Source organism: Aythya ferina (assembly GCF_964211825.1).
Source record: "Aythya ferina genome assembly, chromosome: 2".
NCBI classification, from domain to species: Eukaryota; Metazoa; Chordata; class Aves; order Anseriformes; family Anatidae; genus Aythya; species Aythya ferina.
This window is the reverse complement of record NC_140297.1, coordinates 68,909,253-68,970,200: the sequence shown is the minus strand read 5'-3', so window position 1 is coordinate 68,970,200 and position 60,948 is coordinate 68,909,253. Positions and strand designations below refer to the sequence as shown.

Below are 60,948 nucleotides of genomic sequence, written 5' to 3'. Positions count from 1 at the left end.
TGAGTTTGGCGACCTATCAAAAACTTCAGTCTTTTGGCTGAACTATTTGAGTTTGGGAGCATTTGTTTTTTCTTTGCACAAATGGCAGCACTTTGCTCTCTGTTAGATGTGCTTGGCAAGCAATTCCGTTTCACCAGCCCCCAGCTTTCCCCAGGAAACCGTTTGCAGTGGAAGAAGATTTTTGCTTCTCCTTGGGCAGCAGCCCACAGGCAGCACACCAGCAGAACCCGGCACCTCCAGCAGCCTCAGCCATGGGATGTATGGGAGGAATGTGTTTTCACATGAGCTTTTGTACCCTTGGCAGTATTTCAAACAGCAAACAAAGCAGCCATCAGGAATTACTCAGTTCTTAGGGGACCACCATGCTCCTGAGGCTCAGCTTCACCATGGCACAACTGTACGTAGCAATTTATTCCTTAATAGCTTCAGGGATTAACCACAGGGAAGAGCATCCTCAGTCTAGCATGAAACTTGCCAATATGAGAATAACCACCAACACTTGTTAATCAGTTTGAGCCCCTGGGTGGACCCAGAGGAAGGGCAAGGAGAACTTCTATTTAAGGATCCTTTCCAGAAAATGCTGCCTGTGAGGCTGTTCTTTTGTTGTTCAACAACATACCTTGCAAGAGAGAGGGAGTACAATGTTCTCCAGATGAGGGAAGAGTATTTTATGTGTTTCAGACTGATTCAGAGAGGCCCCTCACAAAATACTTTACAATAAACTAAAAATAGCTTGCTCCATTAATACCAAGGAAGCACGTCTTTTATGCCAAGACACTATTTTTCATGCCCACTGATTTTAGAAAGCAGACTTACAAGTACCTTTATGTAGGGCCCCTTTTTGAATAAAGAGAAAGATCAAGGAAGAGATCAAGGTTGTTTCATATGTTGTTTGAAGAGCTATCAAACAGCAGTAGTATCAGATGATGTGGATTATCATGCTACTGTTCTCCACAATTTTATGCATTTTCATTACTGGTATAGAAAGTATTCCGCAAGACATCTGAAGCTCAGAAACAGGCATTAATTAAACAAAATGTGTTGAAGTCTCTGAACTGTATCAACAATAATATTCTCCAGCAGCTCAACAGACCTCCTCCTCCCCTTGTGCTGCTCCTCCCCTCTCCAAGCTGCTGGTGATGAGCAGTGTAATGTTTTCATAATCATCTGATTTACGTAACAACAGATAAAATAGAGGGAGAAATTAGGCCATGAAATCCAGTGGCCTTTCCAGTGGCTTTCCACAATCCTGACACACCTCACCTCAAATCTCCAGCTGCAGCTTTACAATATAAAACCAATTTTTCCCTGCAGATCAACAATACCACAAAGACCTGTTGATACAGGTAGAAAGGGTGATCTGCCTGCATCTCAGGCACCTCCTGCCCATGGAGGACTTCACCTCAGCCATCAGTTTGGCAGTCGAGCTTGACAGCGAGATATCTCAGACTCAGAAACCTGCCCTGCTCCTCTCAGTGCCTTTTTGGAGCCCATCTGTGAGGGAGCGCTCTGGTTTTCTAGCTTAAGCAACTGCAGATGGGTTTCATCCTTGAAGGAGATCCAAATGTTCACTTTGAGAAAAGCATTTATTGGAGTGGGAGGAGGAAATCCCATGATCCCATGCTACAGGACAGGTCACTGACACGTGGCTGCACAGTACTGCTGGGCTAGGGCTGAGTGCCCCTTTACCCATCTGCTAGCTTCAGCCCAGTTTACTATTGAATAGGATTTCACTGAATCACAGAATATCCTGAGTTGGAAGGGACCTACAAGGATCATTGAGTCCACCTCCTGGCTCAACACAGGACCACCCAAAATCAGACCATGTGTCTGAGAGCATTGTCCAAACGCTTCTTGAACTCTGACAGGTTCAGTGCTTTGACCACTTCCCTGGGGAGCCTGTCCCTGTGCCCAACTAGCCCCTTGGTGAAGAACCTTTTCCTAACACCCAGCCTGACCTTCCCCTGTCCCAGCTCCATGCCATTCCTTTGGGTCCTGTTGCTGTCCCGAGAGAGCAGAGCTCAGCACCTGCCCCTCCGCTCCCCTTGTGAGGGAGCTGCAGGCTGCCATGAGGCCTCTTCTCAGCCTGCTCTTCCCCAGGACAAACAAACCAAGTGACCTCAGCTACTCCTCATATGTCTTCTACTCTAGACCATTCACCATCATTGTAGCACTGCTTTGGACACTCTCTAGTAGTTTTATGTTCTTCTTATACTGTGGTGCCCAAAACCTCACACAGTACTTGAGGTGAGGCTGCACCAGAGTAGAGCAGGACAATCCCTTCCCTCAGCCAGCTAGCAGTGCTGTGCCTGATGCACCCCTGGACATGTCTGGCCCTTCTGGCTGCCAGGGCATACTGAGTACTTTGCTGGCTCTGAGTACATTGTCCTAATGCTGCTTGAACTCCAGTAGGCTTGGTGCCATGACCACCTCCCTGGGAAGCCTGTCCCAGTGCCCAACCACCCTCCGGTGAAGAACCTTTCCCTAACCCCCAGCCTGACCCTCCCCTGTCCCAGCTCCATGCCGTTCCCCCGCGTCCTGTTGCTGTCCCCAGAGAGCAGAGCTCAGCGCCTGCCCCTCCACTCTCCTTGTGAGGGAGCTGCAGGCCACCATGAGGCCTCCCCTCAGCCTTCTCTGCTGTGGGATAAACAAACCGAGACCTCAGCCACTCCTTGTACATCTTGCATAGGCTCTTCAAGGCTCTTGATAAGAGTTACGTTATTATTTGCTTCACATGGCTCAGCATGGGCAGCGGGAAACAAAAGCAAATCCTTCAGAACAGGATAAACCTTGCCAAGCAGCCTGGAATGACTGAAGTCCTCTGCAGTCTCTGCCTGTTGCCTTCCTTCCTTCCATCTCCCTTCTTTCTATCCTCCTTAGGGACTTGAAGATCACGGACAACTTATCTGAAGTCATTGGGAAGCCTAACTCTTGACCCTGGAGTGGTGGAAAATGGATACTGCATCATGATGATGAATATGCCTAGGTTGTGGAAATGTGGGCTAAGGGTTAGAAAGTTATTCAAACAGGCTAGTTCTGTCAAAAAATATAGTATTTTAGCTCCTGTCTAGACTGCTGACTCTGGGCTGGTGAACAGGGTTGTATTTATGGCTGTTTTCAGCTGATTCATTAGCTACACACAGATAGAGAAAAACTCTAGTGCTAAATACAGTTGCTGAACCCTCAGCATCCCCTGTCCTATTCATTCCCTTCCTAAACAGAGTCAGTTCCTAGGGGCAAGAGGCACACTACTGTGGTTGGTATTTACAGGACATTGCAATATTTCCAGGAGGAGAGCACTCGAAGGCAGGCAGTTCCTGTTGTGCATGGATGCGCCTGTGTTTGTGTGTGTCTGGCTATGCAGTTCTCCAAAGCAGGAAGATAAGGGTGGGATTATTCTGTGTCTGCCAGCCACAGGCTTCTCAGACCTTTCTCTGAAGCATTTAGTACTGGCTAGTGTCAGACATGGGATACTGACCCTTGTGTCTAAGCGAGTCTGGCAATTCCCATATTTCCAGGCACTGGACAGAAGCAAACTGTTTTCTAGTAGAGGGTGGCTCATATTTCTTGCCAACACTGACAGTCAAATGCTGCTTTCACATTCTGTCTTGCTCTTAGCATGCAACCTCAGGCTGAAGGTCAGGGGGTAGATCCTGGATGTTCCCATGCAAAGAAAATCAATTTTGATTTACAAAAGACAGAGTGGTCAGTGCAGAAGGTCACAGCATGGTTTCAGTTGCTCTTTGGGTTTAGAAATTTGAACAGGAAGGAGGGAGGGGGACAAACAAGGATGAATTGATGGAGCAGAGCTGTTTGCAAGCTGGCACAACAAGAGCATGAGGAGAGGCATAGACAGAGTCCATCTGCACTGGGGATGGACCTATCCCACTGTGCCAGAGCCCTAACTATGCTGAAGTTTCATCAGTAGCTGTACTTTGTCCTCAGTTCGTCCCATTGTGAAGTGGGATGTCCGTCAAGTTGGGATTTCAGATCTGACTGAACTCTCTTTACTTTATGCAGCAGTTTGATATCAGATATTTTGTTCTGAATGACTAAGGGACACAGAAAAGCAGAGAGTGGCCTGATTCCTTGCAGGAGGGTGAATAAAGATGCTTTTGAGCATGTGTCCTGTCAGTACGCAGCATGTGGAGAAGACATCTATCTGCTCCTTCTCCTTTCCATCTTCTTCCCTTCTTGCCTTTCTGCTTGCAGGCACATTGAGTGTAGCCTCTCAGTAATAATTGTGCATGGCTTCAAGTAGTAGCACCAGCCCCACTGCAAACATAGGCTGTGTTGCAGCTCTAACATATACAATGGAGCACAGCCATTCTCCGGGACCAGAGCAGAGTTGTTGTTTTGATTTAGCAACAGATTCCTCTCGCGCCATCCAGTGCTCCATCAAATTCAGCAGGGTTACGTCAGAAGCAGAAAATGAATCAGAATCTTAGTTTGTGATTTCACATTCAGTTAATATTTGGTGCTGCTATAAATACTTTATTTGGCTGTGATTTTTATTTCCAGTTACTTTTTAAGCTCAGCTTTGCTTCTTTAGACCAAGAGCATGTGATGAGTCCCAGAATGCATGGCCAGGGCTTGGGAAGGCAGGATAGCTCTGGCAGGGCTTGTTACTCTCCCCAAACTGCCTGCTGCCTTTCCATGATGGGCAAAAAAAAGCCCAAATGTTCAATTCAACCCAGGGTTGTTTGGAGTTCCCAGGAATTTCACCCCATGACTTTGACCTCTGACAAGAATGCTTAATTATTTCCAGCTCTCAAGCTGGGTCATAAACTGGCCCTTTGAAGAAGTTTCCTGCTATCCATAAAGGAGAGCTCCGAACTCTGGTCAGAGCAGAGTTTTCATTCCTTGAATGGAGGGGCTTCTTGAAACAGTGGGGTCCTGGAGGTGGGTGGAAGAATTCAGCATTTTTTTGTTTTGTTTTGTTTTGTTTAGCAGTAGATGAATCATTGTTCCAAAATTCTTTCCTCTGTCCAGATTTTTTATCTCCCCAATTTTTCCTTTTCTACCACCTCCCCCAATGTTCTGGAATTTGAAATTGCTTGATTATGAAAACAGAATTTGTCTGCATGATCAGAATAAAAACTGTTCCACTCTTTTCTTATCTGCAGGGTTACACCTGAAGACTAACCAATATTTTATTCATCCACCTACATAAGCTGATTTATGGTCCTGAAGTTTCGGTTGCAGCTTACAAATGTCTCTCTTTTCCTGGCCTGATGTACAGCATGCTTTCAGTATAAGGTAAGAGGATCTTTTCTTGTCACCTTTTCCTCTAATGCTTTCCACGCACTCCAGTTGATCAGGGGGTTGTTTCCCCTTCAATCAAAAAATAATACATACAAAACATGAGTTATGCCAGACTGTGCAATAAACTGGAAGCCGAGACCCCAGCATGGGACAGGAGTGACTGAAACCATTGGGGCCATAATTAGCCGGCAGCAAGGTCTGGCAGGAAGCACAGCTTTGCCTTCCTACTTTGCAGCTTTACCAGTAATTGCTTCTTTTCCCTTACATGGGAATGTGGTTGGTGGGGACATTCTTTCGAAATGAAAAGGCAGCTCTCAGTACCAAAAAACACTTGCCCATATTTCTAGTGTGATGTGCTGTAAGGAAGCAAAACAGAGATGAAAAAAAAAAAAAAAAAAAAAAGCAAAAACTAGGGTTTTATTGAAATCCCTGTTTTTAGGCTGGCTTCACAGCCCTGAGCAGCCTGCTGGATTTGTGGCAGAGCTGGTGCCCCTCTGAGGGCATGGTACCCGCAGCTAGGGCAGGACCAGGATTCAGTTAAAGCCTGTGGGATGCCAACAAGGAGCTGGGGGAGTAGGAATGGAAATACATGCATTAAGGACCATCAGAGGTAGCAGTGCTTGCATTTTTCTGGTCTGTGAAGAATGAATTGGTTTAGGCAGTGATGCTATTAAGCTCATCTCAGCTAGCAGGAGGTAGCTGTAAGCATTGTCTGTCATCAAAGGCTGGGGCCCAGAGCTGGACCCAGGAAATTCCTGCCCATCCCTACTCACAGGGCTGCCAGCCTCTGCTGGGCTTACGTGTGGGAATGCAGACACGGAGAAGCAAGGGGAAAAACAAAATAATAACAATAACAAATCAGACAGAAAACTTTGCAGGCCACAAGGCCTCATGAAAAGGGCTGCATTCAAGATAAGTCAGTTTAGCTGTAAGCACAAATGGGACTCTTGTAAGACAGCAGTGAAGCTCGGTTTCTGCAAGCAAAACAGTGATTAGTGGCAGTGCTGAAGTCTGTGTCTTGCAGGGTTCATCTGTTTTTACACTTCTGTCCTTTCAGTGTCCCCTGCCTGTACACAGTGACCTGAAAATGCCTTCTCCTACATTACCCTCACCAGCAGTCTCTGCAGCTGATGACTTGGATTTTCACATGTCCCTTCCTATAACTCTGTTCTTCCATTCAAGCTTGCAAACAATGGACTTTTTAAATTGCAATTCCATGCTGCCTGAGCCACACCCTCACCTGGAGACTGATTTGCACCCCTCTAGCAATGCTGAGCTGCTGAACTGCCAGTGTGGTACAGAGGTACATGGATGTTAAAAAAAACATCCTCCAACATCTTTAGAATATTATAAATGTCTTTAGACTATTAAAACCATCCTTTAATATCTTTACAATATTTTTCTTATCCTACAGAAGTAGCTAATACTTCTATTTTCTCAGAAGAAAACTCGACCATTTAATGTTTCTACTCCCCATAGTCTACTTGGTATTTTAAATATGTTTCAGATCCTTTCTGTTTTCAAAGGAAAGAAGTTTTATGGCATAAATATTTTCCCTGTGAGGCTAGGAATCCAATGTGTTGGACACTGTATTTTTAACAGTTATGGTATATTAGGTCATGGTCTTCTGTGGTTAGGTATGACATCAGGCCACCACAGAGCCATACCAGGAGAATCATGGGGGAGAAGCTGTGTTAACCTGATGGCCAGCAACACTCAGGGGAGTTTGAAAAAGCCAAAAGCTGGGTACCTTTTGGAATAATGTGTTCTTTCTCTGACAAAGCCAACCTGAGGTTACTTGTAAGCATGCACACTCACAAGATGTTTAGAGGAAGAGATGGGGTGAAGAGCATCACTGTGTGGATTTTGCAACTTTAGCAAGAAAATTTGCAAGGTAGGCAGCCAGAGTAAATCCTTGACAATTTGTTTGAGAGCTGAAGCTCTGTTTACTGCCTTTCCTAAATGAGAAAGGCAGCCCAAACTGCTAACAGGCCCTGCTCACAGTCTGGTCCACTGGACCATCACCTTAGTCATTTCTATTATCTATTCCACCTATCTGTTTTGTTTGTTTGTTTGTTTGTTTTCTTAATGCAGTGCTTGCAATTATTGGATATTTCTACCAGCATCATGAGGAGGCAGGCCATAAAAACAACTTAACTCAGAAAGTAGACATGCCAGAGAGAATACCCAAGTGCCAGCCACCACCTGTGAGCTCAGCACAACTGCAGGTGGGCTGGTGGGGACGGACCCAGGCCCAGATGCCTGAGCGGGATCTCCTTCTGCTATTAATTGCTCTGGAGCAAAGGTTTCTTTAAGGTGTGTAATGTTTATGTACCCTTAGGAAGGATGCTTCAGTCTCATGTGATGCTGCCTTGTTCTGGGGGGAATGAAGCTTGCCCCTCTGGCAAGCATGCAACCATCTGCAGAGCTTTGCATCTGCTGGTGAGGAGGAGAAGAGTTGCTGTTTCCACAGAGTTCAGATCCTTAGGTTGTAGACAATTGGTTTCATTTCTTTATTTTTGCAGAGCAAATACCTCATACATATATATATATTTATTTATTTTTATTTTGTCTGGGAATTGGCTGTTTCTGTTACAGATGCCTAACAGGACTTGTCTGCCTGGAAGGCCTTCTCATTTTTTCTAATTACAGTAATTAGGCTAATGAAAAAATATTTCTTTTACATGTAAGCTTTATCTCAGCTCAGATTAACTCTCTTGCTTTCCCAGCAGATGGTCAGGTGTTGTTCCACTGCTGCCCTTGTGTGTTAGAGGACAGATGCAACGTGAAATATCTCTTACAAACCTCGGAGAATTCATATGATTGTGCATTTATGTTTGCATGCATGAAAGGAGCACCCTCAAACTATAAAGTAATCTTGCTTTTGGCATTTCTCAGCCCTTGAGTCCTCAGCTTGGTAAATTAAATAATGTCCTATTAGCATGGATTTGCATTTGAGCACGTAATAAAGTGCCACCAAATGCTGATACCACTGTTTCTTACACATTTCTCAGATTAGATTTATCAACTAAACAGATACAGTTTTTCTTTGCCAAACGGAAAGAGACTTAAGATTCAGATGCATTTCATATGCTCGAGTTATGAACCCCTGTTATTCATACTCCATACTCTGCTGCCACTACTGCTCCTGTCCCTGGTAATGGCAGAGATCTCCGTAGAAATAGTGTAAAAAAAATGTAGCAATAAAGAATATAAACTCATGAGTACTTGTTTCCAATGTGCAGCTGAGACTGAAAAAAATTAAAGTTATTCATATAATTTCATGTGATCACTCAGGCCATTCAAACTTAACCAGTCTGGCTAGCATTTTGAATACAGACTATTCCTAGCAACATGCCTACAAAAGATACACAGCTCAGGGATTCATGTTAAAAATTTTAGGGAAATCATTCTGAAAGAAAAATTTGCTTAAACAGATCGTCTTTTAGCTGTTCACAGACAATCTACAAACAGTAGGAAAATATGCTTATGGAGTGTAGTCTGTGGAACTGTAGCAGTTATTAGGTCAAGTCTAAGCAAGTGCACTAGATTTTGATTTCCTTCTCCTGCTGTTGTCCCTTCTGAATTACTTGCACAAAAGCACCAACAAAATCAGATTTCACACAAAGGGCTTCTTATCAGTCCCTTCCATGTTACACAGGGAGATGGAAGAGAAAATATTTCTGATGACATTTAAAGTTATTCTATTTCCAGATTGTTCAACAGATTCACCACTGCACAGGGAAGGAAATCAGCTCTTTTAACTCTGCCTATGGGACAAATCCCCAGGAGTCAAATCATTCGCTTTGCTCACAGTGAGTGTTTGCTCTCTGCTTTTGATTTCATACACAACTTGACACAAGCTTGCCAGGCGACTGTTATTCTTGTTAACTTGTTTTAATGTTCTCAGGGATTTTTCTTTTTTTCTTTTCTCTTTTTTTTTTTTTCTTTTCTTTTTTTTTTTTTTTCTTTTGTTAGCTGTTTTTGTTTTGCACTGGGGTTTTGTGGACTTTCACAGTCAAGACCTCTGAGATAGTTCTAAAGTGCTGCATTACTTACTGCTCTCCTGAGTTCAGTGATACAGAGGCAATTAGGGGTTTGGAGGAGGTGTGAGACTCAAAAACAAAAACAAACAAACAAACAAAACAGTAACAATCCCATTTTCTTATCAAAATGACAGAAATACACTAGGTTATACTCCCAGGAATGTCCTTGAGTGATGCACTGAATGCTGGAATCCAGTGGTTTGCTCCCAGGTTTTTAAGGTGCTTTCCTGAGAGGGGCTGAGGAGCGGGCCCTGGGAGCCCTATATCTTGCTGCCCATACCTCATGTGCTGTGCAGCCACCTCAGCTCCCCTGGGGTAGCCTTCAAGGTGAGGCTGCGTCATGAACACCTCAAAGCTCTGTCATGCTGCGTCTGTGCTTTGTTTATGACAGCCCCCATCTTGTGGAGCAGCAGGAGGAGGCCTGTGAGGAACGCATACATCATTAGCCCCTCCAACAAGTGCAAGATACTCAGTTTTCTTGGTGTTGAGTTGGGCTGGGCCGTACTTTGAAGCTCTCAAGGACAGGGAAACGCTACTCCCTTGTCTTGGGTTGTTGCAAAACAGCTTTTAATGGTTGACAAGTATTTATGAGAAAGTAAGTAAGGAACTCTGTGTTTTTTCAGGGGAATATGTAGCGTGCCTTTTTGAAACCACTAAGTAACAATTATGCCCGTGGTTTTGCAAATAAAACCTTCACTAAACACTGAAGAGAGGGACATGGTTTTGTGGGCCAGCAGGATACAGCTTTCCTTGCAGCAGCACAGGCAGTGAGGGTGAGTTGCCTGTTATCTGCAGATGTTACGAATTGCACAGCCCCAGGATGTCCTAAAGAAAGAACATGTCCCAGTTGCAGCAGAAGTTTTGGAATTTAGTGGAGTGATAAATTTCATTGTTAATCCAGCAGCAAAATCCTCTCCCTCCTGTGCTCTGTGACAAAGGTAGACAATAAATATTATGGGCTGGAAGCCCTACAAAAGGAGGCCTGGTTTTGCAGGCCCTGGTTTCAGGCCCCTAACAAGGGATTGCTTCAAGCTGTAAAATGTCCAAATACTCCTTGTTTAACCTCTTTTCTCTGTCAGTCTTCTGATACTTCCAGCTGCTGTGTTCATACCCTTCCCCAGCCAAAATGGAGCCAGGTGGAGAGAAAGCAAGGCTGTAGGCCTGGAGACTCCCTCCTCCCTCTTATAGACAGGGCTTGGAGAGCACAGAAAATGTCAGAGAAAAACAGGAGTGTCTCTTCCTTGGGCTGTTTTTCACCCTTTTCATATGTACTTACCCCAAAGTTTGATGATTGTTAATGTAAGTGTTCCTATGCTGGGGGTTTTACTTTCATAGTAGGAGGTTAAAGTTTCAGCTTCTGATGGATGTAGCATTTCGTAACTATCAATAAAAGCAATGATTGAAGGTTGAGTCCTTGAACTCTAAATTGGCTAAGATCCAAGCATCTGCTTGCATTGGTGTGCTACAGTTTATAATTAGTCTAATCTCTGATTACAGACAGAGATTAGACAAGTGGTGCTGAGACTACTGAGTCACGTGATAATGGCCATAGGGAAGAGTATCAGTGTTTTGTTGCTAGGATGGTGCTCCTCATCTGAAGGAGGAAGTGTTGTCTCTTTCCTGATGCTGACAACTTTTCATGGCAGGACAGCCAGTCTTCCTCACTGGAGAAATGTGTCTGTCACTGTGTGCCTCCTACTTCATGCAACAAACAGTATATAAAAGACCACTCATTTGGATGACAGACAAATATGCTAACCCCTTGCAGCTGGGTTGTGATGAGAAGGATTGTGCTTGTTATTTTTTCAGACAATGCTTGGGCAGTTCTGGGTACACAAAATGTATGGAGTCCATAAGACTTCTGCTCTCCTCCCTTGCTCATGAGGAGGGTGAACTTTGTGTTGTGAAAGACATGTTTTTACACTGTAAACTAGCTGTGGTGCTGCTACATCACCAAGGCTTAGGAAAACAAGTTTATTTTGCTATTTTTGATGGTGCATATTTGAGAGGGACTCATGGACCTTGTTTTTCATTCCAAGAAAACCTGTTTCTATTCTTATAGTGGAAGGAACTACATAATGTGCCTAATGCTGAGCTAGCTGTTGTATTGCCTGATACTGCTTCTCAGGAAAGTCACACTAAAACCATTATAAGACTTGTGGCCAAGCCAGGACTTCTGCTAGAGCAGGACAGTGGACCTCTTCCACTTGTATAACCAGTGCCTGATAGGCAAATTGTTTTCTGTGGTATGAGTCTGGACTGGAACAAATGGAAACAGTAAATGAAAATAGACAATTCCTGGGATGATGTGGTGACAATTATGTGAATTAGCACCTGTTGCAGTACCAAGTAAGTTTGTGGGACCTTCACCTCTTCACCTCTCTAGCATTTTGCCTGCTCACACTTTTATCCCTCTTACTCAGTGACAGGCATCTTGGAGGACACTACCCCAGAGAAGAGGAGCTGCTGGTTGGTCATGATGCACCACCTGGGATATTTTATTTTCTGCAGCTGATGTTGTGGTAATTTGTCCTGTCCTTGCTCCTGCCTTCTCCTCAACAGCCCTGTTGCACGCTGTTGTACTCCCATCACCCTGTAAACTCACAGCAAAGCCTTTCACTGGGGAATGGTCCTAAAAGGACTCTCCTAGTGTCTTCTGTCTCTGTAAGGTCTCTGTCGCGTGCCAATTCTGTTGTGGTGCTAAGTAGTACAACTGTGTAAATTTGCTTAGGGTTGCAATTATGTCCTCATAACCCTGATAGGTGGGACCATTTAAACATTAACTGTTGTGTGATGGACATAAAGGGTAATTATGGCAGGGTGTGATTGTTTTTGTCTAAACAAACCTTCTCTTATGAACTTACATAAAATATTTGATAAGGGGGGGAAAAAACTTAGATTTTAAAATAATTAAATTAAATTCATAACACAAATTTGAATTTGGAATGACGCCCTTCCCTGCCCCAACCAAACAGAGTATCTGCGTACTTAAACTAGAAGGTGACAGTCTGGGGATAATGAGACCCTTGTTCTGCTCTTGGTTGCACTTCTGGCTGGCAGGCTGAACTTCTGCAGGCAGCCTCCCTTTTCGCCACTTAAAAAGGGTACAAAATAATATCAACCCAATTGGCAAAGTGCTTTGAGATCTACCTTTGAAAGGGCACTGTGGGTGGAGGGGTGAGCTGCTTTAGCAAATCTCAAATGCTGCAGGCTAGTATGCTACTTCAGCTTGGAAAATGTTACGTGACAAATTTGGGCAGGTTTTAGTATTTGTGAATCATTCACAGGGAATTCTTGTCTTCTTAAAATTCTTCCCTTATTTGTAGGTTTATGCTGGCTGGTTTACTAAATGGGCTGTTCTCAGACTTCGCTACACTTGTTAATCACTTATGTCTCTGTGTGAGTCACACAGCACCAGTTCTTGCACTTCCAAAGAAGATAAGGTAGAAGGAAGCAAAGCCCAGAGCTTGGTGTGGGCTATGTTGAGGTGGCAGCTTCACTTCCTTGAGTGACTTGTGGCAGGTCAGAAGCTTGATAACAGCCAAGGACAAAGATGAGCTGTCATCTGGTGTGCATATGGAAGAACTCCTACTGCAGACACTATTTGGCGTACAAGACCTGACCTAAGCACTTCATGTGAAAGCTTACTTCATTGGAAGCAAACTGAGATCATTTTCTTCATGGTTATTTCCTTGATAAAACAATCTGCAAACTATGACAACTCTTCCCCTTAGCAACTTTCCTTTTCTCCCACAGCTCCTATTGTATCAATTTTCTTATTCTATGTTCTGCTAAAAATGTGTTATTTTGAAACCTTCTGCTGGAAACAAAACCACAGCTATGTCCTGCTTGTGCTTTCTAATGACGTGGTTTGAAACCTTGTATATGGACACTCTGACCTTAACTGGTACTCAGACTGTGGTCTTCCATGAAAACACATAGCTGTCACTTGAAGGGAGATTAGTAATTCAATAAAATGTCTTTTTATTATTGTTGTCACCTCACTAATGAAACAGATTTGCACTATATGCTATCAAAATTTCATTACAAACTATGCAATGTAATGACTAGGTTCTTTTTTTTTTTTTTTCTTTTTTTTTTTTTTAATACAAATTAGAGCTACAGTCTTTAAGACTTCAGATTATTATTTTTTTTTGGTCCCCATTCCTAGTTACTGCAACTGTCGATAAAGAAGACAATCCAAATCTCTCAAAGCTCAGGAAGATGGCAGAAAATAGTTCCCCTAAGGTCACAAGTCATTCCTCTCTGTCAGAGAGGAGCAGAAGAAGAGATTAAAAGCTGACATGGGATGTTTGCAACTAATGCTACTGTCGGTGTAGTGTTGGCAGCCTGTGGCTCTTGGGGCCCTTTGGAAAGTTGTACTCTCTGTTTAGCCCCAGAGCATGGATTCCTCCATCCTTGTTTAGTCTCTCTGGGTCCTCTTAAATGCCCTCTTGGGCCTTCTCTGGGCCCTCTTAGATGGCTTTGTATCAAGCACGGTGGTAGAGAGAAACTGCCTCCTCTTTCTTTTCTGCTTTCCCCTTCAGTAGATTTTATTCCCTGAATGAATGAATCAGGCTTAGTATCAGTTTTATTCCCAACAGTCCTTAATACTCAACTTAAACTCAAAACCTATACATATCCCTCATAGCCCACAGCTTTTTCTGGAGCTGAGGAAAAGCAGAACTGATGTCATGGGCTATTTTTATACAGTGATGTCTAAAATAGTTGATTTTTGTAGCAGTGAATTGATTGCACTACACTTGTAAGTACTTGAATTTTATTTTTTCCATTTATATAAACTGAGAAATATGTTATATGAACTAAGATGGAGTGAGCCTTTTTGCCTTTTTCTTTTTTTGGTTACTTTCCAGTTCTCAAGCCTCACTGCCACCCATCACCTCTTCCCCCAAGTCCTCCAGCAGAAAATGCCAAGGCAATGCCTGCCAGGGATGGACAGTGGCCTTTGGTCTTGGAATAAAAGCCAAGTGAGTAATCACATGAGACCCCCACACTCGCCAAGCAGCAAGGGCTGCAGAGAGGGTGGCTACCTTTGTCCATAGTCCCTGCTCCTCCTGCCGTGGTTAGCTACTGAAGCTTAGCGTGGAACAGCAACAACCCGGTATATAGACATCAAGAACTGAAATACCTTGTTTCTGATGGACAGTGAAGGTGCCGTTAGCTATGTTGGAGGTAGGCTGGATGTTTTTTCCATTTCTGGTTTTCTTCTTTGCTTCTGAAGTGTTTAGGCAGCCAGTCTGTTCTCTGTCAACTCCCACTGTTGCTTTTTCTTTTTTTTTTTTTTTTCCTTAAAGCAATATTAAAAGTCCTTGTATCTTATTTTAGTATCAGAGAGTAGCCCAGCATGCAGTGTCTTGCCTGTTTGGGTTTAAAATTCTGCCAGCAAAGACACTGCTCCTGTTGTATGCTTGGCACCCTCTAGCTGCTTACAAGCAATCCCAGTGAGCACAGCACAGCCTTTGACTAGGAGACATCCATCAAAGTAAAGTTTTAATCTTTTCCTTTTTCTTTCAAGCAATTAAATGTCTGAAAAATAGAAGTTCACTTAATGGAGCACAGGATGCTGCTGAATCCAGAGCTGTTTTTTATTTAAAAAATAATAATATTGAAGTGGTACAGATGTTCTCCATCTTTGTTTCATAAAAGTCAAATCAAGGAAATCAAAATGTTTCAGATTTCATTCAGGCCCTGCTTTAGCAAGCAACTGCTACCCTGGGGAAATTGGTATGAATAAGGTGATGGACAGAGGACTCTCTTCCAAAAAGCTTCAGGAACCTGATGTCTGCTTTAGATGCTTCTGTCTAAATGCAGATCCCTAAAACCTTTCTGCTGTCCTAGGGGACATGGAAACCTAACTCTCAGCCTCAGCAATGTGCTGTTTTCAGGAGTCACAAATTCCTCTGCCTCTTTTTGGTTTCTCATCTATGGGATGTGATACAAGCATCTGTGTTACTTCAGAGCTCTGCATAAAACAGTGGTGGCTGCTTCTTTTCCCCTCATTTTCCAAAGGGAAGATAAAAACATTCGCATCTCTTTACTGCCCAAGGACACTTCAATTGCTCTCTCTCCCTTCTGTGGAGAATACCCTAAGTAGCTAACTGGAGTCTGCTCTGCAGTACACACTGTTACAAGTCTTCCTGGCTTAAAGTAATTAACTGCATAATTATGAAGGTACACGCACTTGCACACTAGAAAGCCTGACTCTGTGTGGTGATTATACAGTCATTCTAGGCCCCAGTTCTTATGCCAGGATGTTAATGTTTATTTATACATTTATTTATGTAAGGTTAGTATTTAGTGAAATGTTTAATTCAGAAAGGAACAAAAGCAGCTTATTGAGCCTTCACAAAAGCTTGTATTAATTCAGCTCCAATGTTTGGGGCCATTACATGTACATAAACACACTCTAAAGGCCAAGCTCCAAATACTTTTAACTAAGCAAAACATGTTGCAGGCAGCCCCGTTCCATTGCAAAGCAAGCAGGCTATTGCTATTGCCAGTGCTTAATGGATAGGAAACATTACTTTTTGCCTGTCCATAGCAGGTGTTGCATCAGACTGGGATGTTCTTCATAAATGAAGTATCATACTGCTGTGTTAAATCTGTGTCACTTAAAGACAAATAGAAAGCAGGAAACAGATGATATTATCCTTGTGAATTATTTTCTCTGACTTCAGGGCAGGAAATTCTGATCTGTGTTGAACATATAGCCCAGACTGGAATGGGAATTGCATCCTAAGTATTCAAGGTAGAAAACATACTCCCTGAACTTTTTGCCACCTAAAGGATGATGCTAATTTACTTTACCACTATATTTTTCAAATCTTTCTCAAACTGGTATTGTTTAATATGTTTTTCCCTACTGTTTTGTCTATATTAGTTTGACCAGTGTTACAAATTACTGTGAACTTGTGCCATTCTTGCACATATGTAGAAATGCAGTCACTGAAAGCAGCTGCTGAAACCCATGGTCACCAGGACAAGAGTGATGAATCCTTGAAAACTTGATTAAGGCTACACTTAGCTCGTAGAAGGGTGGCTTTTGCATTTCTCATTGGACCTCCTAAGGAACTGCAGTCCTTCAGACATTGCTATATCCTGAAGAACCAGAACAAGCACTTGGTGAATTGTGTAGTTTCATCCCAGTGCAATTTCAAGCTGGAGACTGTCAGTTCTCTGTAAGGAATCTGTCCTTTTGAATGTCCAAATATACTCTCAAAATTTATTTTGTGGGCACCTGAGATCTACTTCCTGTGTATATTATTGTATGAAGCTGGAAATAAGCTTGCATGATAGGGCTGCCTTTATTTCTCTCTGCCTGTGAGATTCAACAGCTGTTCTTCATAAGGAACCAACTTTTCCTTTTTTCTAAATCTAGCCCTTCTGCCTTGGAGTTGTGCCCTCTCCCAGAGCTATGCCACCTTCCTCAGAGTGTTTATGTCCCCTCCCCAAGAAATGATTACAAATTATGTCTCATATGAATTTAAAACACACAGCCTCTTACAAGAATATTTATAAGTAAAACAGCAGGTGAGCTTGTTAACTCCTTCTGCTGCTCTTTGCGTTGAGTGTATGTTTTATAAACAAACTTTAATATCCTCTACTAAATTAAAGTGATGTTTTCAATAGGAATACCCCAAGCATAATCGTGATATATATACGTGGCCTTGTTAAAAAAAAAAAAAAAAAAAAAAAAAAAAAAAGTAACTACTATCTGCTGCTTTCTTAGTAAACATTGTGATATTATGTCATGAACTCAATTACACAAATCACTGGGGCATGGACAACCAGTTGCTGCTTTCTTGAAATAAGTGTTGAAATAAAGCTTTGCTTCAGGTGTAGCAAACCCATTACTGAATGCTTGTCAAAGAGAAAGGGCTTGTTTCATCTGGCTGTGTGTGCTCAGTTACGTCAGTGGGACATTGCCTAGGCACAGCTAGCTTGTTTCTTATTGACTTGTGCAATTATAGCCAGGGTTGGTAAACAGCACCAGTTACTGCAGAGTCTACCCCCAAATGTTCTCTTTTTCTCAGTAAGTACCCTGATTCTGTCATCTGTATTTTGCCAGGCCTGTTGAGAAATTATTAGATATTTAATCAGATCCATTTTTTGCCCTAACATTCCCCCTGGGGTTCACAAGCCTCACACCTGGTTTTAGAAAAAAAATTCATTTATTTAGAAAAATGACAGCCAGAAGTGCTGAGACACTGTGAATGCAAGGGAGGTAGAGGCAAAAGAGAATTTTGCTTTCATGAGGGGAAAATCATGGAATTGTTGAATGGCTTGGTTTGGAAGGGACCTTAAAGACCATCCATTTCCAAACCCCTGACACAGGCAGGGACATCTCCAACCAGCCCATGCTGCTCAAAGCCCCGTCCAGCTTGGCCTTGAACACTTACAGGGATGGGGCATCCACAGCTTCTCTAGGCAACTTGTTCCAGTGCCTCACCACCCCCTGAGTGAATAATTTCTCCCTACTATCTAATCTAAATCTGCTCTCTTTCAGTTTAGAGCCATGCCCCCTTGTCCTATCACTGCACTCCCTGACAAAGAGTCCATCCCCAGCTTTTCTATAGACCCCCTTTAGGTACTGGAAGGCCACTATAAGGTTTCCCTGGGGCCTTCTCTTCTCCAGGCTGAGCAACCCCAAATCCCTCAGCCTGTCCTTGGTCACCCTGATCATCCTCATGGACCTCCTCTGGACCTGCTCTAACAGCTCCATGTCCCTGTGCTGGAGATCCCAGAGCCGAACACAGAGGTACAGGTGGGGTCTCATGAGAGCAGAGCAGACGGGGAGAATCACCTCCCTTGTCCTGCTGGCCACACTGCTGTTGATGCAGCCCAGGACACGGGTGGCTTTCTGGGCTGCAAGTGCACAGTGACCCCTTTGAAATGTGAGGTTGAAAGCTGTTGGGGAAGGTCAGAAGGAACGTGGGACTTGGAATTCATGGAGAGGTGCTTAAATTCATTGAGCAAAGGTATTGGACTGAGATATAGAGAACATGTGAGAAGAAAGGCAGAAATGTGGCAAAAAGAGTCAGCAAGCATTTAAGGAATGGAGTGTGGGAAAGAAGTTTGTATTTCTCTTTCCTCTCCCAAGAAATTACAATCTGTTCATTAAAGAAATGGCAGAAGCTTGAAAGCTAAGAACTCCAAGGTTGAGGTGCTTGTTTTAATTTGAGTCTTTTTGGATATAAATAACCTGAAATAGTTCTTAATTGTACACTAGGTGTGATAATGCAATGAACAGCTTCTGCTAATTGAATGAGGAAAGCATCTTTTAGGAGGGGAAACAAGTTACGAGTCTAGAGGTAATCTATGATGCAAATCTAGGAGGAGAATTGTAATCATGATTCCTAATTTATTGCTCACAGGATATGTGTATGTATTTGTTTTATTCTACATTCACAGAACGTATGAGGCAGACTCCTATCATCCTGCTTTGCTATTAGTTGTAAATTAATGTTGGGTTGATACACCTGAAATGACTGCATTTTAGTACCTTCTCTCTATTTTGGCCGGTCTTCCTTCCCCTCCTGATCCAAACTGACCTGCTGTGTTTAAGCAGCTACTCTGGGAGGAAGGAAACTTCTCTGTGTCAGTTTTGCACAGCAAAACTCCTGTTGACTTCAGTAGAAGAAAGATCAATCTGCAGCCTTTCTCTCTTGTTTTGTTGTTTTCTCTCTTATTTTTTTTTTTTTTTGGCCAAAGTGCAACAACATATTATGTACATGAATCTATTGCATTCAGTAATACAAACAGAGAACATTATAAAGTTCCCATGGCCTTTTTAATATTCAGGAGGTGTCTGTGTTTGATGTGGTGGGCACATTGTGCCTGATTTTTTCCACTTGTTTGTTTCTCAGGTGAAACCCACTGGTGCAAAACTGCAGCCCATTGTATTAAGCAGACTGGTCACTTGGCAGGTTCATTGTGAGTAAATGATATGCCTCTGGCTGAGTAAGACCTTGATGAACTTTTATCAAAGGACTTTCAGAACTCGTTTTAGGAACATGATGTGAATTATATGGTGCAGGTGTGTGTGCCAGAGGAAGGCGGAGGTTGGTGTCACACTTCACAGCTGAAAGCCACCCACCATCAAGGTTGCTTTTCATGTGCTTGGCCAGTATGAACTCTGCTGGAAACAGAAGGCCCTCTGAGGCTATGGTAAGCCTGAAGGGACAGTGTAGGCTTTTGAGGGAGGAAATCAAAAAACATTGGGAAAATTCCTGCTTTAAATCAAGGTAATTTTTAATGGTTTATAAATTAAGACTAGAAAGACTGAAGAAAAAACATCATGGTTTACAGAAATTCTCTCTCTTGCCTTCAAAGTAAGCACAAGGCTTTCCAGATCAAACCAGTTGCATGACTCTGCTGCAGCTGAACAGAAGAAAGGCTTTGTAGAGGAAGCAGGTTACAATCCTGGCACTGTGGTGCTACCTTGTCTTAGGAGGGGGTACTTGGCTTCAAGTCAGATTGTGCTGTACTACAGGTGGTGAGAGAGAGTCCTATAGGAAAGAAAGCAGCTACCCTGACTGGGAAACAGTACCATGCTGTGTGTGCCCCCTGTTTGGCCCTGGAGAAATGACAATGTTTGGATTTTTATCCTTTTGTGCTATAGGTGTTGGGTTAGAGCTGCCCAATGCCTAGTCTCTTTCCTCTTGGAGACATAACACTGGTGATGTCCTAAGGGCACCTACAGAATGTCTTTGAGGGACAGCCTGCAGCTTCCTTTCTAGCATACTTCATGGGCCACTACAACCAACAGAGCTTTTGTAGGTAGGGGGAAAGGGGTTCATGGAAATTCTTGTTTGCAAAGCAATTTTGTCTGGCTCCTAGTGGTTAGGTATTGAACCCAGACAATAAAGTGAATTGGAAAGTTGTTCTTGTCACTCTGTATACTGAGGTACTGATGACTTAATTTTTTTTTTCTTCTGATAATGCCCCTGTGTATCCAGTGTCAGATGCTGCAGAAGGCACCAAAGCCTGTAGTAGAAATCCCAGTACACTCAGTAGAGACTGTATCTCTAGTCCAGTGTGGGGGGAAAAAAAAAAATGAATCGTGAAGTGACAGAACTTTGGGCACCCATGCTCCATGAGATGCTCGTGTTAAATATTTGGGTTTTGTGTTGCTGTTGTTGTTATTTTGTTTGTTTGTTTTTTAAAGTGGTTTAACTCTCCCTTGAGGAAGGGAAGCCTTCCATCTGCAAAACCCTGCCATGGAAGACTTCTCCGTGGTAGTCCCATTAAACTAAAATAGGGGCACTTCATGAAAATGCTGTACCTGCAGGTGGAAGTTTCATTTGTTAAATCTTCCACTTCCAGCATATTTTTCAAGGTGTGCAGTCAGGAATACATATTCCTGTAGTGGTTCTAAAAATGTTTTGTTTTCAGCAATTGGGATTGTGGGGAACAAAAAACAGTAGTGGGAATATCAACTACTAAGAGTGTCAAAAGAAGTCTGAGAGACTGCCACTCAAAGCAGACTTCCTTCAAATCTAGATAATTTCTTTACTATGTTGGGACAATCTGAAAAACTTTGTAAGCTTCTTTACATGTTTCCAATTATTTAAAAAAATGGGGAAGATGGATTACAGAGTTACCTAATATCAGCATCTCTTACATAATTCTAAGGCAGCAAAGTTACAAAATTCAGAGGCTGTTTGATTTTATTATTCATAGAAGATTTTAAATAGCACAGTGTGTAATAACAGTCACTAATTATAGAGAAGAAAAATGCTTTCTGCCAGTTCTTAAAGGTTACGTTTACAGAAGCGACCTTGGTTAGGGATTTGCATTTCAAAGCTGTAATCTTCTGAAATCACGTTCCTAGTAGAGTTATGCTCTGTTGGTGTGAACTGTGACACCTCCATGCACAGCATCACGTGTAACAGTTACTGTTTAAACAAAGCCTTCTGGCTAGATTCGAACTTCCCATAATTAGAATGTCATTAAAAAAAATATTTTTCTCCAGTTTCTCAAATCCAGCAAACCTCCCTGCCTGCTCCCATCTTTATTGCTTAAATGATGCAAGGGAAGATCTCACGTAATACGTTAACATCTGCAAACTAGAGTTAACTAGTTCTCACAATATGCTTTTGAGAAATAATCTCCTTTACCAGTTCTTGGTGAGCAGGGCTATGGATAACATCTGCTACCAGTGGGATGAGTGGGGCTAGTTCATGATCAAGGAGTACACAGGCAGCAGAATAGTAAAGAAGCAGAGCTAGGTTAACCTGCTTCCCCTCTCTATAGTCTTGACTTGGCAGCTTGCTTTATGTTTTGACTTGAATCCATTGTGCCATGCATCATCATCTAACTTATTCTGTACAGTCTGGTAATCGTGAAGAACATGCTTAGTTCTATGTTTAAAATCCTCCTAACAGAGCTCATTTTAAATAACACAATGCACTCCAGTCAACAAACAAGCAAAACAGAAGGGGTATTAGATAGCCAATTTACAGCCAAGAACAGGTATTACTTAGCGCTTGGGATGGTAAGAATGATGACTAATTCTCCTGGTGTTAAGGAGCTGAGGACAGGGCAGCAGAAAGGATTTTAGACTGCTCTAAGAAACTGGTGAAAGCTAATGTTTACTAGGCTGGCATTTGCCATCCAAATGATCTACACAGGACTCATAAGACCATAGGTGACTGCAAAGGACACCTTCAAGGTAAACACCTGAGGGAGGGTTAGGTGTACAGAAGCAAAGACTTAGAATCATAGAATCATAGAATATCCTGAGTTGGAAGGGACCCTTAAGGATCATCAAGTCCAACTCTTGACACCGCACAGGTCTACCCAAAAGTTCAGACCATGTGACTAAGTGCACAGTCCAATCTCTTCTTAAATTCAGACAGGCTCGGTGCAGTGACCACTTCCCTGGGGAGCCTGTTCCAGTGTGCAACCACCCTCTCTGTGAAGAACCCCCTCCTGATGTCAAGCCTAAATTTCCTCTGCCTCAGCTTAACCCCGTTCCCGCGGGTCCTGTCACTAGTGTTAATGGAGAAAAGGTCTCCTGCCTCTTGACAACCCCTTACAAGGAAGTTGTAGACTGTGATGAGGTCTCCCCTCAGCCTCCTCTTCTCCAGGCTGAACAGGCCCAGTGACCTCAGCCGTTCTTCGTACGTCTTCCCCTCCAGGCCTTTCACCATCTTCGTAGCCCTCCTCTGGACACTTTCCAACAGTTTCATGTCCTTTTTATACTGTGGTGCCCAGATCTGAACACAGTACTCGAGGTGAGGCCGCACCAGTGCAGAGTAGAGCGGGACAATCACCTCCCTTGACCTACTAGCAATGCCGTGCTTGATGCACCCCAGGACACGGTTGGCCCTCCTGGCTGCCAGGGCACACTGCTGGCTCATATTCCACTTGCTGTCCACCACGACCCCCAGATCCCTCTTCTGAAGGTTCTCCTTCATTTTTCCTTCTCCAGAAAAGTGTATGTGTGATGTGCTACTTCTACTGTCAGATGGGCTTTGTATTTGCTTGTGCTACTTTTTAGTGCCCCATCTCTCCCACCAATATCCTTTTTAGTGAATGCTTTTCATTGTGTGATCCTACTTTGATGGCAAGAGTAAAAACAGGGAACGGGGAGTGTCAGAGAAAACTTTACCAAAGCAGTCTGCTGCATTCTGAACTTCTTCTAATCTCATGGTGGCCTTGTTACTTCCTTTCTCCTATTCCCTTTAAGTGTTGAGTGTTTCTTTCCACGATGGAAATTGCAGATGGAGGTTGATTTAACACCCCCTCCCTCCTGCCTCCACCCATGGTTTATGGTTACTTTAGGTCAGGCTGTTTTGCATCTTTTAATGTAACAGGTGGCAGGTGCTGATGGCCTGGAATAACGAAGTGTGATGTAGTTTTAAACATGACTTAGTTCTTCAAGCTATTTCTTAGATTAGCAAAGTGCATTCCCTTTTGCATCAACCTAAAAATAGTTGAAAACTACAGTTAAAAATATCCACTAACCAGAAACTAAGCCCAGAAAAACTAAAAATGGTAATGTGATGCTTTTATTCTTTATCCTCAAATAAGCTTATGTTTTGGCTGGAATGTTTTAGATGTATTTCAATTCTTCCTCTGGAGCAGATATCATGGGTTCTGCTCCCCCTAAATCCTGTTTTGAAAGTAGCTGTGGTGCAGTTACTTTTCCAAACCACTTTGAATTCAGCTGGATTAAAGTAGTGAAAAAATATAGCATAATTGTTTGCTAGGAGCATGGCAATTGGTGACAATTGGAGTATAGGAGAAATGTGTGCTGAAATGCCCAATATCTTCTGCATCATTCAGAAATTATCCTGGTACAGTAGAATAAGCCTGTTAATGAAGTGACCCTAAAAAAGTTTTCCTACTTTTCAGATGATCAGCATGAGAGGTTCCCTACAAAATGCATGTGCAGAAAATGACATTTTGTACTTAATGTTAGCTGACCCTTCTCTCTTCGTCAGTGAAGTTTCTTCTGGTATGTATAACTGTAATCCCGTTCTTTGTAACCGCCTTGTTTGGCTTTCTTGTGTTTATCTGAAGTATGTTGTTTATTGGCAAGAATGGTCTAAAGAGACTACTGACCTCTTGCTCCTTTTACTGCTGCCATGTGCCAACCTGTCAGCTCTGTCCATGCAACCATAAGTGGTGATGCAAACTGAATGCTTTCCCCTGCCAAAGGACATGGAAGGCTACAGAGCACCTCTGTGTGCACCAGCCACATGCTATGTTGAAGAGCTTGACAGGCTTCTCTGGATGCAATCATGCAAAATTGGCAGTAACATTGTATTCAAAAAACCTGAAAGCACCTCAAAGGCAGCCTACAAAAGAAGTGTTAAGGAAGGCATAGAGCTCTGATTTCTGCTTATAGCTGGATTGTGCATTTCACAATGATCATTTTACTTCTCAAAACACATTCCAGGAGACTATTCTGGTCTTGCCTACCACATTTTCAGAAGTGAAAATAGTGCATTGGGGTATCCAACTTCTCCTTTTCCTGCCTTCCCAATAAGATCCCTTATGAATTGTGCTTGCCCCTTCTCTTCCTCTTTTCAAGAGGTTGAAATTGTGTTGCACTGAGTTCTGTAAAGAAGTTTGTACATATAGGCAATGTTCAGCAAATTTCAATTGTCAGGCAGGTTTTCTTTCTGCAGGCCTGTCCTTATTTCCTAGCTTCTATGCAAAGAGGAGTCTTAAAATTTCAATGAGCTTTTCATACTTACTGTGTTGATTAAAAGACAGTTGTTTACTAATGTTCTAATTGTTTTGAAGTATAAATCTTTGGGGGAGGGTAATAGTTTCAGATCATACCTTAGGGAACTGTCAAAGAATATGCAGAGTCTTTGGTAGCTTCTGGAATAGTGAGAGAGATACTTACATTTTAATTAGAGTAGCAATCTATTCCTGGGTAAGAGAGAAAGCTATTTGTGCGCTAAGGAGTGGTATGTGACAGAAGTCTGTGGTCAGAGAAAGCAACAGTAAGCAATGCCAGCAATATCCGGTAGATCAAATATTTCTAGGATCTAGTGTTAGTTGTCTGTGAAATCAGATTGAACTGCTGGTTCCCAAGGAACTCATAACATTAGTAATGGTCCTAGCTGAAACAGTACTTTGTACACACTCTAAATGCATGTTATGTCTCCATCATCACTATTGTTAGTTATTCTAGGATGTGCTTGTTAATTACAGCTGCATGTATTAGTAGACTCTTAGGCAATGAAGTATTAATTCTCTGCTATCGTTTGCTTTGCCAGCCAGAAATCCAATGCAGAATTAACTATGTTACTATCAAAGTTTCTCTACTTTACCCAAAGAGATGCTCCTGAACACAATGCCCTTGTTGTCTTTACTAACTTAATTTAAAAAAAAAAAAAAAAAAAGCAAAATAAAACTGTCTTTAAGCCAAAGTCTATGCTGACATATGTAGCATTCCTCTTTCTGACTAGTTATATAGGATGCATAAGGCAGACCGTGCATGTTTCTGGACTGACTGTGTACCTCCAACTCCAGATATATATAGCATGCCTTGAAATTTGACCTTTATTTCCAATTCATTTGTGGCATGTGGTTGAGTCAGCAGGGAAGTCAAAATGAGTTGCAGCTGGATGATATGGAGGCTAGAATAAATGGAGTGAATATTTGTGCGCAGTGCTATAGAAACAGAAAGGAATTCAGAGTAAATTCTGAAAATTGGCATTTAAATTTCAAAAGTTACAGGTTATAGGAACTGACTGGAAAGCAGACTTTTCTTAGGCTTGTAGAATTATTATGTTAATACTACGAAGTATGTTTTGGAATATGGAAAATTTGAGTGATGATAATTATGATGTTAATTCTGCAAAGAGCTCATTGTTCATATCTGATGCACATCTGGCATGCTTTCAAAGGTAATTTTGTAACTCACCGCAGAGATCTGCATGATCCTGAGCTTACTGAAACCAAGACTGATGTAAAACCCAGTAACCTCTGCAACAGAAAGACATGGAATCAACATGATAAATGGAGGAATCTGAGAAATGTGCTTTTCTTTGGTTCTGTTTTCATGAAGGGTGACATTTCAGCCTTATGCAGAGAACCTGACTAAAACCTGGGTAATGTTTATGTACAATTTAAGCTCTAACACTTTGACTTATTTGGAACTGCTATCAGAACAGTATGGTTTTGGACTAGTCATGCTGGTGCTGAATTTCACTCTTTGGGTTTATATTATCATACTTCATGTTGCAACAACCAGGTGAAAACTGAGTCTGAATAGGACTACACTCTCCAAGTATGCCTCCCTGAAGCAGACCTTTTTGCATTTCTTATCTGGTTACATTTAAGGTTGATGACACTTTTACATAAAATTTATTAGTCCAGTAACCGAAAGAAAAGACCCAATTTAGGTGTGTTTTGCAGAAAACAAACGCTGCTACTGTGACTCATCTGCCCAGGTGCAGTACATATTATGTTATTCTTGTTGTTGAGCTTCTTCAATTAGCAGTCTAGGTGAAAAAAAAAAAAAAAAGCTGATATTGAAATGCGTGTTTAAGCATTGAGGATTCTAGTCTCTTATTTAATGCCTTCGCAAGGGAACCTCCCTTGGGCATTCTTACTTCAAATATAGTATTACTGTTAATACTAGAGCCCATAACCAGAGCAAAGTAATTCAGGTGTCAAAAGCTTGCCTTCCACCATGCAGATTCAGTATTCCTTTTTGTATTTATAGTTCAGCCCGTGAAGATCAGAGGGAACAGAAATAATGGTGACATTATAAGTCATCACATTAAACATCAGAATAATTTTCTGCTTAACAACAAGGGCATAAGGTTTCACCCCTGTGAAGTGTAGAACTGAAGAGATTACCTGCTCTGCTAAATCCCATCCCCTGCAATCAACTGACCAAACCAACATGATCTTGCACAGCAGAGCCTACAAAATATCTCCCAGCACCTTTCAGTGCTGGGTCTGTAGTCATAGATGAAACATAACATAATGGGCAGCAGATGAGGAGCTGTTCAATTCCCTCTGCTTGCCTCTCTTTTCTGGTTCTTTTAAGATCTATCTAATATTTTATTCTTACTGAGTCTGGATACTCATAGCTTTTGCTATATCACAGCACCAGTGCTCAAAGTGGCAGAAGTCTATGCTGTACACTGAAAAACAGTATGAGGGGGACTGAATGCAAGTATTTCTTTAAAAAGTTCTAATGCAAAACAATAATATATTCTGTAAAATACTGAATGTAAACAGGGCAATATTGGCCTTGATCAAGAAGTCAGAAAGTGATTTAATTACGCTGCTTAATGTTCCTGCTGAATTTTCTAAGTCAGACATCTGTATGGTGGTTCAACCAAGCCAATATTGTTATTCTAAGTACAGGGTGAAAAAAACTAACTATGACCTGGATTATAAAACATTGACATTAAAGGTCTGCTGCTCCTTGTAAAGAGCATGTTTTTGTAATTTAAAGAAATCTGATCTCCTGAAAGTGCCCTGCTGGGCTTGCAGCTGACATCACGTATGTCTGAGTTTTAACAGACTCAACAGGAGCAGTATGATCACAGCAACTTTCAGCTCCCTGTATTTTTGGAAAGGGGCTATGGAAAAGACACTTGGAGCTAAAGATGACAGCTCTCTGGAGACCTTGACTTCACCAGACTCATTAGAAATTAAATTACAAAACTTAAAGCTATAACTGTAAGTGATCTGGACTTTGTGATTATTTGGTTACCTGTGAAAAATCAGTTATTTCTTAGCTGTGGTCAATTAGGATTAGTGTGAAGGGTGTGTAAAAATTGTATTCACAGCCTCTAATTTAACATGTAGGAACATGTGTTTCTACCCAGCTATAAATGCATGGTAGCTTACCTCTTACTAATAAATTCATGGTAAGGCAGGGTAAGAAGACGTTGTCTTTGCTCTGTAGTGACTAAGTAAAGAGCAGACAACTCTGTAACTGCACCATTGGCATTTTATTGCTGCACTCAGGGATATTGGGAGGATACAAGTACATGTAATTACCATGTATGCAAACAGAACAATTGTATGCGTTGATGAGAACCCTTATCTATAAAGGACAGCAGGTAAGTATGCCAGTTGCACTCCATTTGTACATAAAATGTCACTAATGATGTAGTCAGGTATACTTCTGCAAATAAACCCTGAGTCTTGCTTTGAATCAATTCTCTTTTTTGCATTCTTTTGACAATATTTTGTTTTAATTGTATAAGGTGATTTCTGAACTTCTGCCTCCCATCTAAACTGTTTACATCCTCTTGATCATCACAGCTACCATCAGAGCCATTACATTTCTTCAGGAAACTCTTCTGGAAAACTACTCTGTTACTTCACAAAAGAGCATTGGATATAATTTACCACTGTGAGATACCTGATCTTGCCTATGTTATTCACCAATGAGATCTCAGCTTGGTCTAGAAATCTGAATGATGTTCTAACCTAGCACTGATCTCTTCACTTAGTGAATTTGTCTTCTTAGAAATCCCTTCAAAACTGCAAAATCAAAACTATAATGCAATCAGCAAGTCTCTGGCATTAAAAAAAAAAAAAAAAAAAAAAATCTACTTGCAGAAGTCAAAATAAATGTAATAGAGCCAAAAAGACAGTATGGCCAAAGCAGCATAAAAGATGCTTTAACTTTGCATTAAATAAGACCCAGTAGTAGTTGCTCTAGACTTTCACATTTTCTGCATGTTTTTAGGTGCAGTTGGAGGGAGTGGGTTGCCTCTAAACATTTAGAAGCAGAAGACCTAAAGGTAACAGAGAAGTCCAGAAGGTTCTCTGCATGGTTATGGAGAACTACAGCACGGAATCTGTCGAAAAGGACAACAAGCAGTAACTCTGAGATACATCTTCAGTACAGAGCTTGGCCTGAGCAAGCCTTGCAGTTATTAAGTTTCCAGGACTGTGTCACAGAGTCTGGAAAGGAGGATGGGTGAAGGTGGTGCAGCTGTAAGTCTTGGGCCACCCTCCAGAACAGCTCTGGCAGGAGGGCTGGTGGATGGAGTTGAATCATTGCACGCTGGTGGCATGGCTTTCTTCAGCTAACATCCTCCGGTTTCTAAGCAGCCTTGGTTTCCTTTGATAGCTCTGGCTGCAGGAAGGTTGAAGCCACTTACTCCAACTTCCTCCCCAGACAGACAGTCTGTCTGGAAGGCTCAGTGCCAGCATTCATGCTGGCACATCGGTTCTGCCTCTAGTCAGTAGGATTTTGTTACTAACGCATTTGTAAGGCTGATACCATTAGTACTTACGTTACTGTCATGCTTGTTATGGAAGCTGTATTTGTTTGCTCCTACACTAAAAAGCAGAAACAGAAAGGGGACTTTTTTCATGTCATGTAGTGAGAAGTGGAAACCAACACTTAAAAACTTTTCCCTAATATTCTGTCCCACTGTGCTGCTTTAACCATAGTGGCTGACATGAACAGAGAACTTGGACCAACCTGCATTTCTCCTTGTCTCGCAAACTGACCAAGTTCCACATTCAGCTGTGAGGTTGTCTGTGTATACATGCTGCGAGACCAAACTGTTAGCTAATCCTCTGCTCTGCGATCTGTCTGACAAAGGAGCAGAGTAGTGAGACATTTTCTTTTTGTAATCTGTTTAAGTAAACGAAATTTAATCTGTTCTTGGCCAGTTTTAAAGATCAAATCATGAAAGCCTGGAATAGTCCAGTTGTATACATTTCCCTTGGAAAGTATATGCTTTAGCTTTCCTCTTTGTTAAGCAGGTCTGAGACCTCCATTAGAGAATAGTTTATTCCCAGCTTTATTTAATATTTTTCAAATGTGCTGTGTTTGTATACATGAAGTCCCACTGTCTCAGCTCTCAAAGATTATCTGAGGACAGGACAGCAAATGTCTACTGGAAGCCAGGCAGATTGTTTTCCTGATGACGTAGGAATAGGAAAATTTTCTGTGGAAAACAGCTTATTAAATTAGTTGTGTCCCTTTTCCTTTTGTAAGACTATTCTCATTTTTTGTTTTTGTTTTTTCTTTTTTTTTTCCTTAGTTGTGGATTGTTTAAAAGTGAGTTTATTATTCAGCGCACATTGCAAGCAAATGTGTTTAACTTCTGATGTCTTAGGGAAGTTTGTTCACTTTATCATTTCTGTGATGATCACTGCCTGCATGCACTAATTCTACTGTACAGTTTCTGTTCCTGAACGTGAGCCAGCACTGTGCCAAGAAGGCTAATGGCATCCTGGCTTGCATCAGAAATAGCGTAGTCAACAGGACTAGGGAAGTGACTGTACCTCTGTACTTGGCACAGCTGAGACAGCACCTTGGGTACTGTGTTCAGTTTTGGGCCCCTCACTATAGGAGGGATCTTGCGCTGCTGAAGTGTGTGCAGAGAAGAGCAATGAAGCTAGTGAAGGTATTAGAAAACAAGACTTATGATAAGCAACTGAGGGAACTGGTGTTTGGAGAAGATGAGGCTGAGGGGAGACCTCATCACTCCTTACAGCTACCTGAAAGGAGGTCGCAGTGAGGAGAGTGTTGGTCTCCTTTCTCAGGTGACAAGTGATAGAACATGAAGAAACAGCCTCCAATTGCACCAGGGGAACTTTAGATGTAATACTAGGAAGAATTTCTTCAAGGAAGGTGTGGTTAGGCTTTGGAACAGGCTGCCCAGGGAGGTGGCAGAGTCGCCATCCCTCATGGTATTTTAGAGATGTGTGTATGTGGTGCTTTGAGATGTGGTTTAGTGGTGGACTTGTACTGTTAGGTGAATAGTTGGACTTCCTGATCTTAAAGGTCTTTTCCAGTCAAAATGATTCTATGATCTTACCAAGCAAACAGAAGGTGAGGAAAATGTTTCTGAGATGGTCTTTATCATCTTATCAGGACTTGGATTATTTTTAGGGAAGGACCATAACAACTGGGTGCAGTCAAAAACATCATGTAAACTGGGAGTATTGCCATTGCATTCTTTCTCACTTCAGGTGAGATTTTACCTTTCCTAGCAGTGATAAGTTTTGTATTTATTTCTTTGCTATTGCCATGCAAAGCAAGAATTTAAGACGTACTTGTGTGCAGATATATCTACAGATGTCTTAAAAGAATCTTAACTACTAGTTTCCTCCCATTCCTACAGGTAAAATAGTTTTCAGATTGCTCAGCTTATTACTCTGGTCTCAGTGTGCAGCTTTGCCAGTGCAGGCTCAGTGGAGGACCTGAGGGAAGAGTATGAGACTGTCATTTCTATTGTCAGTGCAGCCTTAGATGCTTAGTTCGTCATGAGACTGCACTTCTATTTAATCAGGCCTTTGGACAGGGAGTCTGGCAGTGAAGACGAGTATTTTGCTTGCAAAATACCTCTGACTTGAGGCATTTCCGTGCAAGCAGGTGCAGCCTACTTTCATGCAGTTCAGCCTCCTCTACTACTTGAACAGGGAGTGCAGGAGAATGACATGCAGAAGGCAGAGCTGCTTCTCCCAGACACAGCCCAATGCAAATGTGGCTTGACTGCTTCCAGGCCCAGGACAGCAAGAGAGTGTTGTACTCTATGGCCCTCTCAGTTATAGTCTCCATCACATCTCCAACACCGGTGTTCTGCACAATCAAATTGCATTTTTCCCCTTATCAAAGAAGGAAGGGTCTTCTTACAGCTTTGTGAGGCAGTGCACAAATATAATGACTAAGGCCATCCTTTGAGTGGGAAAACACACTTTCTGTTCTTGCCCTTTTCCCTGTTCTTAAGACCTCTGAGTATCACAATAGCCCACTTGGAATGGACTAGAATGAGTGCTTCTGAGGATATTAAATACTGGCTCAATCGAGAACTTCACTTTTTATTACTCTTATAATCAGATAGCGCTTACAAATCTAGCAAATCAAATATTTCTGCTACTGGTGATATTAAATTGCATGCAAAGCACTACGGGAAGATAGCCAGAACAATAACAAAGCTGCCTTGAAAGTGTTTATCATTGGCAAGACTTTTTACTTCTTATTGCCATCTACCTGAATATTTCAGTGAGTTTTTATCTATCAGGGAACTAAACCTCATAGGCAAGGCCCTCTCTCTTTTCCAAATGGAGAAACCAAAACCCAGAGAGGTTACAAATAGAATTTGGAGACCCCTTTGTGTTTTGAGTACTATCCACACCCTGGGACGCACTGAAGACAAGAGGGCTACTCACAAAGCATGGTACTGTATAACGTGAGTCTGAATGTGTGACTCACCTGTTAACATGGGGTTAGTATCAAAAAAGATGCCAAGTTTCTTGATTCTTGATTAAGTTCTTCAGTTAAGCTGCTGTTTTTCTTCCTCTCTTTAAAAGAAATGTTATCAAAGAGGCTGGCAGTACAAATAAACACTCAGAAGAAACAATTCAGTGTGTTATTGGATCATACACACAGAATTTTCAGAAGTATCCTAATCCAAAAGGAACACAAGATTTAATGTACTTACCAATTTAACAACCACAACTACCTGCCTTTGTTTTTTTTCACATGCCTTTGATTTTCTTTTCCTCAGAACAAGAGAGATCCTATTCTGTGAATTGACAATAACCATTTACATAATTAAATGTGAGGTCTGCAAAGCGTACTGTACCATTTGAAACTGATTTAGGGAATATCTATTCAGGAAGGTTATATTGATGAAACTGAATTTTAAACATTCATAGCAAAGTGGAGGTGAAGCACTGCACAGATGTTCATATTTCAGTATGTTATCAGGTCTTGTTAGCTCATGTTAAATGGGAGTCAGCTTAACTACACCAAAACAATGTAAAATGCTCCATTTGCATCAAAAGGTATGTTTCCATAGCCTTGTGTTATAGAGACTGCATTGTCGTGATGTATGTAGTAATTTATGCTACATTAGTGATTCCCTTTTGTGTAGGCGAGTCCGTGTTAAAATAATAAAAAATCAGTTGTACAGAAACCCAACCACATAATGGAAAAGGCAGAAAACCATTGGGATAGAACTGTTCCAGGAGACTGTGGAGTATCCACGATGGAAAGTCTTGAAGGACAGATTAGGCAAGCCCTACCAGGACATGTTTGAAAAGCACAGTCTTTAACGTTTGGCTTAACAATCCTGAATCTTCTGTCACTGAGTGAGTTTTTTCACAATGTTACTGGTGAGGACAGAAGAGGGATTCCCACCCTCCTAGCTCCAAATTCTCTTCAACTCTTTACCTGTATCATCCCCAGGCAAAAACTGGACTTCAGATTTTCCTAGTTCAAACCAATCATACAAATACCTTAAAGGAGGCTGTAGTGAGGTGGGGGTTGGTCTGTTCTCCCACGTGCCTGGTGACAGGACAAGGGGGAATGGGCTTAAGTTGCGCCAGGGGAGTTTTAGGTTGGATGTTAGGAAGAACTTCTATACTGAAAGGGTTGTTAGACATTGGAACAGGCTGCCCAGGGAAGTGGTGGAGTCACCATCCCTGGAGGTCTTTAAAAGACATTTAGGTCTAGAGCTTGGGGATATGGTTTAGTGGGGACTGCTAGTGTTAGGTCAGAGGTTGGACTCAATGATCTTGAGGTCTCTTGCAACCTAGAAATTCTGTGATTCTGTGAAATACATGTATGCCATACAACTGTGCTTTCTGGAAGTATCCAGCTTTACCTTGTTGAGCAAAATGACTTAGGATAGGGAAAAATAAATAGATAAATAAAAAGTTCATACCTACAGCTCATATCTACAGCAATGGAGGAAAACCAGGGGATGACAGGAATTCAAAGACTTGTTAAAACAGCTTCAAAATTCCAGGAATTCAAATGGGCCCCGCACAGTGGTCCAAACTCACATACACTTGTGGTGGTGTCAAAAATATCAAATTAACCAGTCAAATTAAAATCAAGACACCTGTCAGATTTTTGGATTTCATTGGATTGTGGTGGAACTGGAGGATCTAGGGATGATAGAGTGATGGCAACACAGCTGTACGTTTTTAAAAAGGGGAAGGAAATGCCCGCAAACATTGAGAAGACTGGAGAAGACTGTATCAATAAAATGGATGACTGGGCTACGTAAATCAGCACTGCAAGCATGTTGGCTGAATCAAGAACTGTGTAAGAGTAGATAAAACTGACTTACGCTATTGAGAAGTCATTAAGGTGGCCCTTAATGACAGGAAGTAACATTTTCTTCTTTAATGCAACTAACTGGAAACACCTGTAATAGGTAGTTTTAATAAACGTACCTATAGTTGACAGATAACATGAAGATATAAGGTCAGATAATTCTGCCATTCCAAACTGAATGTGAAGTTCATTGATATCAATTTGGTATTTCCATTTACTTCAATGGATGTGGAATCAGTTGCTAGGAACTTACTGTGGTATTGCAAAGCACAGGAATGATTTGTGCATAGCAAGAACAGCTGTCTTGGAAGAAAAGTAGGAGTTTTGAGGACATGTCTTGGTTTATGATGCTGATGTGCCAGCTCCTGCCTGCTCAAAAGTGCACTGAGTGAGGAAAAAACAAGGCAAGAGATGGAGTTCAGTGTAAGGATGCTACAGATCATAACTGTATGTATATATATATATATACACACACACACAAATACTTTGATTGTGCAGGTCCAAGTTACAGGTATTTCAACAACATGTACATATTTGAAACTGAGTTTTCCTGAATTCTGAATCAGAAAAGAATTGCAAATATGTTTTACAAATCAGTTGCCTCAGTACTCAGGATTGTATAAACAAACTATGCAGAAAATCCTGTACTCTTTCTAGAGAGTAACATGCTTATGTGACGGTTAAATAAAAACTAGTTTAATGAAGGAACAGATTTCTCTACCAAACTTCCAGCAACTTCAAAACAAAGAAATTAAAAAAGAAGATATTTCAAAACTAATAGCTTGACAGTGTCCTGCAAGCTAATGACTTAAGCATATAAGAAACTCAATGTGACTATCATTTGTTGACATGGATCTCTTGAGTTTGGTATATATACATATATATATGTATATATACATATATATATTAAAAAGGGGGGGGGGTATGTGGGACAAGAGGGAACTATTCTAAAAGAAACACATCTTGCAGAATTTAAGGTTTTTGCATTTTAGCCAAACGTTTTTGAACATGGCACAGAAGAGAACAAAGGAGCAAGGGTTGTTCCTCATTTCTACTTCATTCTTAAATCCTGAGGGAACAGTGGAATTAATTTCATTCATGTTTTGAAAGACAGTTGTTTCCTCTAGCCTATTCCAAACGTTTTCCAAAGACAATTTTTACATGTAATTGCCTTTTTTTTACCAATGATCTTGAAAAATGGAAATACAAAGGCTAACTTAGTCTTCAGGGTGAACCCTCGTAATATTCTTTCTCAGAAGGAAAGTATAAACGCAGAGTATATGAGGCCTTGCATAAGAAGTAGCACAGTTGATACTAACAGCAGGCCTGACTTAAAACTGTGCTGTTAATGAGTGCATACTTGTGTGTGTCCAGTGACAGTAGGAGAAAATAACATTTTTCTGAGTGGTGATCTTGTTTAAAACAAGCACATTGCTTGCTCTTTAAAGCAGAGCAGACATAAATGCTAAAAAAAAAATAAAAAAAAAAAAAAATCAGATCCCAAGTGTAGGCAGAGGATTATTTACAACAGAACTTCACGAGTCATGTTGGAATAGTCAGTGGGACTTTTATATATATTTCACGATGTGGCCAATCTTTAAGACTTTACAACTTCTTGATATGTACAAACTGCCAGTGGCTTTTACAGAGGGATATTCTGACGCTACTAAGCAGATTTTGTCTTTTAATGCTTTAATTGAAAAACGACATTCTAGCTGCCGATATTTTAGCTACCAACAGGTTGTGGGGCAAAATAACACCTGAGCGTCTCTACAAAACCCGAAGAGTGGCATTACAGGGTCACGACAGCTCCCCGCAATGGCTGAAGCCTCACCCACCCCTCGGTGGCCTGCCAGCCATGCCGAGCTCTTCGGGGACACTGGGCTCCATCTACTGGCGTGAGGGAGAAGGCTCTTGGGCGCCACCTCCTGCCCTTGCCACCAACACCTTCTAGCGCCTTGCAAGGCAGCGCTTAACGAGTTTTGGTGGCTTAGATCAACTTTGTGAGGCTGTTCTTCTGCTGGGATGAGTTGTGATGGTTAGTCCGTGATCACAAAATCACAGAATTTTCTAGGTTGGAAGAGACAGGGACAAAAATTAGGAAGGGACAAAAATTTCAGGGACAAAATTAGGAAGGCCAAAGCTCATCTGGAGCTCAATCTGGCTACTGCCGTTAAAGATAACAAAAAACGTTTCTATAAATACATCAACACAAAAAGGAGGACTAAGGAGAATCTCCATCCTTTACTGGATGCGGGGGGAAACTTAGTTACAAGAGATGAGGAAAAGGCGGAGGTGCTCAATGCCTTCTTTGCCTCAGTCTTTAGCGGCAATACCGGATGTTCTCTGGATACCCAGTACCCTGAGCTGGTGGAAGGGGATGGGGAGCAGGATGTGGCCCTCATTATCCATGAAGAACTGGTTGGTGACCTACTACGGCACTTAGATGTGCACAAGTCGATGGGGCCAGATGGGATCCACCCAAGGGTACTGAGGGAACTGGCAGAGGAGCTGGCCAAGCCACTGTCCATCATTTATCAACAGTCCTGGCTATCTCTTCCAACCTAGAAAATTCTGTGATTCTGTGATTCTGAGACCTCAAGGTCATCGAGTCCAACCTCCAACCTAACGCTAACAGCCCTCCACTAAACCATATCCCTAAGCTCTACATCTAAACGTCTTTTGAAGACTTCCAGGGATGGTGACTCCACCACTTCCCTGGGCAGCCTGTTCCAGTGCCTCACAACTCTTTCAGTGAAGAAGTTCTTCCTAACATCTAACCTAAAACTCCCCTGGCTCAACTTAAACCCATTCCCCCTCGTCCTGTCACCAGGCACGTGGGAGAACAGGCCAACCCCCACCTCGCTACAGCCTCCCTTGAGGTACCTAAAAAGAGCGATAAGGTCACCCCTGAGCCTCCTCTTCTCCAGGCTGAACAAGCCCAGCTCCCTCAGCCGCTCCTCGTAGGACTTGTTCTCCAGGCCCCTCACCAGCTTCGTCGCCCTTCTCTGCACCCGCTCAAGCACCTCGATGTCCTTCTTGTAGCGAGGGGCCCAAAACTGAACACAGTACTCGAGGTGCGGCCTCACCAGAGCTGAGTACAGGGGGACGATCACCTCCCTAGCCCTGCTGGTCACGCTGTTCCTGATACAAGCCAGGATGCTGTTGGCCTTCTTGGCCACCTGAGCACACTGCTGGCTCATATTCAGCCGACTGTCCACCATCACTCCCAGGTCCTTCTCTGCCTGGCAGCTTTACAACCATTCCTCTCCCAGCCTGTAGCTCTGCTTGGGGTTATTGCGCCCCAGGTGCAGGACCCGGCACTTGGCCTTGTTGAACTTCATGCAGTTGACCTCAGCCCATCGGTGCAGCCTATCCAGATCCTCCTGCAGAGCTTTCCTACCCTCAAGCAGATCGACACACGCACCTAACTTGGTGTCATCTGCGAACTTACTGAGGGTGCACTCGATGCCCTCGTCCAGATCATCGATGAAGATATTAAAGAGGACCGGCCCCAGCACCGAGCCCTGGGGGACGCCACTAGTGACTGGCCTCCAACTGGACTTGGCTCCATTCACCACGACTCTTTGGGCCCGGCTATCCAGCCAGTTTCTAACCCAACGAAGCGTGCGCCAGTCCAAGCCAAGAGCAGCCAGTTTCCCGAGGAGAATGCTGTGGGAGACGGTGTCAAAAGCCTTGCTGAAGTCAAGGTAGACCACATCCACAGCCTTTCCCTCATCCACCCAGCGCGTCACTCTGTCATAGAAGGAGATCAGGTTCGTCAGGCATGACCTGCCTTTCATAAAGCCATGCTGACTGGGCCTGATCGCCTGCTTCCCCTGCAAGTGCTGCATGATGACTCTCAGGAGGATCTGCTCCATGAGCTTTCCTGGCACTGAGGTCAAACTGACAGGCCTGTAGTTTCCCGGGTCTGCCCTCCGGCCCTTCTTGTAGATGGGCGTCACGTTTGCTAGCCGCCAGTCGATTGGGACCTCCCCCGATAGCCAGGACTGTTGATAAATGATGGACAGTGGCTTGGCCAGTTCCTCTGCCAGTTCCCTCAGTACCCTTGGGTGGATCCCATCCGGCCCCATCGACTTGTGCACATCTAAGTGCCGTAGCAGGTCACCAACCAGTTCTTCATGGATAATGAGGGCCACATCCTGCTCCCCATCCCCTTCCACCAGCTCAGGGTACTGGGTATCCAGAGAACATCCGGTATTGCCGCTAAAGACTGAGGCAAAGAAGGCATTGAGCACCTCCGCCTTTTCCTCATCTCTTGTAACTAAGTTTCCCCCCGCATCCAGTAAAGGATGGAGATTCTCCTTAGTCCTCCTTTTTGTGTTGATGTATTTATAGAAACGTTTTTTGTTATCTTTAACGGCAGTAGCCAGATTGAGCTCCAGATGAGCTTTGGCCTTCCTAATTTTATCCCTGCACAGCCTCGCTACTTCTTTAAAGTCCTCCTTAGTGGCCTGCCCACTTTTCCAAAGCTTATAAACCCTCTTTTTCCTCCTAAGATCAAGCCACAATTCTCTGTTGAGCCAGGCCGGTCTTCTTCCCCGCCAGCTCGTCTTTGGGCACGTGGGTACAGACCGTTCCTGCGCCATTAAGACTTCCCTCTTGAAGAGCGCCCAGCCTTCCTGGACCCCTCTGCCCTTCAGAACCACCTCCCAAGGGACTCCACCAACTAGTGTCCTGAGCAGCTCAAAGTCAGCCCTCCGAAACTCCAATACAGTGGTTTTACTGGTCCCCTTCCTGGCCTCGCCAAGAATAGTGAACTCCACCATTGCGTGGTCACTCTGCCCAAGACAGCTCCCGACGATCACGTCCTCCACCAGTCCTTCTCTGTTTGTGAAGAGAAGGTCTAGCGGGGCACCACCCCTGGTAGGTTCACTAACCAGCTGCGTCAGGAAGCTATCTTCCACGCTCTCCAGAAACCTCCTAGACTGCTTTCTCAGGGCTGTGTTGTGCTTCCAGGATATGTCAGGGAAGTTGAAGTCCCCCACGAGTACAAGAGCTGATGATTTTGCAACCTCTGTCAGCTGCCTGTAGAATTCCTCATCCGTCTCCTCATCCTGGTTCGGCGGTCTATAGCAGACCCCGACCAGGACACTAGCCTTGTTGTCCCTGCCGATCCTAACCCAAAGGGACTCGACCTTGTCATTCCCAACCTCGAGTTCTACAACCTCGAAAGACTCTCTAATATAGAGAGCCACACCACCACCCCTTCTATGCTGCCTGTCCCTTCTATAGAGCTTATAGCCAGGCATTGCAGCACTCCAGTCATGAGACTGGTCCCACCACGTCTCCGTGATGGCAACCAAGTCGTAGCCTGCCTGCCGCACGATGGCTTCCAGCTCCTCCTGTTTGTTACCCATGCTGCGTGCATTGGTGTAGATGCACTTCAGCTGGGCCATTGCCTTATCCTCCGGCCTTGCCATTGTTCCCCCTGGCACAGCCCCAACAATCCTAGCATCAGCCCCATCCCCCTTCCTACCTAGTTTAAAGCCCTCTCAATGAGCTCTGCCAGTTCCTGGCCCAGGATCCTTTTTCCCCTAAAAGATAGGGACCCGTCTGCGGCCATCAGGCCAGGTGCTGAGTAAAGTGCCCCATGATCAAAAAACCCAAGATTTCTGCCTTGGCACCAGCCCCGTAGCCACGTGTTTAACAGGTGGGCTTTCCGTGTCCTCTCTGAACCCCTCCCTGCCACCATAGGGATGGACGAAAACACCACCTGCACTCCCGCTCCATCCACTAACCGACCCAGTCCCCTAAAGTCCCTTTTGATAGCCTTGAGGCTTCTCTCTTCGATGTTATCACTGCCCGCCTGGACTATCAAAAGGGGGTAATAGTCAGAGGGGCGTACCAGGTTAGGAAGCTTCCTGGCAACGTCCCTGACCCTGGCCCCAGGGAGACAGCAGACTTCCCTACGGGTAGGGTCAGGCCGACAAATAGGGCCCTCTGTTCCCCTAAGAATCGAGTCACCAACAACAATAACCCTCCTGTCTTTCTTGGTGGAGACAGTCCTGAGGCGCGGAGTCGACCTCCTCGCCCCAGGCATCCTCCTGGGAACATTTGCTACCTCTTCCTCACACACCGGCCTCTCAATCTCTAGGGCCTCAAACCTGTTGTGTAAGGGCACCTGGGAAGGTGGGGCCGGAAGGGGAGAGCATCGCCTGCGATGTCGAGCAGGGACCTGTTTCCATTCCTCCTCAAAGGAAGGAAGGTGATATCACCTTCCTTCCTCTCCTCCATCACCATGGAGGCACCTTCATCCATCATCGGGTGTAGGGGCTGAGCTTGCCTTTTGGCCTTTGAAGAGCTGGGGTTACAAGGCCAAGTTATTCCTGAGTGACCCAGTGCTCAAACCACAACTAACGATGGCTGCCAGCTCTTCTGGCTGAGCAGTAACTGTTGTGTGTGAAGCTGTGGTCTTAAAGGGGGGCAAGCATGCAAAAATCTATTGCTAATGTCAGAGGTTAACGTCATTTGCTACCTGCACTTGGTCATGTCTTGTCAGCAGCTTGAATCATAAGCTAAAAAAAAAAGCCCTTTGAAGTGGAAAAAAATTTCTTGATTTCTGAACTGTGCTTTTATGTTCTGTAAAAGCAGGTTGTCTCAAACAAATCTTTAACTGCAGTGCCTGTGGATCTGCATGGCTAACTAGCTAGAAGATCTCCAGGGGAAATTTTTTCTTCAGTGTAACCAAAATATGTCACTTGGATTTTGACTTTTTACTATTACAGAAAGCTGATTTCATGATGCAAAAATCATTTGTTTCAAAGCATGACAATACAGGATGCTTGGTGTAGTTCATTTCCCTACAGAGACGTGACCTAAGAAATTGTTTCATTTTGAACAGCATTACCTTTTCAAATAGAAAGTGATTGATCCAAGGGCTATCCAAACAATTTTATCATTATTTCTTCAGCTTCTGAAAGTAATAACAGAAAAACTGTCTAAACATTGTATGTAGACATAGTCTAATCTTTTAAAGGGCAGAGAAACTACGTTGACCCTACTTTTCCACCTGTAAAACTAACCTTTTTCATCCAAACCCATGCTTTATAATCAGCTTTTTGCCATGCTTCACAGTCATGCAGCTCAAGGAATCGTCCACATCTTCCAGCTACAGAAGGAGGATATGGGGAACTAAAGTTATGCTGGGAGGAAAGTGAGGTCTTCTGGAATAAAGATTGGTCCATTTGTAGGTTTTCAGGAGTTCCTTGATGTTGAGGAATGGTTAAGTGAGGTGGGACATGTGAATGTGGGGCAATTGGCAGGCAATAAGCTAATAAAGTACCGTACTTAGTTTACATGGATCTGGGCACGTACGCAGGTGGCTGAGAGCCAATCAGGATCAAGAACACGATGCCCTTAGGCGATTGGACAGACCCCCTGGGGCAGGACGGTAGCAACTGCATAGCGCGGGAAAGTGTTAGCCAATCCTAAGTTTAGTTTAAGAATGTTTACGAGTTTCGGAATAGATAAAAGGCGACTGAGCTATCCATTAAAGTTGAAGTTCACTGTTCACTCATATTGAGCGTCTGTGTCTTCCTCCCGTCGACAACAAATGGCGCCCGAACAGGGACCGATCTGAACGGGAACAGGGACTCGGCTGGAGTTGAACCTGCGAGCCACGGTTGGACGGGATACGGGGACCGGTCCTGCAACGCAGCTCAGGAGGTGAAAAGGATTAAAAATTGTCGAATCCCCGCACCCGAGGCCTGAAAGGCGAAAGGGACGAAAACTTCGAATCCCCGCACCCGCAGCTCGGAAAGGGAGTCCTCGCACCCGGGACGAGCCCATAGAGGGTCCCGCCGGAACGCGCCGCCGAGGTCTTGCAAAGGCTGCAACGGTACCGACGTATATAAAGGTATGGAGAGGCAAGCGGCGTATGATTTGCTCAAATGCTTTTTAGAAAAGCGGAGCACACAGGGTATACATTGTAAAAAGGAATTGCCAGAGTTATTAGCTTATGGGGTAGCTAAGGGTTGTTTTTTAAATCCTGATATGGTGTTTGAACAAGCAGAGTGGAAAAAGTTCGGGGACAAACTGTTTGATGAGGTGATTAGTGATAACAAGGTGGCGAGAAAATTAATGAAGCCATGGAGGGCGGTAACTAATGCGTTAGCAACACATCAAGCTGAACAAAAAATAGCTGCTGCCGCAACCGAGCGATTAGGATCATCCAGTCAGAATGGGGGGACTTCTGCTGCTTCCTCTACTCAACAAAGAGCTGAGGAACAGTCTTACCCCTCTCCACCATCATATAGAACAGTTATAATTCCACAGGGGACCTCGGGTGGCTGGGAAACGTCTGTACCCGTATCAGGGGAAGAAGAACCTTCACAGCCACCGACAGCCCCACCCGCACAATTAGAGAAAGGAGAAAGGGTGGGTGGGGAATCGGGAACAAGTTCATTTTCGACAAATCCATTTAAATCCAATTTACAGGATAGGGAGGAGGCATGGAAAAGAATAGCTCATGAGGCAATGAAGGATGGGAATATCGAGATAGCAGCACAGATAACAACAGCCTTCCCGGTGGTGTACTCACCTCCAGATGCACAGGGAAATGTACAGGCTCAGTTGACTAATTTGGATTGGAAGTTATTAACACAATTACGATCTACAGTAAATGAGTCTGGACTAAAAGGAGAACCTACTCGTCAAATGTTAGACTATATTTGGGGAACAAATATTTTACTCCCAGGAGATATTCGCAGCATAATGAAATTAATCTTAACACAGCATCAACAACTTTTGTTTAATGCACATTGGCACAGTGTCTGCCAAGAGGCAGTAGCGATGATACGAGCGCCTGGAGATCCCCTGTATGGTGTTACATTGGACGAATTAATGGGTATGGGACCATATTTTAGAACAGAGGCGCAGGCACTTTTGGGACCGGACAAAGCTAAGGTATCCATGAATCTAGCCAGAAGGGCATTAGAACAAATTAGAGAACCAGGGGGAATACCGTCCTACATGGGAATTAAACAGGGTAGGGAGGAACCATTCGGGTTGTTTATCGATCGAGTAGCAAATGCAATACAAGCCGCGGGAGTTCCCGATTATCTTAAAGGCACTATATTAAAGCAATGTGCACTCCAAAATTGTAACCCTTCAACTCGAAGTATATTAGCTACATTGCCGAGTACTTGGACAATAGAGGAAGGATTGGAAAGAATGTCTCAGGTACCTGTAGGTCCACAGGCTATGTTAGTAAAAGCAGTAAAACAATTAGGTGACAATATGAAGGAGCAGTCTAAAGTGCTTGCCGCCCTTGCACCTTTGCAAACCCCCGGAGGACGTTCTAATGGCCGAGGATCGGCGCTGCCGCGCCGTTGTTTTCGGTGTGGTATTGCGGGACACATCAGACGGGAGTGTAAAACAGAATCAGTGTGGTGCCAGAACTGTCAATTAAATACTCATAGCACTTCGGCATGCCGACGAGGTGCGTCGGGAAACGGCCGGAGCAGCGGGAAGAGCCGCCCCGCGACGACACAAAAAGCGGCTTTTGCGACAACGGCAGCAACAGCACCGGCACCATCTGCAGCGGCTCCCTCTTTCTCCGACCAGCCACCAGAGGGAGCCCCGGCCTGGATTGGGCAACAGTAGTCGATGTGACTTTATTGGATTCGAGACCCACCAGGGTAAGGACAGGAGTTTTTGGACCAATTATTATTAATGGTGAACCTGTGGGAGCTCTATTAATAGGGAGATCGTCTGCCACTGTGAATGGATTACAAATATTAATTGGACTTATTGATAAGGACTACCTTGGGGAAATACAAGTTATGGTTTCTGCAATGTTCCCTCCAATTCATGTGCCGCAGGGCACAAAAATAGCACAATTAATCCCATTGCCTCATCTTGCTGAATCGTTAGCACCAGAATCTGGAAAGTATCGAGGACAGGGAGCATTTGGCTCCACGGGAAAAGTGGTGCTATTGACACTTGGTATGCGTCAAAGACCCCGACAAAAGGTCGCTGTGTGCTTAAAGGATGAAAAAATACAAATTGAGGCATTGTTGGATACTGGTGCTGATGTATCGATAATTAGCACAAAAGATTGGCCATCACATTGGCCTACATTTGAGTCTAGTGCCACGGTATCAGGAGTAGGAGGTATGATTCTTGCTCGTTGATCACCAGTGCTGCAATGGACAATAGGTGATAAGGTGGTAAATTGCAGTGTATCCATCTTATCACTGCCTGAGGGAGTACAAGCGTTAATAGGGCGAGATATCCTTGCCCAAATGGGAGCGGTTCTCACAACAAATCATCAAAATTTTTAGGTGTGGCCATTGCTCGGACTTTCCCAATCCCACTTAAATGGAAAACTGATGAACCTATGTGGGTTGAACAGTGGCCACTAAAACGGGAAAGTCTTTTACATGCTCATAAATTAGTACAGGAACAGTATCAACAAGGGCATCTGAGACTGTCAACAAGCCCTTGGAATACTCCGGTTTTTGTGATTCCCAAAAAATCAGGGAAATACCGTTTGCTACACGACTTACGAGCAGTTAATAGTCAAATGTGTGCTATGGGAGCACTGCAACCTGGGTTACCTAATCCTGCTATGATACCAGAAGGGTGGAAATTGTTAATTGTAGATCTTAAAGACTGCTTTTTTACAATTGCATTACATGAAAATGATAAACAGAGGTTTGCTTTTACACTCCCTGCCATAAACTGTGAAGGGCCTTGTCAGAGATTTGAGTGGACTGTATTACCTCAGGGCATGCGTAATTCACCTGCTTTATGTCAGCTCTATGTCGATGCGGCACTTCAACCAATTCGCCGCGCATGGCCCAAAACGATAATTTACCATTACATGGACGATATTTTGCTAGCCCAGAAGGAGATATTTTCCCTGCAACAGAAAAATGCTCTGGCAGCTGCTCTTAAACAAATGGGACTGGTAATTGCACCAGAAAAAATTCAGGAGGCAAGCCCCTGGAAGTACTTGGGGTGGAAAATTACAGATTCCACTATCCAGCCTCAGAAACTTACCATCCAATCGAACATCAAAACCCTCAATGATGCTCAAAAACTGCTAGGAGATTTACAATGGATTAGGCCAGTGGTCGGAATTCCAAATGAACTGTTGAATTCCCTTCGGCCATTATTAAAAGGAACCGACCCTGCCACAAAGGTAACATTATCAGAAAAACAATCAGAAATATTACAACAAATTGCATCATTGATTACAACGCGTGTCACACATCGACGCATACCTGACAGGCCACTCGATCTTACTATTCTGTGTGGGTGCTATCACACAGCAAAAAATAAAAACGGGGGAGACGGGAGTGGAAACTGTGGTATTGGAATGGATAGCTCCCCCATTGCAACCCCGAAGAACAATTCAAGATGTGTTATTCTTAAATGTCCAGGTGTTTTGTGTTGAAAGTATTTATGTAAGGGTAAGGTTTTAAAACAAAGTGTTGCAAGTCACTTCACGAGGAACACAATGAGAGGCAATACTTGTTTGTTTGCTTATCATTCTAAATTATATTCTTGTGGTATGATTGAGGTTGTGGTATGATTGAGAGTGAGATGTGCCAGAGGCCTCTGGGTGTGCAAGTGTGCTCTGGGTGTGCAAGTGTGCTCTGGGTGTACAAGTGTGACCTGAGTGTGCAAGTGTGCTGTGTACTGTGTTAGTGAGAGCGCATTTATTGCCATAGTACAGGCTGAAATCATAGGAAATTAGTCATTGTGTGAAGTAGCCACTTGGAGAAACTTAAGGGAATGTACTGTTTAAAACTTTTTGATCGTACTGAGTCAATGCACAAATCTATTACTTTCTTGAAAGAGCACATGAGAAAGAGTCAATATGGTATCAATCCTTTCCATCAATGGTTCACTGGTTTGTTTGAAACAGTGCATAGATGCTTACTGGGATTGATCAAGGAGGGATTGAGGATTTTGTTCGCTGTGGTGTCAATCATCATTGCATGTAGTATTGTGATAAATGTGGTTGTAGAGTTACTTGCAAAAATGTTACAAAATGTTATAGAGATTTTGAAGTGGTGCTGGAAGTGGGTGCCCGGTGGATCACTGCAAAGCGGACTGAAGCAGCTTTGGAGTCTGCATGCGCCGAGGACGACCAGGAAGAGGTTCCTGATAGTTATTCTGACGGTGACGTGGGCTGTGGCACCTCGATGACTATCAAGAGCAGCCTTTAATCACCATCAAGTGATTGGGTTTGGGTGTGTTACTATTGAGTTGTTGCTTACTATTAATTGTGTTGCCATTGAGTGCTTACAGTAATTGTAGTGTTATTAGGGTTAAGTTGTATAGTTGTGTTATGTTATGTATTTGACATCTGATGTAAAACCAGCCCTTGAAGAAAAGTCACCAAGAAAGGATAACAGCGACCATGGCTGAATTAATGAAGCAAGGGACTTTGGTTATGTTATCAGTTATAATAATGGCTGGACATGGTAATGCCATCTTAGGGAAAACTGACCCTCAGCAGAATATATGGGTCACCTGGGCTAATCAGTCTGGACAGAGCTCATTCTGTTCAGTTAGTTAAAGAGGGACTTCGGTTTCTACTTATAGTTATATTGATTATCATTGCTGCATATGTAATCTTTAACTGCCTAACTAAAAAACTTGAGCAACTCACACAGAAGGTGTTTGTTGAGCAAAATAAAAACGGGGGAATTGTTGAGGAATGGTTAAGTGAGGTGGGACATGTGAATGTGGGGCAATTGGCAGGCAATAAGCTAATAAAGTACCGTACTTAGTTTACATGGATCTGGGCACGTACGCAGGTGGCTGAGAGCCAATCAGGATCAAGAACACGATGCCCTTAGGCGATTGGACAGACCCCCTGGGGCAGGACGGTAGCAACTGCATAGCGCGGGAAAGTGTTAGCCAATCCTAAGTTTAGTTTAAGAATGTTTACGAGTTTCGGAATAGATAAAAGGCGACTGAGCTATCCATTAAAGTTGAAGTTCACTGTTCACTCATATTGAGCGTCTGTGTCTTCCTCCCGTCGACAACACCTTGAAGACTTTTTATTCGGTGTGTTCACGCTTGTAAAGACAGACCTGAGCCTCAAAAACCTAATGATCACAAGCCAGCAATGTTGGTGCTGCATGCAAAACATTCCCAACTCTCTCAAGCTTCACCAAGTGCACAGAGTCAGATATCTCCAGTGTTTATTAATAAATTGCAGGTGTTGCCTGTCTTCCCAAGATGCAGGAAAGCAGGCAGCTTCTGAGCTCAATGAACAAGTATTTCAATGTATATCCTGGGAGTTGTTTCCCTCCCTACTCCCTCACGGTTGTTTTCCTAGGGAAAACTGTGGCCAGGACTCTTCCCTCCAGTTATAAACCTTCTCCTAATTCCTAGCCTAATTGTATTAATGGCCCATTTATACTCGTTCCACCCCTGCCCCAAATTCACACTACAAATCATCTCCCTTTGCTGGTGGTTACTCCTGCAGGGTGTTGACAGGTTCAAGATAGATACACAGCTTGGCAGCCTTCCTTCTGCCCAGCTAAGCCCATGGCCCTCTCTCACACAACAACCTCCTCTGATCTTTTTCAATGTTGTCTTCTGGGCCTACCCTGACTGACTCCTTCCCTTCAATATGAGGTGCCACAGTACCATGAAGCATGTCAGAGGAGGGCTCACCAGGCCCTTGCAGAAGGGCTATTTCTCTTTTTTCTTAAGTCTTTAAGACTTAAAGGAAATACCTTACCTGATTAAACACTAAGATCATGTTCCTATCTCTCTCTCTCGCTCTCTCTTTTTTTTTTTTTTTCCTGCTTTATTTACATCTGCAGAGCTTATGATAACCCCTATGGCAGCACAGGAAACTAATACTCTCAAGTCCTCCTTGGCAATGTCTCCCAGGTGAAGGTGCCTTTTGAGGACAAAATGCTGGCCACAAGTCCCTGCTTGTGTAAAGTTATGGCTCCTACAAAGGGAATCTTGATGGTTTCTGCTGTTGCATTCAAGGCATTTCATTCCTCCTGCACGGTCCTCCCCATGTTGTGCTAACATTAAATGTCATGTTCCACCCTTCTTTTACTTGTGTCAGTAGTTTTGATGGTCTTTTCCTCAATGATTCAGTCAGCCCAATTTTCAGATGACAAAAAGTGCATTACAAATTTGTATCCAGATCACATGCTCAGTGGGTAATGAAAGACAAAGAGCAGGACAGAACAGAGAGAATCCAGGGAGAACATTTTTGAAGCTGAACAGAGGTAACAAACAAAATCACTGAGAGAGGGATTTGCTGAGTTACCTGGAGAAGCACTAGAGAAAAACCTATGGAAAGCAAGCACAGGACAAAGGGTGCTACATGAGTTGAAAAGTAGCAACTGGCACTACCGTTAAGCCCAAGAGGTTTCCACTGTTCGTGTCTCCAGAAAAGAATGATCTGTGCAACCTCTCTCTGTACCTTCATCATGAAGTGGAGCACACTTGGTGTTGAGACAGTGGTCTAAAATACAAATAGATTTAGGGTTGGGTTTTCTTAAGTGTGTTGAGAAGTCTTTGCTTTCTCAAAGTTGAGCATGCAGAAGTTAAAAAGAATAAACCAGCATAACTTTTTTTCTGGACACTCCTTTGTATGTTTTACCTTTAAACATAGAAGATACACTATTTTCCCACTGCGCCTCTGTGTGCAGTGAAGTAGGCTGATATCTGTGGGCACCCTGCCTGAATCACACAGCAGCAGGTTGCTGCTGGTGAGATTGCAGGGAGAGGGAGGGAGGACATTCCCTCCATCCTGGAACGGATCTGTCCTGGCAGTCGGGTTCTTTCTCTGCTGCAGTGATGCTGTGCTCAATCAGCCAAACCCGGAGCCCTCTAAGGAGTCATTCATTGTGTGTTTTCATTGCCTGGCTTGATACCTATTTGCAGAAATGCCAAGCACTGTCGGCTGCAAACAAAAGTCCTCTGAACTAAACACCACACAATAGTGTATCTGAAAAATCAGGTAATTGGCATCAAGCAGGATATTAACTCATTTATCTGTCATGGCTTTATCTATAAACTGCAAATTACTTTACCGCCCCAACCCCATACATCAAAGAGTGCTGACAGAAAATGATGTTTATGAAGTACTGTAGCAAGCGCTATTTATTAGATAGGAAATGTACTGTAAATGTAGCTTAGGACATCGTATTTAAGAGAGGGAAAAAAATGCTATTAAATCAGTAATCACCACACATCCTGCACTTCCAAAGAGGCAGCATTCAACTTAATGGTTGTATTTCTTTTATTATGTAAGGAAAGGAACTAGGGGCTTAAGCGTAGTTACAGGATTAGGACTGACTCAAGGTTTGTCATCTTTTTTAACTTTTGAGGGCTTGCCCTGCCCCGTGCCCGAGCGACATCTCCGCGCGCCGCCGCCGAGCACCCCCACAGCACGCTGTGGGGAGCCAGCGCCCCAGCGGCGCGGGGACAACGGCCCCAACCGCTGCAACGGCTGCTGCCGCACGCCCGCCCCTCGCGGCGAGGACCAATCAGGCGGCGCGCAGCCCGACGGTCACGGCCGAGTGGGCGGGGCCGCGCGTGGGCGGGGCCTCGTCGCCTCGCTCTGCCCCCCGCAGGTGATGGCGGTGGCCGGGGCGGCGGCCGGGGCGGCGGCGGCCGTTGGCGCTGGGGAGGTGAGGGGGACCCTGCCCTGCCGGTGAGGGGCCGGGGGGACACGTGGACACGCACGGCCGTTGGGCGGCCCCCCCGGGCCGGCAGCATGAAGGTGGAGGCGGGGGACCTGTCCGCGATCAACCTGTCGGTGCAGCAGGTGCTGAGCCTCTGGGCGCATGGCACCGTCCTGCGCAGCCTCACCGGTAACCGGGGGCGCGTTGGGGCGGTCGGCGTTGGGGCGGTTGGGTCCCGGTTAGGACTGGGACTGGGATTGGGGTGCTCCTTGTGGGGATGCTCGGAGCGGGGTGGCCGCGAGGGCTCCTGCGACGCTGTCAGCGGGTTTATTTTTTATGGGTGACATCTGAGGGAAAGCTGTTTAAACGAAAAATGAGTGCTAGAAGCAGAGACTTTTACTGTTCTGTTATTTTTTTCACCCTACGCAGTGAGGGAGGTAACGGGGTGACAGGTTAACGGGGCTGGCACGTAAACCTAATTGTAAGCTTCAGGGGTTCTGCTCTGGAAAGGTGAAGCCAAGCTGTGGAAGGGGGTCTCAAGAAAGGTCATTACACCCTTCTAGGAGAGGGGAACTTTGGTAGGAAAAAAAGCTCCAGAGCAGTCCTTCGTAACCTATCTTAGAAGGTATAGAGTAGGGAAGCGTGTCTGTGTGCTACTTGTCCTGTCCAGGCATAAAGGGAATGGTGAGTTTCTGCCTCTGGACTAGAAGGGGCTTTGTGTTGATAGTAGGGGTGTTGCTGAGTAAATTCCCTGGAAGAATCTTGAGTAAAGGGTGTATGTTTAAAATATTATGAAAAAGTATGTCATCTTTTCCCATCCCATCTGTGTGAAAGATACATATAAAAATGTGTAGCGCAGAGGTAGAGTTGAGGTCTGAAGATGTTGCAAACAATTGTCTTAGGCTTTATGATCTTTCTTGTTAACTTCCAGTTAAAAGTAACTTTTAATAGGTTATACTTTATTAATTTGACCAATAAACTTTTTGAAGTGCATATATTTTGTATCTCTGTGTCTGGTAATTAATAAATCTTAGAGGTATTAGTGTGTCCCCACATATAGCTCATTTCCTGAATAGTTATTTTTGCGTTCTTTCTATAGAAATATCAGTTGTCCTGTTAAAGAAGTTATACATTTTTATCAGCAAAGTTATGTTCTTTATTAAAAAAAAGTATTAATTCTGTTCAGTATTTTGAAATAAAATATGAGCTCCAGCCTAAAACAGGAAGTTTTTGAAACCTCAGTGTTTTATTTTATGTGTGTGGTTGTTTTTGTTGTTGTTTTTTGGTGTTTTAATGAGAAGTTGAACCAGTATTTTCTTATACCATAAGTCTGGTTCATGTTCAATACAAAAAGGGAAATCCAGCCTTTCATGTAGGATAATATAGTACAAAGTACTACAGGAGACTGTGGACAACTGAATTCCTGCCATGTGCCTATCACGCTCCATGATAGCAAGCGCTGTTTGCTGTAGCTGAACCCAGGCCCACTGATTTTTGCTCCATAGCTTCCTGTCTTCACTTGGGCATGTTCCTGTAAACAGTGGGGGGTAAGGCTCTGCAACCTATTGGAGAGGAGAGGGGTCTCCTACCTCACCCTTTTTTAGCTCCTCCAACAAATCCAAGTGGCCCCTTCACATGCACCAGTTATGCACTAAGTGGTAGATCAGGCTTTACTGGAATGAGTTGGTTAATGACTGATTCTGAACTGAAAAATGTCCCCGAGTGAGTGTCAGTTGTAGTAAATATGTTATATGCTACCTCAAGTTTAGGGAACTTAGCAATATCTCTGTCCTTCCTGTAAGCAAAGTAGGTGTTTTGTTTATGTCTCATTAATTGCGTGTTCCAAAGACTGATGCCTTCTTCTATTTTTTTCCTAAGCTTCATCCTGCAATTATTTGTCCCCTGATTTTCTGGACTACGTTGTTGTCCTCTGTCCTGCAACTTCAGGGGGTCTAGTCTCTAATGATTGAAATGCTCTTCAGCAAGTTCTTCTCTTCCAGTTAATACAGCAAAAATGTTAGCATCTACAAACAACAATTTGACTGTATAGACCTAATAACTTCTAGTGTACCAGTTAATACAATAACTAAAGAAAGGACCTAGTGATGAAGAAGATACCATAATATATAAACAGCTGAGTTAAGTTTGCATGTATAATTAACAGGCATTTCTTAATGTGATTGTGTTGACTTCATACATCTGCCAGAATATAATGTTATGTAGTTTCTTAATTCAAACTCCAGCATGTGCTATCTTGTTGGCTGAAATTTGTATCTTTGTGTTCAGGGCGCAGATACTTAAATTCTGCACAAAGACTTAATTCTGTAGAAAGTGGTAGATAGTTACTGAGGACATCGCTCAGGTACATAGATCAGAATCTCAAGGCAGATACTTGGGTTTTGGAGCAATCAGTCGTGGTTTATGAAATGTCACAGGCAATTGCTGTTCATCTGGCAAGATAAACTAAAGACTAGAGGGGGAGAAAAATCTTGAAGATGAAGGACTAATTATGTACTCACTCCGTGTTTACTGAAGCTGAGTGGCAGGGGGACAACATGTTCATGTATATAGATAACATTCAAAAGTGTTAGCATTTACATACTTTGAATTTCCATTTTTTATTTGCCCAAGATAAAGCTGTTAATGGAATGCAACTTCAAATTTGCCAAGTCAATACAGATGTTATTTTAAACTTCAGCATCCTTTAAGACTTTTTTCTAATCACAAAAGTCTAATCTTTGAGGTTGTATATGCCTTCAGTGATATGTTCAAACTATGCGTATAATAGATAAGCATAATATGATTTGGGTATTATATGTATAATTTATATATGACAGCTATAAATACCTAAATTAACAGAGCAGTACCCTAAATCTGGAGAGACAGAGCATGAATTTCAAGTGCTTGAGCCCTGCAGCTCTTCTGGGCAGTGGGAGGGAAATTCCACCCGCCTAAAGCCAGGGTGATCTGTGCTATGCATTGGATGTTGTGGCTTGTAAGTCACTAAGTACTGGATCTCTTCCAGTGCGCGCTTTTTTTTTTTTTTTTTTTTTTGTAATTTCATTTTGTCATTTTGTTCAGGGTTCTTTCAGGTAGCTCTGTGAGGATGTAACTAAATAACTGAGACTAGGTTTGTGTTTGGAGCTTTCTGCTAGCTAAAGCTAAATCATTATTATCATACCAGCAAAGTATTCCAATTGTGTAGTTCATCATCAGAAGAGCAAGTTACTTAGTGTAGTTACACAAATAATGAACTTTTTTAACAGCATGCTTTGCTTGTCAAGGTAGTAGCAATTGATCGGGTATGTTTATACCTCTTAGAGTATGAATCTCATATATAGGACATAAATGTCTGTTGTATCAGCATGCTCTTTAAACACCACAGTCTCATTTCTGCCTCATTTAATAATAATTAATAATAGATATTAATTGATAATAGATATTAAAAATCTTTCAGCTACTGGGTTATTTTCTGGTCAAGCAAAGCCTTGACCCTTTGGGTTCAGAAGTTCACATTCTCTTTCTTCATTCCCTCATGGCATCTCTGTGTTATCCCCAACCCATTCTTTGCTTCCTTCAGTGTAGCTCTAGCACAGTATTTTTCCAAGGGCCATCTTTCATTATAATCATGGAGTTGGATGATAATGGATTTCAGAGAACCTCAAACTCTTACACGGGGGAAAAAAAAAAAAGTGGATTAAGTTCCATTTTCAACCTGTTGGGATAAAAAAGACTCGAGTTGCTCTAGCTAGAATGCATATAGGGGGAAAAACCATTTAGTTTCTCTGCTCATAACTCTTTCTAGTAACTTGCTAATCAGCTACTTAACCAATTTGCACGCAAGTTGGTGGAGAGTGGATAATCTGCAACATGTGCTTGGAGGTACACAAATACAAACTCCAAATTGGTGTTCTGTAAGTAATTTGCCTACTTGCAGGATGTTAACCAGTTCACAACTGCTTGCTGTGTTCCTCATCCTGCTGCCTGACTTTTGCATCTAGGAGCCTCACAGGCCTATATCCTAGCCCTTTTCACATCTAAACAAATGTTTGGTTCCTACCATCATGAACATATGAGGGGTTCGTCCCTCCACCCACCTCCCCTCCAACTGCTCTGAAGTAAACACCTGCAGATTTTAGCATCTACAGTCAGTCTGGCAAAAACAGAAGGTGTGAATGATATATTATGAGAAGGTACTGGGTTATTGCAGTTGCATGTAACGCTACCTGCATTTCTTGCATTGCTGACTTTGTGATACTATTGAGCTGAAAACTTAAGGCTTTATGAAGTCATGGTTTGTAGCTGGGTTCTTTAAACACTACAGCTGCATTCATGTAGAACAAGAAATATTTCTGGATGTTCTCTAATTGCCTTTTGAATGTACTCAGTATGCATGTCACTTTAAGGAGCAGGAGGGGAAAGTGTGTGTGAAAGAACTCAATTTTAGCTAACATTTGGGGCTGGTTCTGTTCTGCTGTCTTCTGCCCTAAATGCAAAGTGCAGCATGATGCTAATTTTCCTTGAGCCATATTTGGAATCTAAATAAGACAAAGATAGTTGATTATTATGCAGTTATTTTTCGTGTAGAGGGGTTGTGAATATGTTTGGGCTCTTCCATTTGGAGTTAGTCGTTTCATAATATTGCCTTTTCTTCTATGATTTCAGTCATCATAAGAAGTCTTCCTATGACTGCAAATTAATTTCTTTTTCCACCTGGCAAGGGTCAACAATGACCACAACCACTGACTTCTTAAAAGGCATTGTGGTGCCTCCCAGAACCTGTGGAAACTGCAGGGGATAACCTTGATCAATAGACCGCTGTCATAGCTGTGGAGTGTTTGGGAATCTTACAGCATGCAATTGTCATGTAATGCTGCATAAGAACTGAGCATTTTCTTCGTCCATAAATTTGAAATACCTACTATGAGTCCATCACTGTGGTATCAGGTTATCTTGACCTTCATAATATTGCAAGATTGCGCTTTCCTTAGGTAGGTGTTTCATCTCTTGTATCTGCCTTAGTTGAGAAAGATGAAAGCTTGGGACAAATCTTGTCAACGTACTGTCCTGTACAGGCCTCTCTTTTACTGTATTTTGTAAATCTGTATAATGTGGATGGAGAACTTCCATGGACTTGCTTAGAGCTACCCCCAATATGTGTGTGTTTCCAAACACTCAGAGAGGTTGTGTCTTGAACTACAGTAGTTAGTATTAACTGTATGTATATTTACCATTCACCTTCCTTGCTGTAGCGAGGTGGGGGTTGGTCTGTTCTCCCACGTGCCTGGTGACAGGACGAGGGGGAATGGGCTTAAGTTGAGCCAGGGGAGTTTTAGGTTAGATGTTAGGAAGAACTTCTTCACTGAAAGGGTTGTGAGGCATTGGAACAGGCTGCCCAGGGAAGTGGTGGAGTCACCATCCCTGGAAGTCTTCAAAAGACGTTTAGATGTAGAGCTTAGGGAAATGGTTTAGTGGGGACTGTTAGCGTTAGGTCAGAGGTTGGACTTGATGATCTTGAGGTCTCTTCCAACCTAGAAATTCTGTGATTCCCTTTTGCCCTCCTAAGTGGGTCTTTTGATTCTCCTGATTTATAGGAGTTGTAAGTCCTATGACATGAATTTGCCTTTTATGCCTGCATGAAAGGGGAAGGGTTGAGACTACACTCCACGTACTGCTAAATGAAAAATTTTGAACTTTTTTTTTTTTTTTGTGTGTGTATTGTGGTTATGTATGGTCTACAGACTTGGACTCAAAGGACTGCAGTTCCTGTGTGGCAGTGATTCTTTCTGAGCATCCTTTGATGCATGCTTCTGAGTATGCTTCCTCAGCATACTTCTGAGTATGCTTTGCTTAATTTGCTTTATTTGTGTATTTTTTTTAAAGTTAGCTAATTGGGTCATATTTCTACTTGAATGACTGTGTGTCAAGCTACAGTAATACAGGCTCACCTGATAAACATTGTCCTGTTGTATGGAAGCTGTGCCTTTTTTTTAGGGTACACTGTGGGAAAAACTAATTAAGTTTGGGATTGTGACAGCTGGGAAAATGTCTCCCAGTTTGCTAAATTCTGTGGTGATAGAAACATACAAGATCATCACTGTAGTTGACTTTTTTTTTTTTAAATAAAAAAAAAAAAGGTGGATATACATGTATTTAGGGTTTCACTTTTTTCCTTTCTTAGTTTTTCTTACCCTTTTTTGAATTATAGTAAATGCTTTTAGAAGATTATCACCAAGTAATGAAGTTTCTTTGATTTTTATGTAGCTTTGTTGATGCTTTCTGCTCTTTTATTTGAAAGTAATGATCATGTCTGGCATTCTTAGAAATGTTTGTACTCTGCATGTTCTCAAGATCTCCTGTCCTTGCTCAGTGACTTAAATAAAAGTGACTACCTGTATCTATAAAAGTGTGTGCTAAGCAATTAGTAATACATCCAAGCTGCTTTATTCTACATTTTAATATTTTTTATTTCTTTCTCTTTTTTTTTTTTTTTCCTTTTGAAGCTAATTCAATAGAACATTTACAGCTCCTGGGTAGATATGCTGAAGTCTTTAATCTCATTTTTTGCCTTTTATGTTAGCTTGATGTGGTCTCTTATTATAAAAGAGAGTTCTTGACTTTTTTCTGGTTCACTTGGTTTCAGATAATTTTTTGTTCTGCAGCTGTATTTGCAAAATCCTAGTAAGAAGTTACAAATATTGTTTTTTTTTTTTTTTTTTTTAAAGAAACCTTTGAAGAAAATATGGTGGTCTTTAATCAGATGTATTATCACAAAAACTGTACTAGATTTCTTTTTACAATTTTTTGATCATAATAGTTACTTTGATAGACTAAAAGGGGATAGTGTCTTGAGCATATGCCAATGTTTTCACATTGACTCCTTTTAAGACTGAAATGGGTATTGCTTTTCTTTTACTATTGATTATATGCAATGTTTCTAAATCTCTTAAATTTATTGCCTGAAAAATATTAATCTTTTGACTGCTTTCTTTCAGAGATGTGGTACTGGGTTTTCCTCTGGGCTCTCTTCTCCTCTCTCTTTGTCCATGGTGCTGTGGGAGTGTTAATGTTTGTGATGCTGCAGAGGCATAGGCAGGGGAGACTAATCTCTGTCATTGTGGTCAGCATTGGATTTCTGGGTTCTATAACAGGAGCAATGATAACCAGTAAGTCTGTCTTTTGTGTTTTTACTTATTTGCTCTAAATTTAAATCAATATTAAAACGAATAAACCTTGTCTTAGTGGTTTGGTGATTGTTTATTAAGGATTTTGCTTTAGTCAAGTAGCAATTCTAATGAAAATGACAGCTGAGTTTCTCTTCCTTTTGTGGTAAAGATAAAAACGATTCCAGAATTGTCAGTGGACGATTGTCCTAGTCTTCTCATCTTGTAAACTTTGGGTACCAAGATGTTCAAATCTGTATGCTTGACAGGTAATACCTTTTTGAGACCTGAAAGTGCAGTCCTGTCTCATCGTACTTGTGCAGACCTTTTGCCAAAAGTTTTTGATCAAGATCACCTGTTAATATCCTTAAAGACAGCCATTTTGTTTGGAAATGAAGCTCTGATCCCATTGATTGCAGAACTGACTTCTTGCTCATTTCCTTGAGCCTGCTGGAGGTTTTTAAATTGCATTTGGATAGTATGTTGCTCCCTTAAAGGAAGAAAAGGTGCCATATAAGTACTGTCTTGCAGCAAAGAAACTTTTTTGTTTTTTAGTGACTGGATAACAATCTGAACTATGCATGCTGCTCAGAGAACAGACCAAACAATCTGACTTATGGATTTGAAAAACCTTCCCAGTCTTGTGTGGTTATAATGGTGTGATTTCCAATTTATTTGATGTAGGGATGGGTGATGCTTTTGAGGGTTAAGCCTTTGAGGGTATGGAACTGTAAATTTAGAGACTGTCATACCGCCTTAAACTGTAGGTGAACAGTGTTGCCTTTCATTCTGTCTTTGATTTGTATAGATTATCAGAGTAGCGGTAACACTTGAGCTTCACTCATGGGTGTTTTGTAGGAGATTATTTTTTAAAGTTTCTTATACTGAAAGTCATTCTTGCTCATTAGCTTTCAAGATTAAATAAAATTTCTGAAAAAATATTTCCTTAAGGCTTTCCTCAATGTGGTTTTAATTGCTGTATATTTCCCAGCCTAAAATTTCCAGTGTTTAACAACAGTTCAGTATAGTTCTACTTTTTTTTTTTTTTTTTTTTCTTCTAAGGTAAGGCATATATAGAACCCGTTGAGAACCTTTCGTTGTGAGTTATGCTGACATTGAATTGTCCTATGTATAAAACGGCAGTGGCCCTGTTAGGAGGTCAACTGTGCATGACTGTTTCTGAAGAATAAAAGATAGGAAATGCATTGCTGGATATCCAAGCCAAGACTTTTTCAATAGTATTCTGTGGTGGGGAAGGATCAGTGTTTGTGAAATGAAATTACTTTGTCTTTCCTCTATGCGTAAGAGGAGAAACACAGTTTTACATGTCAAAACATTTAACAAATAAACAGCCCTGTTTATGTGTAAATAATGCATTTCACCTAGGAATTTCTACAAAATAACACTGTGAAAGTTTATTACACTTTTCCCAATGGTTTTGCACAGAACATTGTAACTGGGTTAAATAAAAACGTTGAGGTATTTTTGTTTCTGGACACCACTGGGTTCTTTCATCCTAAAAGAAATTCTGTGAGGAGCTTCTGAAGGCCACTTACGGTAACACAATATTAAAGAGTATTTTCAATAGCTATTATGTTGCAAGCTGGAATTTAAGGATTTAGCCTTCTGGATAGGCCAAATCCAGTACTTAAGAAATTCAAATATCTGATTTCCATTTGTATTTCCAGTTCTCTGCATCATTTGTGTTGAATGCAATATGGGCTGTTAAATGATGCAAGTTCAATTTTGCTCACGATAGAGCTTTCAAACTTCATGGGTTTTTGAGAAAAGACAACAAACTGAGCGAATAGTGGTGAGTAATGTCAAAAATAACCTCAGGAATAGATATGTTAGGCAGTTTGAGGTAACGATTTCAGCTGCCTCTTATCCCAAAGGGTCTGTTCTTCCTCCTCCCTCGCTCTTTTGGTGATATTCTCATTTCCTCAATAGCAACTTCTTGTAGTATACTCTGGCTCTGTACCAATTGTGCTGGGTTATGCATTACAGGTTGTATTACACACAGTTATTCAACAAATATAAATACATAATTATCAAGCTATAACACTTTTAATGTTTTCATTATTGATGTTTTCCAAAATATCTCAATGTTTTCTTAAGCAAAACAAGTCTATTGGAATACCATAATTTGATGCTACTAGTTAATAAATCGTAGCCATTTGAATTCAGTTTGAGAGTTCAATCACCTGAATAATTTTAATGTCGGTACTGGGCTCAGGCTCAAGGATCTCTTTCAGTTTTTGACAGTCAATCTTAGAGGAACAAATGGAAAAGCTTATGCAAGGTGGCTGAGTGAAATAATGTAAGGCTAGCCTTGTGGTGAAGTTTCTGACAAAATACACTTTAAGGTGTTTTTTTGGTAAAGAAGCACTTATTGGTGAATTCTTTTCCTACAATGTTTGAGAAGTGTTTCTGTTTTGTTTTGTTTTTTTTTTTTTTAAGTTGGATTTTGATCACTTCAACAGACTGTTCATATTAATGACTGAGCAAAACCAAGGAAATTCCATATTTTTAACTCTTGGTATTTATTTCAAAAATTGTGGTGGCTTTTCAGTTTTCTTAGAGCTTGCAAAAGCATCTTTCTGTTTTCCAGAAGCATTTAATTGTAGTTAATTGGCTTCTCAGACATTTTGTACAAAAAGTTCTATAATGATTTCAGAATTAAGTGTTTTTTGTTTTTTGTTTTTGTTTTTGTTTTTTTTTTTTTTCCTGAAGACCAAAACCTCAAAGGACGGCAAATTCAGTGATCCCTTAGGTAAGGGAAACAAGCAACTTTACAACAAATACTAGTTCCAAAAACCAAACAAACAAAAAAAACCTTTTTTTTTTTTTAAAAAAAAGCTTTTTTTAAAAAAAAAGCTTTATTCTAAGTGAACTTCTGAGGTATGGATTATGTAAAATTTTTATCCAGAGACAGCTGTATACAACATTTTGGTGTCTTTATGCTCAGACATCATTTGAGAAGAAAATGTTCTTCATCACTAGCCTGGTGTTTTTGACTGGTAGCAAAGAGTACCTTTCTCAGGCATTTGTTTCAAGTCAGCACAACTATTTGCTTGCTGTGTGACTTTTGCTCTTTATATGCATATGATAAATTCAGCATGTAAAAGACAGTGGGGAGGGAGGAGCAACTGGCTTTGTTTACAATGCAGTATTTTGTTGCTGGTTTATCTTGATCATGCAATGTTATACAAATGGGAATCTGCGCACATCTACAAGAAAAATGTCTTAATTTGGTATAACTCAATCTAATTACCTGTAGAGATTTCTTCCTATGCACATTCGTGGATGACAATATAAGACTTGATCGTTTTTCATGTTTAGCTTGATTTTCTGAACAATTATTATCGGATTAATAGTTTAAATAAAACTTAAACTGACTCAGTTTGACTTGTTATTTAACTGAAATATTAAATGAAGCTGATGGAAATTTTTAGTTGTTTTGTAGACTCCAGCAATCTTATTGTTGTCTTCTCCCTGGTTATGCAAGCACAATTAAACCAAACATGATTTTTTTTTGCTAATTTTTCAAATTAGCAGAAGGCAAATCTGAAGAAAAAAATACTAAATTTGAAAACACCTAAAGGGAAATGGCAAGATTCACTTTTTTTCAAATCAAGCTTGTGTTGTGAAAGTTAATCTGATTCAATTAGGAAAATCATCCCTGAAGGCTTTTCATAAAACCAGAAAAAGTCAAGCAAGGCTAAATAATTGCATAATGCCATGAAGTAATACAGTGTTTGGTAATATTCTAGAAATAGCTGATGCATAAACACAGTAAATTGTCATATATTTCAGCCTTGGGTTTACATCTGTAATTTGATGGTTGTTTTTCCTGTGATTCTTAGGTGCTGCAGTAGCTGGAATTTACAGAGTAGCAGGAAAGAATATGGCTCCCTTAGAAGCTCTTGTCTTTGGTGTTGGACAGACAGTACTGACACTAATTATCTCATTTTCAAGGATTCTTGCAACGCTCTGAGGCTTATGTAAAAAGAATTCCAACTAGCCTAAAGAAATCTCTGATCTGAAGAGAAGCTTCCTGAAGTGGATTCAGCAGCTTATGAACTCGAATGCTAGTGGAAGAGAAAGGAAGCGATGTTGAACGTGCACTACAAATCTGGAGGTTCAGTCGAATGAACAGACTGTCCTCTAGTGTCTGAACTCTTGTACTTCTGCACTGTGCCTTATGTGCCTAGTCATAGGCAAGGTGCGATCCCTGTGTGCAAAGTTGAGATAAAGCACCTTGAGTAGCTGCCAGTCAG

The 60,948-nt window shown here is 42.3% G+C and overlaps 2 protein-coding genes and 2 long non-coding RNA genes across 9 annotated transcripts in view; all 4 read left to right on the top strand.

The window, feature by feature from the left end:
• The first annotated feature begins 4,622 nt into the window (after positions 1-4,622).
• On the top strand, positions 4,623-13,315 carry LOC311432987. The gene is made up of 7 exons (XR_014690465.1): positions 4,623-4,902; positions 5,127-5,259; positions 7,360-7,581; positions 7,998-8,137; positions 8,980-9,080; positions 11,735-11,833; positions 12,638-13,315. It is a non-coding gene; the product is annotated as an uncharacterized lncRNA (long non-coding RNA).
• Positions 13,316-19,126: 5,811 nt separating this feature from the next.
• Positions 19,127-29,783, top strand: LOC311432997. 3 transcript variants are annotated; one of them, XR_014690476.1, is made up of 3 exons: positions 19,127-19,576; positions 23,694-23,796; positions 28,519-29,783. It is a non-coding gene; the product is annotated as an uncharacterized lncRNA (long non-coding RNA). The 3 variants fall into 3 exon arrangements; XR_014690478.1 differs by lacking the exon at positions 28,519-29,783 and adding an exon at positions 28,089-28,184; XR_014690477.1 differs by lacking the exon at positions 19,127-19,576 and adding an exon at positions 23,029-23,333.
• Positions 29,784-41,185: 11,402 nt separating this feature from the next.
• On the top strand, positions 41,186-45,909 carry LOC311431969 (uncharacterized protein). The gene is made up of 2 exons (XM_084510010.1): positions 41,186-43,523; positions 45,896-45,909. Exon 1 carries the CDS (start codon positions 41,743-41,745, stop codon positions 43,486-43,488), a length of 1,746 nt encoding a protein of 581 aa, XP_084366136.1. The 5' UTR covers positions 41,186-41,742; the 3' UTR covers positions 43,489-43,523; positions 45,896-45,909.
• Positions 45,910-49,183: 3,274 nt separating this feature from the next.
• LOC311432983 (transmembrane protein 170B) overlaps positions 49,184-60,948 on the top strand; it is a 23,403-nt gene continuing 11,638 nt past the window's right edge. For 2 of the 4 annotated variants that reach the window (XR_014690461.1, XR_014690462.1), the window contains exon 1: positions 49,555-49,694. Coding sequence is in view for 1 of the 4 variants with exons in the window: in XM_084511664.1 (XP_084367790.1) it covers positions 49,598-49,694; positions 56,501-56,671; positions 60,535-60,665 (399 nt within the window). In the remaining 3 variants the exon portion in view is untranslated. Of the gene's footprint in view, positions 49,695-56,500; positions 56,672-60,534 lie in introns of all 4 variants that reach the window. The other 2 variants (XM_084511664.1, XR_014690463.1) reach the window with 2 other exon arrangements.

Coding starts and splice junctions, on each gene's coding strand:
- LOC311431969 (XM_084510010.1), top strand. CDS start 41,743: ATGGAGAGGCAAGCGGCGTATGATTTGCTCAAATGCTTTTTAGAAAAG.